This window comes from Protomyctophum bolini (genome assembly GCF_963924005.1).
Source record: "Protomyctophum bolini genome assembly, chromosome: 13".
In the NCBI taxonomy this organism is placed as follows: Eukaryota; Metazoa; Chordata; class Actinopteri; order Myctophiformes; family Myctophidae; genus Protomyctophum; species Protomyctophum bolini.
This window is the reverse complement of record NC_137874.1, coordinates 30,782,692-30,854,780: the sequence shown is the minus strand read 5'-3', so window position 1 is coordinate 30,854,780 and position 72,089 is coordinate 30,782,692. Positions and strand designations below refer to the sequence as shown.

The 72,089-nt window shown below is 42.1% G+C and overlaps 2 protein-coding genes across 2 annotated transcripts; both read right to left on the bottom strand.

Annotated features, from left to right (window-relative positions):
* Positions 1 to 24,598: 24,598 nt before the first annotated feature.
* ltn1 (listerin E3 ubiquitin protein ligase 1) lies at positions 24,599 to 55,011 on the bottom strand. Its single transcript, XM_080780143.1, has 32 exons — positions 54,837 to 55,011; positions 54,475 to 54,681; positions 54,131 to 54,229; positions 52,646 to 52,876; positions 51,299 to 51,351; positions 48,312 to 48,492; positions 47,967 to 48,140; positions 47,105 to 47,295; positions 46,114 to 46,261; positions 45,505 to 45,756; positions 44,864 to 45,181; positions 44,400 to 44,627; positions 44,210 to 44,251; positions 43,898 to 44,093; positions 43,557 to 43,796; positions 41,675 to 41,828; positions 39,807 to 39,957; positions 39,235 to 39,454; positions 38,461 to 38,617; positions 37,157 to 37,270; positions 36,531 to 36,658; positions 35,969 to 36,104; positions 35,132 to 35,276; positions 34,667 to 34,880; positions 33,403 to 33,640; positions 32,832 to 32,909; positions 32,003 to 32,189; positions 28,943 to 29,108; positions 27,413 to 27,633; positions 25,861 to 26,055; positions 25,384 to 25,551; positions 24,599 to 25,187 (listed from the first exon to the last, which is right to left on the bottom strand). Exons 1-32 carry the CDS (start codon positions 54,876 to 54,878, stop codon positions 25,125 to 25,127), a joined length of 5,337 nt encoding a protein of 1,778 aa, XP_080636269.1. The 5' UTR covers positions 54,879 to 55,011; the 3' UTR covers positions 24,599 to 25,124.
* Positions 55,012 to 57,052: 2,041 nt separating this feature from the next.
* Positions 57,053 to 70,113, bottom strand: tmem135 (transmembrane protein 135). The gene is made up of 15 exons (XM_080781253.1): positions 69,924 to 70,113; positions 68,882 to 69,009; positions 68,190 to 68,282; positions 66,382 to 66,415; positions 66,119 to 66,184; positions 65,298 to 65,344; positions 65,142 to 65,183; positions 64,696 to 64,881; positions 64,018 to 64,087; positions 63,609 to 63,776; positions 63,103 to 63,166; positions 62,269 to 62,345; positions 60,297 to 60,395; positions 59,644 to 59,711; positions 57,053 to 59,037 (listed from the first exon to the last, which is right to left on the bottom strand). The coding sequence occupies exons 1-15, from the start codon at positions 70,059 to 70,061 to the stop codon at positions 58,902 to 58,904; spliced, it is 1,416 nt and encodes a 471-aa protein (XP_080637379.1). The 5' UTR covers positions 70,062 to 70,113; the 3' UTR covers positions 57,053 to 58,901.
* Positions 70,114 to 72,089: the final 1,976 nt, after the last annotated feature.

Sequence of the window (72,089 nt, the reverse complement as noted above, 5' to 3'; positions counted from 1 at the left end):
GCGTCTGAGTTATGACCTTATTCGAATTAACCGGAAGGCTTTGTTGTATAGAGCGAGCGCTTTATTAATTCATGGAACTATCATGCTGTCAACTCTCCCTCCCTGAGGTGATTAATATGTCTCTGTCATAGGAGAGGAGTGAACGATTCCCTCTGGAGGAATACGCTGCACGAATCCTCTTTATCATTTATCTATACTGTGTATATTTACATATCATCATCAATCAATTTTCATTACGCTTCCAGCTCCCGGCGCTTTACTTTTACTGCTTAGGCCAGGCCACAGAACACTGACTCACACATGGAAACAGCCGCTCAGAGCAAATAACACACGTAAATGCACAGTCAGCTTTACATGGGAATATTCGCCTACCAAGTCCTTTTGGATGTCACACTGATATATAGACTGTTTGAAATTAGATGTGTTATTTTTTTTTCTTTTCTTAAGTTTCCTCTATGTATGTTAAGCAGTGCGGGGGAGATCACTTAAAAAATAATAATTGTATTGCCAGGTACATTACACGCTTACAGTACGGGGCTTACATTATTCGTTACTTAATCTGTAAAATGATGTGTTGAGTAATGGATAGAGTAGATTACATTGGATTTACATGGATACATTACTACGATGGTGGAAAATTAGGCATAATGATCATGCGATGATACAGTCGTTTGAGGGATACATTAATCTGAAATGTTTTTTCTCCTTGGCACCTTACGCTATATGCAATATGCATAAAGCAAACAAAAAGTAAGTACTGAGACATGCTAAATGGCAGTCCAATAATCCAATTTCAGAGCCAAAAAGGTACTCTTGAAAAATGACAGCGGAATGGTAATGTAAATCATCCCCACTCTCATATACTGTACTTATCCTCTGCTTATCCCGATAAGCCTTAATATGGTCAAATATTTAAATCTATTCCATCTTGCTCCTTTGCTCTAAGTAGATATATTTTTCTTTCTACTGTGGTGTGTTTCACTCTATTAGAACATTGAGCCAGGATCAGATAGTCAAAGCAAAACGGACCTGACCCCTGATGTTATTGTATGTAATCGAATGGTGGTATCATTTTTATAAAATGAGGTATCATTTGATTAGTTTGACCTGGAACTACAGCTTATTTAATTGTTCTTCTGTAAATTGAATTCCTGAAAAATCAGATGTGATAGTGACCAACAAAAGATCCAAGGGTGATGGGGCCTTCGCGGCCCTTTCACATCAGAGCTTCCCAGTCCATCATAACCTTTAAATCTTTGCTTAAGACCCACTTCTTCTCCCTGGCTTTTAATGTCAGTTGAGGTAGCCCTGTTCCCTTCACTAGTGCAATAGTCTGCTTTGTTTGCTCCTTTGTATTGTCTGCTTATATAGTATATTTTTGCTTTCATTTCTTCTAAATGCTTGTTTTCATGTTCTAAATGCCTGTTTATATTGTATTGTTTTGGTTTTTCTTGCTTCTTTTGAACCTGTACAGCACTTTGGTTGACCTGGTCATGTAAAATGTGCTATATGAAAAGTTGAGTTGAGTTGAGGTTTTTCTGGTCAACAAATTTTTACATGATATCTTTGGTTAATCATTTTGTCATACTGTACGTTGGTGCACCAATAGGAAGTCTGCGTCGGTTACCAGCGCTAGTTTGTTCCGCCCAGAAAAGCATAGGGCTCTTTCAGGCTATGTCTTCACTCGTCTCTAGCCAGAATTATTCCAGAATTAAGGTGACAAAAAGCTCGCTTTTTTGTGAGCAGGAAGCAGCCAACTGTGGTATGAGTGGTTGGCGATTACTCATGGCCAACCACTCATACCACAATTGCCTCATAATGGGTCATAATGACCCACTCATAATGACCCATAATGAGTATGGGGCTCAATTTTAATTCCTTATGAAAACTCAGATTGAATAAAAAAAAATATATACAAATATTTCATGTTTGCATCTCATATGATTATGCTCAGCTAAACGTTTAGGCATAGTTAAAAACACGTATATCAAAAGCACCCTTTGAGCCTAACTGTCCCACTCCAGGCAATCCTATCCAACACAATGAAATTAAGTGAGTCCTTAACTGTAAGCCGTCCCCAACCTTAACCTTAAAACCAGGGGACTCAACAGTGTGAAATCCATTTCTTTATATGGAGTGACCTACAGTATTGTCAGACATTTACCTCAGGCTGCTGACATTTAACAGGCCTAGTTTTGGACTCATTGTAGTTTCTACAATAGTTTTATCTTTGCGGTACACCAGCAGTGCAGAATCATCTGCATATAAAAAGACAGACAATCTCAGATCATTTATATATAAAAGGAAAAAGACTTGTCCACCAATTGCTTCCTATCCTTCAGATATAAGTACCCCAGCTGACTGCTGAGGATTCACTTCTTCAACATCTCTTTATCACAGACCTGAAGAAGTTTGCCAGGATCAATTTAAAACACAAAATACTTTTAACTCAATTTAGTGTTAGATTTCTTCTAATTTGTTATTTGTGATTATGTAATGTTATTACGAGCTGATTTCCTCAAAGATCGAGCAAAAGATGATATGCACAATAGTCAGCATTACTGTCAAGTACTAGTACTATCGGTAGTGTAAGTCAAATTGTGCTATTTTATCATGATCATTAGTGAGGACTGATTATATGAACATAGGTTGAAAAGTGGTGAAGTGGGGGCGCCCGCTGGCCTAGGGCTCCACATATCATCGTCATCATTTTTCGACCGCGGGATCATAGATTTCAGGCCACATATAGGTTGTCCTTTAAGGTCTTGTCCAGCCTCATATGACAGTCATGATAACCAAACACCCTTCAATGTCCTCATGACCTTGCAAGGACATCAGACCATAGAGTAATACAAGGATAGAGACCGAGAAGGATAGAGACCCCCCCCCCCCCCGGACCTAAAATTTGAGGTCCTGGGCACGTTACGCACTTGAAGTCATGAACGTCCATCCACCTCCATGAACGTGCTGCAGTCCCACTTTTTGCCAGTAGGTAGTGGCAGCTTCAACATTGGATAGCCTTACTGGGGGCTTGCATCATACCCACCCACCCACAACTCTCTCAGCCAGTGAGTCGTAGGCTTGTGGTAAAACCTAAAACCTAACCAGAAGCTGCGGATAATATTTCTTTCCCTCAACCCGGGCCAGAGGGAAAAAGATTATCCCAGGTCATGCTATCAGCGATAGGGAGCTGCTTCTAACCTTAACTTGCAGTGCAGTTATAATGGCCTGACTAATACCTCTTGCAGCCTTCTGCCTACAAATTGGACAAGGGGGTAAATGCCATGTTTGGATCTGATACAAAGGAATTATCAATTACTGTGGCGTGCGCCTCTTTGAGAGACTCGCACACAAATGAGGGGCTTTATCTTCTAGCTATTCAAGAGATGTCCACTCTCCCTTCACTAGTCATTGATTAGTGTTCCTCTCGCCTGCATCTGTCAGATCCAGACTTAGCCTGACTCACTCACAGCCCGCGAGCCCAATTTAGCCTCGGCAGGAATCTATCACACAGCCGTGATGTTATCTGCAAGTATCTCAGTCTCCATTCACTCCCCTGTGTCTCCTTTCTTTCGTTAGCCACCTCTCTGTGCACACCAGCGACTCCCAAACCTGTGGGCCAGGGCCGACTGGTGACCATGAGGATATTGCAATTGGGACCCCAAATACTTGGCAAAAATTGATAATATAACATCTATTTTAATGGTATGCATTGTTTTTTCTTTAACCTTAAAATGTGTTTGCATTGTGATATTGATAAATAGGAATTTAAAGTAATCTATGTTAGTCTCATTGATGCAAGCCGGAACACTGATTGATTTATCATGCTAAAATACACACGGCCCACCCATCTGGCTACTTAACCATTCGGCTGCCATGTTAAGTAGTCAGGTGCGTGGGCTGCGAACACATTTAAGATTTTCAAATGGGCCCTGATCCAGAAAGGGTAATGCTTGTAGATGGGCTATTTTTGGTGCACGACACGTACATGCAGCTATAAATACAAGCTAACGTTACTTTCCCACTCTATCTACATTCTCTCCAACTCCTCTCTCTCCCTGCTGTCTGTCACCCCTTCTCTCACTTTTTTCCTGGACCTCAGCAACTAATCAATGGGGGGATGGGTAACTTTGCATAAAGATCATATCCACTGCTGACAAGGGAACGAGAAGAAAAATGTCTACATCTCTTTCGTATGAAGCCTTTCTGCAAGGTGATGGATGAGTTGCATTTAGCTTTGGCTTTTTTGAGACGTTTCATTGATATGACTTGATTAATGGCCACGCCGAAGCCATCTACTTCAAAGGGGAAACTCAGGAAACACTTCAGAATATCTCTCAATGAAAACACCTTGACTGCCACTGTTGTCAATCAGCCTGAGTCAAAGCACACTGAGCTGATTTATGCGCGATCGACTGAACACTGTCTGCCCAAATAGGTGCATTTCACAAGATCTGTGCTGGCCACGAAATCCCAGATTCCATCGACATGGAGACTGAATAGTAATAATGAATAGTGGCCTACTGACTGATACACGGCTTCAGCAATAGGCACCAGAGGTAAAGTGAAAACTGATACAAGTCTGGAGGTTCAACCTAAAAAACCTGGACGAGCAAGTCGAGCATATTGCCTATTGATGTTATATGCTCCGTGAAATAAGTGTTGTTTTGACCAGAAATGCCACCTGGGACGGGGAATTGGAGATAAAAGCGTCTGAAAGCGTGCGTGCGTGGGTGCACGTACAAATCAAGATGGCGCAGTCCAGTGTTATGGCTAACAACAGATAGCCATCCGAAACTAATGTGAGTAGCCTTTCGACTAGATAGGATCAAAACATTTATACAACTGAATTAGCGTAACTTAAAGGGCACGGTGGCACAGTCGGTAGTGCTGTCGACCTCACAGCTAGAAGGTCCTGGGTTCGAATCCCTCTGGGGACGCTGTGGGCGTGTTCTCTCCTCCGCGTCATCTGTGTCCATACCTGCTATAATCTGATCGCCCATGGCTGTGTACTTGTACTTGAGAGCACAGTGTACTTGATATGTATTATTGTGTCACAGTGTACTTGTTATGTATTGTGTACTGACTGAACTGTAGCATACTTTAATAGTTAGGCTACGAGAGACATCTCGGTGACAGCAAGGTCAGCCTTGCTGCAGTAGGCACGTTATTATGTCCGATATCTTGTGGTCACGTCAGTTGGGATCCAGCTCTATATATGTTCCTGTATGTGTAATAAACTGTGTGAACCTTTAGCGTGATACTGTCTCGTGTCGCGTTATTGTTCTCCCGGGCCCGCCGCCGCCGTACCAAGGTATACTTCAACCAGATTGTCACACACCACCCAGCCGGCACACACCACCTGTCTGTCAAACCAGACGAGGGTTGTTTTACAACAATACCCAAGGCTGGGTTGGCGAAAGGGCCTTTCTGTGTGGAGTTTGCATGTTCTCCCGGTGTCCCCTAGGGTAGGTGGTGCCATGATCTTTATATTTTTTTCTTTTCTTCTGTGTGTCGCACGGCTCACAATGCATTTTCAATGGGAGTCACGTGGTTTGACGAGACAAGCTTGTTCCATGGGGGGGAGGAGGGCAGAAGACAGCCAGGGAGCAAGCTTGCCTCTTCAAACCATGTGACTCCCATTGAAAATGCATTGCGAGCCGTGCGACACACAGAAGAGACACCGAGGATACAGCTGTCTCTCAGGTGTGAACGGCGCCTTAGCTGTGGTTATTCTGTGCAATGATGTCTTCCCTTTGTATTTTGAGTTTCTTCCTGGAGGCTGAAACCTGTGCCAATCAAAAAAAAGTGATTTACTGATGTACTAAAATCAATCCCACCCATAAACCTCCCCCTCATTATCATTGTAAGGATGGAGAAGGTCTTGGTCACAAGAGCAGAAAGTGCTGACCTTATCAACTTATCAAGGAGTTCGGTCTTGGCGATGTTCTTCAGTTTTGGGAGCAAATTAAGAATGCTTAAATTGCAGGGTTTAGATTTAGAATCTCATACAGACAAGGTTGACAATTAATAATCGGATGGAGATTGGTGCTGGCAAGATGCCTTATAAAAGGAGGGAATGGCGTCACAACTAGGTAGGCGTGACGACATCCCTAACAATCATAGTACAACCTTTGTGGTTGTGTGAACACGGCATGTAAGTTGATAGGGACAGACGTGATCAATGGCTGAATGTTATTTATAAAGACAGGAGGTTCCTTCGGAATGCCTTCAAATGTCAGTTTTCAGCAACTTTGGTTAAAAAGTTAAATTTACTTAAGAAAATACTGAATCCAAATGCATGTCCCCTATATAATGAGAATAGAAAACTAATGTAGTCTAGGCAGGGCCACCAGCACCAGAGTTGAGAACCACTACATTATAGAGTATAGAGTTGGGAACCTTTTAATCAATCCCACTGAAAGTAATCACACTGTTTGTGTAAATCCATTCTAATGTTGTATACATAAATTGTTAAAAATGTAATGTAGCCGATACTGTATCATGTGTAATTAATATCCCTAAAGTCTGCCTGGTGACAAGACCTTTACCTGCTGGAGGGTTTAATCCATTATTTTAGTATTTACTTACAGTATACTGTACTTCATCTCACTGAGTAAACATAAACATATTATAAATAAACGTAGGCTACTTAATAAACATTATCCAAATAGAGGCCCCTGCCTCACTCAAGTTTACAGAGAAACATCCATTGGGAAAATAAATGACAAGCTTTAAGTTAATACTGACATGCATGCACGCACGCACGCACGCACGCACGCACAAAGGAATGTTCGTATGAGGCCTAAATGGTGAATGGAAGATTCCATGCATGGAAAGTTGTTCTTTGGAAGAATGTGGGGCAAATAATAGAACCTCAGCTAGGAAGTGACAACAGAGGAGGCCAGTTCCATTTGAAATGAGTTCCATGCCAGTACCACTGGGGCTCACTGTCAAACCAAAATGACTTAAGACTCCATAAATCCTCACAAGCGCTGCTTGGGGATGTCTGAGAGGACATACGTAGTCTACAGTAGCCTACTGAAATGGCAAGTGAGAAGAAACTTTTGTATAAAGATATACTTTCAAACCATCCTTTCATTGTTTAAATCAGCATTACATTATGGCATTGCCTGTTATACCAGCATTATGATATGATATGAAGTACAAGAATAGTGTACATTCCCATAGAGGCTGTGAAACAGCCCCCACAGCATATGACCACCATTCTATGTCTTATGGTGTAATATTTCATCAATTGGTCAGAGAGCTAATCCAATAAATGTGCTATGAGGATTATTTATGAATAAGGTTATCAAATTTATTCTAATGCTGATGTAATTCTGATTGCCTCATCATTTTGCCAAACCAATTCCAAGCATACGTTAGGGGTGGTACAGGCTAGCACAATATTGCTTTTTTTGGTATTGTGATTACATTGATATGCAGGTGCTGCTGGTAAAATATTCCAACCACACAGATAAGAGCATTTAACCAACTGATTACTTAATCAAACCTCAATGCTCTAGCTCTCTAAACTCCATGCCTATCATGCGTGTCCTTGCCAAAGTCATTTGTTGATTTGCCGTTGCCAAACAAATGAGCGCCCTTGCCTTATTTCCCTCCTTCCTTCCCTAACCCCATATAGATCCCTATCTCGGTGGGATTAAAGCAATCATGGCATGTCTCAAAGTCATGTTTTTTTAATATGCCCCAATGCCCTCCTATAAATATTTATTAAAGATGTGCCATTAAGATCAGCCAAAAGGGACCAAGTGCTGGACTATAAGCAAACACTCTTGTTTGACTTCTGTAATACACTTTCAGATTAGAAGCCAAGGCCGCAAATGTCGCCTCAGAGCAGGCACGCTCCAGGATGAGCAACGCCTCTGTATGTAAAGCACAGAGGCCCTCTTCATGACTATCTTTTGACTTGATAATCTGGAGCTCACAGTTTCTGTCAAGAAGACAGGAATGGAACGTATACGAGTAAAAGTCCTAATGCTTAGGACACACGTTTTCTGCTGTTTTAAAAAACACTTTTTTAACTAAGATTATATTAATTAAGATTACATTGACATTAATATGAATAAGTATTCATTTTGTGGCAATCCAATGACACGGTTGACATGACATTTTTGTGCAATGTATGTGTAAGGTTATGCTAACACTAAACTTTTAAATCTGGTATAACTTTGTAGTATATACCACTTTTTAGTTTGGCGTTTCCTGTCAAATGTGGTTACTAAATCAAACTTGCAATATGAATACAGGTAAAGGGTCACAGAGTGAACTTTGAAACCCGCGCATCATCAAATATACTGGTGGTTTTACTTCACACAGGAGGCAACATTTGGGTCCAAGGTAAAAAAGCTTAAGGGGAACTCTGTCTGGCTACGGCTACAGAGGAATCAAGATGAATGCCTCTGAAAGCAGAGAGATTAGAAACTGTTGAGTTCAAGGTGTTCCACAGCTGAAGGGGCTACAAAACCTTTGCTCCCTTTCTCTCCCTTCTCATTTCCCTCTTTCCCATATCTCTTCCAATTTTCTATGTTTTATTCCCCCATTCTCCCCCCCCCCCCCCCCCGACTTCCAAACCACACACAACCACACCGCACACACACCCTCTAGCCTCTCCACCTCTCCATTTGGCTTCCGTCTGTCCTGCTTAGATCTCCCTCCCAGGCCCTGCATGCCCCAGTTTAGATCTGTGTGTGCGTGTGTGTGTGTGTGTGTGTGTGTGTGTGTGTGTGTGTGTGTGTGTGTGTGTGTGTGTGTGTGTGTGTGTGTGTACACCTGCATGTCTGTTATGTGTCTGCAGGCATTTCAGCCACCATAGCGGGTTTAATTCAGAATATATATTAAAAAAAACGTTAAGGATTTAACTTAAGGCCAGTTAAGATGTGCTGAAGTGCAGAACACATTTATAGTTTAAAAGCACAGACCATGACATAACGCCATATTAACAGTTGAGTGAACTAAAGTAACAGCTCAAAAGCTCAAAACTTTTAGCAGTTTTTCTTGTCTCACAATTACTCTTTACAACACATGAGTTACTGTACATTCACATATTCTTGGTTGCACATTGTGCCGATAATAGCCGTTCTACAAGCTCACGTGTTGCATCATGAACTTGTAGATCTGCTATTATCAATGCGCAAGGCACCAACCTGCACATCAGGAGTTGTTGGTGTCTTGTCGGTGTCTTGCTCAAGGACACTTCGTCAGGAAGTAGGAGGGTATCAAACTAGGCACCTTCAAGTTGTACCTGTCATTGCCACCCACATTCCGGCCATTTAACTGCAATTATGGAATGTACAAGGCATTCAATGTACATTCAAGATGAAAATACCACAGCACCAATACATTTTCCTTTTTAGAGGGTAAAACTCCCAGATGTCTGGGAACATGTACTGAACTGTACACCGAAGCATCCATTACTTGCCGATAATACACTTAACTCGATTGCCATATCAGTCTCTGCCATTAGGTTGGGTTGTGATTCATGTCTGGGCAGAGGCGTGGATGTCAAATCAGAAATGGATGTACAGTAAATTATAGCACACTGCTCAATGATACTCCAGGGCTTATAAGTAAGGGATAATGAACACTGAACAGTGGGGCGGTCGTTATTGAGAAAAACACTGACAGGGTGATGCAGGACCCCAACGCCAAGCAGAGGGCTCTTGAATCATCTTGAAGGGGTCATTTCTCAATTCATTATCCCACATATTACACGACTACTTGACAAAATAATACAACTGATTTTATAGACTTAAACATGATTCCATGGCTTCTGCTATATTAAATGCAGCAGCCAGAGTTTTAACTAGAACCAAGATGAGAGAAGATATTACTCCAGTTTTGGCTTCACTGCACTGGCTTCCCGTTGTTTTTAGGATTGATTTTAAAATTATTTTACTTGTTTATAAAGCTCTCAATGGTCTCGCACCTTCCTACCTACATGATTGCCTGGCTAAATATGTCCCAAACCGCCCCCTAAGGTCTTCCACTGCTGGCCTGCTCGGTTTGCCTAAAGAAATGGCAACTAAAAAATACGGGGAAGCAGCGTTTTGCTTCTACAGGCAGACGACGTGGAACAAACTCCCACTACCTTCGACAGGCAGCCTCTGTAGACATTTTTAAAGCACAGCTTACTTCTACACTCTTGCTTTTAATTGATCTTTTTTTTGTTTGTTATTCATGTCCTAACTGTATTGCATTACTGCTCTTGTTTTTTAATGTTTATGCCTTGCTTTTCTATTCTTTTTTTCTCCATTGCTCTGTCAAGCACTTTGAGCTGCATTTCATTTCATGAAAGGTGCTATACAAATAAAGTTTTATTATTATTATTATTATTAAATAGCCATGAGCTTCCGGCACAACACGACTCATGAAACTCAATCAAAGTTTAGGCAGTGCTGATCAAATATGAATCAAGATTACATTTTTGTTAAAAACAAATATATATGTGTATACTTTACTTACTGTATACACACATAGCTGAATAGATGTTCTGCTTGTCGAGTGAGTCACACCCACAGACGATACAGTAGATTACGAGCATCAAGAGAATATGCAGTTCTCGCCAAGATATTGTACATTATCTACATGGAATACAATGATACGAATCTAGGCGGAACTACAAGGGAATTCATGATGTGTGAAGAGTGGTTTGTGTGTGTGTATGTGTATGTGTATGTGTGTGTGTGTGTGTGTGTGTGTGTGTGTGTGTGTGTGTGTGTGTGTGTGTGTGTGTGTGTGTGTGCGACTGTGCGTGTGTGTGTGCGTGCGTGAGTCAGAGAGAGAAAGTGATGGTATACGAATGCAGTCAATGTACAGTTGTAAACACTTGTCTGTTGTGTATGCTATACATTACAGTGTGTGTAGTGGTTGATTACGTACATCATTGAGTGTGTACCATGTCTGAACCCACCTTACATTCCAACCCATGGGAGCTCGTTAAAGAATTGGTCTGTGTACCGGTATGTGCATTTGGTTTGTATTTCCGTGTGTGGGCATGTGTAAAAATAGATGCCATGGGTAAGTGAGTGATGGGCGAGCTTCCCCAGTTTACTCAGGGGAACATAAATCTTCTCCACTCCCCTCACCTGCACTATTAGGGCCCAGGTGCAGGCTCCAGGCAAAGAGAGTGTGTGTGTGCATGTGCATGTGTGTGTGTGTGTGTGTGTGTGTGTGTGTGTGTGTGTGTGTGTGTGTGTGTGTGTGTGTGTGTGTGTTCTCTTGAACTGAGACGACCAGTTCAAGAGTAGTGTAGGTATGGCCCTGTCAGGGTGGACAACAATACAACACAACACATACATTAGAAAAGTGTGTAAAGTGATCAGCAATGATAGTTTGTTCAAAGTATAAATAACTGATTCATTCAAAATACTTCATGAGACACACGAGTAGCAGGAGCCACAAGTGGGATGTTTGGAATCAATTGATCATTGCCTGATAAAATGCCATAATAAATAATTGCATCGCTTTATTTGCAAGAAATATGGCACTCTAGTCAAATGACCTTGAGCACACACGTTTATAGGAGTGTACCTGATTGGTCGTTGGACTGGTCTGACAACTCTGATGCACTCTCAGGCGCCAAGGAATCTACGATGGATTTGAGGACCACTTTCTTAATCTCTTAAGGGTGCAGTTCTAATTACATGCTTAGGGTACTTTATTTGATTATTTGAAATGACACTATGTGTTTATACAGTCAGTGGGATACAGTGAGGACACTGTATGAGGTGTGGGTGTATATTGTATACTGCTGTTCTGTATTGATGTATCTTATTGTTTTTCAGGCCTTTTTATTGAGGGGCGCTAGCCCCTCCTATGCCCAGCTTTGTGTGTTTGTGTGTACCACGGAATGTGATGATTTGAATGTAAGAGTGCCCCTCACTTAACACAAGTGTGATTTCTTATGTGTACGCTGTACGTCAGCGCTTTCCTTCTCTGTACCTGTAACTCTTAACTGCTGTGCCTGCCTGCCTCTGGGCGACTGAAATTCCCCCAATACATCTATCTATCTATCTATCTATCTATCTATCTATACAAGGAAGCAATGGAGAGGGAAATAGTTACTGAATTGTTTAAAATTTTCAGTAATGTTAAATATTAATAGCTACTTTGCAAGGTCTCCACTTTTCTCTTTTGCATTTGGTAGCCACCGCAGTACAGACTACAAAGAGCACAGCAGTGGAAATATAGACCGGTCAAAGGCTGTTGAATGTGTCCTCTGCGTTCTTGAGACTATTTTACTTGCTCTTACTTAATTTTCTTTGTCTGAGCATTCATTTGCGAAAAGCTGTATTTTTCTAAGCATCACGAAAGGCACATTCCAAGGGGAAGTTGACCAAGGAGTGGAGTCCAACTTGTACAGCACATTCAGCGGAACAACACAGATGTCCCAATGGCACAATGTAATAATGTACAAATTACAGAGTAATTACAATGAAACCACTAGAGAGATGAAACCGAGAACAGACAGGACATGCGGTCTGCAGGGTATGCAGTCTGCCTGCCAGTTAGCTATGAATAACCGTCTTATTTTATGTGGTATATTTGACGGTTCTTGACAGGATTGCACATCTTAACATAATGAATTCTGTGACAGTCCGATGACATAACAAGCTTAGATCATAGATCAAGGCTGTATACTAGAGCAATAAAAGACCCCTCTCCAGAAAACTGTGTAATGTAGGTGGTATACGTTTGATCCTTGCTGCCACAGCCACACTTAAATGGAACTCGAGCATTTTCAAAGAATGGATAAGACTTCTATTGTACAGTATATGCACATGTACACACGTCTATTCTGCTGTTCTCACTCTCTCTAAACAATGTAGTTCGTGTATGTTTGCTGTACTTAAGTAAGCACATCATCAAAGCATTTTCCTTGGCAGACAACACCCTCACTGGGGCTGTGTGGTACAAGAATCATTATGCTACTCATTTGGAGGCATGAGAACCAGCAGAACGTCACAACACAGGCTTTCACACTTCACACAGCCTCAATTGGCATAAGTGACACGCTAATCAAATCACTGGTCTGTCTGGTACTGTTCCACTGTGCAACCCCGAGGAAACTCCTGGGTATGCAAGTAATTAATTAACTTAATTGCATGGTTAACTTAATTGATTGCCTCGTTATTTTTGCTAGCATAGATATGGGGCATTGCACATGCAATGACAGTGTATACGCACAAACCGAGTAGTCGCCCATAAGCCACACAGATCTCAGAAGGCAGGTGGGTGGGTTTTGATGTTCTTGCTGTAATGTCTCTCTCCCTCCATCTTCCTCTTAGATTCACTCTTCTTTTTTGCTAGCCCGCCTCTATCGCTGCACTCCACTCCATTGAAATACCAAAGTGGTCATGCGGTAAGTGACTAATCACTGTCTAATTATCATGCCATTATCATAAACTTAATTAGTTTTATTTATTACCCATTAGCCGAGTACATCCAGTGAAACACGGTGGCGATAACCGGCATATCTGAGGGTTTTGCGAGCACTACATGTAGGCTGATATCAACATAGCTGAATTGCACTGAATGTCACAAAGATAAAGGTCTTCCATGAACAGCATGGGGTATTGTGCATGTAGCCTACAGTAGTAGCACACAGGAGTTAATTGGCTCTTTTAATTATTTATTTTTTAAAACCAATCCAAAGCGATTGTACAGTCTGAAGAAAAGAGAAGAAGTGAAAGAAAGTCAAAGGTAGATGTAGAGTAGGGGGTTTTAGAGAGAGAGAGAGAGAGAGAGAGAGAGAGAGAGAGAGAGAGAGAGAGAGAGAGAGAGAGAGAGAGAGAGAGAGAGAGAGAGAGAGAGAGAGACTCATGCATCCCTCATTGTGAAGGCTGGTGAAGCCACAGCATTTATCAGTGGAATGAGTTGGCCCCAGATTAGGCTTCAGAACGCTGTCATATCAACACAGCTTTAGGCGAGGGCAGCGAGCCTCCTCCTCTCTCTCTCTGCTCCAGTTCACCATTATCTCTGGCTGGCCTCTTCCTCGCTCCTACTTCTCCTTCCTGGTCTGACTTAATCTCAACACCCCCACCCCCCGGTCCAATCTCTGTTCATTTCTCTGTCTCATGCCGTCCCTCCCTCCATCTCTCCAGTCCGCTCCGTGTGTGCGTGTGTGAGGGATAGCTTTGCCTTCTGACCTAAGTATATCACCACGCCAGCCTTGCTCTTGCCTGACAGCTCTGACCTTGTTAGAAGTGGAGTGAGACATCCACTTTCATAGCTGGACAAACTAACAGAAAACTACAAAACGCTTTTAGAAAACATATTTTTGCCCTTGATGATAGGTGCATTGTTTCGTCAAAGTGTCACTGTCACCATTCGGCGGGGGGAGGTTGCTGGTTGCTAGTCTGGTCTACTCTCTGTGTGTACAACCTGTCAGGTGCACACACATTTCCTGGCGGACAGCACGGAAATGATTGTGCTGAAATACATTGAAATGTGGGATCCTCAACACAAAGAGAATTATGCCAGCGCTCACATTCCGTCTTCAATTTTGTAACCCATTTTTCACCCGGTGCCAATTGCCTAAACTGTAATCCTGGGCGCTACTCTCCCTCTGCCAACCTGGGGAGAGCCCCAAACTGGCTCATGCTTCCTTCAAAGCATGAGGAGTGAGCAGGCCGTTTCTTATCATGGGGTGAGTTTCCCCAATAGGATGTAGTAAGTAGACGGACACGTTTCGACCTTCGACTCTATATGGCTTGTCCGTATACCGCGTTTATATTAAATTATTATTATTCAAGATATCTTTTAGAAAAATGCCCGATGATGATCCTTTTCGCATATTCCCAGTAAAGGCAATGGGAAAATTCAATTCAAGCTGGTCGATTTGATATATGGCTTGATTTTCTGCCACAAAAACTGTGGGAGTAGTTGTTTAAATAAAATATAGGAAGTCCCTGAAAGATAGAATCTGAGCGCTGGCATACCATTCTCTTCATGTTGAAGGTTGTAAACTATGTGGTAGGATAAAGACCAATAGGTGTCTTCACCGTTCTGAAACAATGCCACGATATATCTACGGAGCCTGCTCACATCACAAGCACACCTTGATTTTTGCACCCCTTATAGAAGAAAAACCAATTAACATATTCCATCACGCTCACTGAGCCCCATTAAATGAACCCATTAAGTTATTTTAGGATTACAAAACAAAGTAATTGGCAATTAAGCTTCTCGTAATTGTACAAAACTTTGAGGATTTAATGTTTTCTCACACAGGTCCACAATTTGACCATCCAGCGTTGTATATTACGCATCTTAGAAAGAACCCTGGTGGAGGCCACTGAAAAGGGGTTTAGTTTATACTGTAGCTGTAGTCTGACTCTGATATTTTATACTATAGCAACTGACTTCACTGACCCTTTGATATCCCTTATTGTGTACTTATTCATTACTACTCATACTGTTGTGAATCAGTTGTTATAATTGATATCACTGTATCCATATGTTCTTTTTTACACATGGGATGTGGGATAATTACCCACACTGCACCTATTACATGCCTGTCCTCTCTTTTGTGATAATTCCTGAGGATTCCCTTCTTATGCACGCACGTACGTACGCACGCACACAGCCATGCACGCACGCATGCACGCACGCACGCACGCAGCCACGCACGCACGCACGCAGCCACGCACGCACGCAGCCACGCACGCACGCACGCAGCCACGCACGCACGCACGCAGCCACGCACGCACGCACGCAGCCACGCACGCATGCACGCACGCACGCACGCAGCCACGCACGCACGCACGCACGCACACACGCACGCACGCACGCAGCCACGCACGCACGCAGCCACGCACGCACGCAGCCACGCACGTACGTACGCACGCACGCGCGCAGCCACGCACGTACGTACGCACGCACACACACACGCACGCACACAAGAATGAAATTGTAATTCCTTGGGGCAAACTGAAGAGCATAGACACATAGGTGGAAATAAGCGGACTGTACATTGTAATAATGTAATTTAACATTTTTAAGCAAGTTAAATTCTCCCTCAGGATGTTGCAGTGTGGGGTCCAGTTGTAATGAATACCGACATACTCTTCTATTTCAAATAGACCATGATTGCTTTAAGTTAAACTCCTGAAACAGGCTGCCACTCATTCAGGCACCAACTTGGTAAATGATTTTAAACTGGACAAGACAAGATTCAATAAGAACGTATTGCTTTTAACACCTTGCAGTGGTTCTGTCTTGTCTGGAGGACGATCGTTAACGCGGCATGTAAGAATAACAGCTTTGGTTTCAGCTCTACCTTCACTCTTGGCTTTTCTCCAGCATGTTCAATGTCTGATTACTCTCCAGTATGATCTATCTAAATGCCCTTGGGATTCGCTATGGAAACAGCACCATCTTTCACAGAGTGCCACTGTTTTAAGGAAGAACAGTAAATCAAATTTAGCTGAGGGGAATAAAAGGCCATTTCCTTACTACGTTCCATGGCCTAGTACCACACTATGGAGCACTTCCTCAAAAAGCATACGAGCCTGCAGGCTTCCCAAGCATCCATGGGGAGAGCAACATGATAAGAGACTGCCACTAGCCTCCTGCTGTGATTGGCAGAGTAGACCCAGCTGTGTGAACCTCAGAGACTGTAGAGGGAACTCACATTTAGCTGTCTACAGTCTATTACACAACAGGTCTTTCAAGGAAGCAATCTGATTGGTTGAAACAGCCTTCTAGCCGTGCTTCAAACCAGCATTATGGAAAACCTAATTAAAATAAATAATTCAGCCGTGTTGTTCTCCCAGAGCGCAGCAGACTCGGTGGCTAGGCTAGCTAGTTTCTTGGGACATTTGTGGTCGTAGTGGCTTAAAACATTATGATTTTTTGGCGACTATCTTAGTTTTAAGGGTAACTGTTGTATAATCGCAATATTATAGTTGGGTGTGCGTTACTAAATGGCACTTCTTGTTTACAGAACTTGCAGCAACACAAGCGTGCCATTAAAGACAGTAACACACACCCTCAAGTGTAATATTGCTAAAACCAAGCCTCGCCTAAACCTAAAGTCATACTGTCAGTATCAGCTAAACATCTAAAGTATTTGTCATGGCTGCGTGCAAAAGGTAGGATCAAAGACGTGCTTCCTGGACGTGTTTTTAAGGTGTCATTTGAATGTGGACTACAGTATGTGTCAGGATAAGGCTGAGGAAGAGGAGTGGACCCAAAATGCAGGAACACACAAGAAACCAAACTTTTCTTAATAAAACTAAAACATAAGTACACCTTCACAGAGGGATCAAAACGGCAACTACGGTACCCACACTAACAAGAACGAACTCCCAGGAAACATTGATAAACAAACAGGCAATTCTAACAAACACCCATAAATATCCTCAGACCCATAGATATCCTGGTCAGAGTCATTATTCTGACGGCGATGGCGCGTTGGTCCGACTCGACCCATTACTAACCCTGTCCCTAACCCTAACCACACGCAAAGCCACGTTGTCTGACTAATGTGCCGTTGGAATTACGAGCAGATCATTAAATACCCACAGTTTTAATTAACACAAACAGTCACCGATGGAAACCCAGGTGGAACCAGTCTCTCAATCAATGTCCACAGAGGAGAGGGGAGGGAGGGAAGAGCTCAAGAGAGGAGACACAGTGGGCAAGGGCAGTCACAACAGGGCAAAACATGGGCTGGAAAGGGGAGGGAGGGCAGGCCAAGATCAATAGATCATGACACTAGGGCTCCCAGTCAGAACTGACAAAATAAACTGAGAAATATTTGTACAGGCCTATGCATTGCAGGTGCTTAACCTTGAGTAAGTGGGTCAGAAAAGCATACATATATAATATTCTCCCTACTACAATATGGCAGCCATTACCATTATGTAAAGACTCAATAGATCATACTGTAGTCCCCCTTTTCACTGCATGCTTTCTGAGCTATTAATTTATACCCAAGACAGAGAATGTATAAGAGGGATAAATGCTGAAAGGTGGGCATCTATGGTGCCTACTGTCTTGTAAGGTGACGGAGTCAGACTTTGTGAGTTGACTCTAAAGTAGAACAGATTCAAACTGTGGCCGAGTCTTCCCCATAACACAATTGCATGGCTGAGGGCCTCCGGATTAAGACCCATAGAAACACATGTATGGGAGCCAATAGTGTGAGATCAATAATCATGACTGTTGATTACATTCATAACAGCAACTCGTAATAAATATGGATCATTGAGCCTTTAAGACGAATGTGATCGGAGGGAGGGCTGCCCCGATGGAATTGTATAGTTCTCTACTCTGCTTTCACATAAATGAATCTGATAAATGCCCCCAAGATTACATTGAGATTCTGGTATTGATTGAGTGATGTTTGTAATTTCATATGCTGTGTGTGACAGGGCATGAGAGAGAGTTCTGAAAAGAAATTGCATTGTAGGGCGAGAAAGGTTGTGGAGCGGGATTCATTGCAATAAAATCAACATCAGCACAGTAATAATACAAGTCCATGCACACACACACACACACACACACACTTATCCAGAGTGACTTACAAAGTGCAGATCAACTTAAGTGGCATGAAGATCCCTAGTCAACAAACAGGGTATAATTGGTCAAGTACAAAGAAAACAATTAACATCCCCAGACGTCTCCAGACGTCCCAAGACGTCATAATCATAACTGTTTTCAGTGAGTGTATGCTAATTATCTCTCTTCGCCAACGTATGAATGGTTCTAGATTGCTAGGAGACCGAAATGAAATGAAATGAACCGCAAGTGATAACTCTGTCTCCATCCACCTCGATGTAAACAGATTTACAAAAAGATCTCGGATTCTTTTCCCAGATTGTGTTTTCGGTCAAAACAAGCTTTATTCAACGGCCCATAACTAAAGAACCGATGATCGCGGTTACAACATTTATTTTTCGGGTGAAAGAAAAGATGATTGTCCGGCACTCCACTCAGCGTTTGTTTACATCCGGTTCACATATTGGCTCCCGTGGGCCTTCAAAAGAATATATATCTAAACACCATACTATGCTCTAAACAAGATGCAGGACAGGCGAACAAATAACCAACATCATGGTATAACTAGCATCAAAATAGTGAACAATAAGTGATACAAGGAATGAGTAGTGCTAGGGGGTGAGGTAGAGGAGTTTTCACAATGTGGTGGCAAATGACCCCCTCATTCCACAGCTTGGTAGCCTGAAGGGAGAAACCTCTCCAGAGTCTAGGAGACTTGGAGCGTGTCAGGAAAGGACAGGAAAGACAGACGTCACATTTTAGCTGACCTACTGTTAAGTGTCCGTGAAGGGGTGGATCATGTCTGAAGGTATGTAAGTGGACGCCATGTCCTTGATTTACCTTGGAATTGGATGCAGGCAGCAACCAGAAGAGACAGAAGGGGGTTGAATACATGCCACAGCATTTTCGATCAGTTGTAGGGGTTTGACAGCGCATGCCGGCAGACCAGCAAGGAGGGACTTGCAGTAGTACAGCCTGGAGATAACCGAGGCTTGGATGAGGAGCTGGACAGACTCCTTGGTGAGGAAGGGCCTGATCCTCCAGATGACAGTTTCAAAGTGCTGCTGAAGAGTAGAAGGGCGTTAGTCAGGGGTTCATGCGTTTGGTCCGACGTACTAACAGTCCAACAGGCATAAGTCCGACACCCTACCCCAAAGCCTAGCCTAACCTCACAGGAAAGCCACGGGTGAGTCTTAACTGGCAACGCATGTCTTAACCGGCCACGCATGTGTCTTAACCGGCAACGCATGTCTTAACCGGCAACGCATGTCTTAACCGGCCACGCATGTGTCTTAACCGGCAACGCATGTCGGGAGCCACGGGTGTGTCTTAATAGGCCACGCATGTGTTTTAACCAGCAACGCATGTCGGGAGCCACGGGTGCGTTTTAACCAGCCACGCATGTGTCGGACTGTTGCATGTCGGACTGTTAGTACGTCGGACAAACATATGCGCCCATGAGTCAGACAGGAGGAACAGGCCTGCTACAAATGGCTGAGAATGCGAATAGGCTACAAATGGGTCAGGGGGAGCTGAATGGGAGCTACTGTATATATGGGAGTATATGCCTTCGCTAGCTCGGAAGTAACCCAAGTGGCTGCCAATCAGACTGCAAGGCAGGTGTGGTGCCAAATTCTACATGCCCACCGGGAAAGGCATGCAACTTGTGGGAGTGGACACATGCCTTGTTGAAGCGCATGGAGTCAACATGTACACGCTCCTGTGAGGTGCATCAGTGCATGTCTTTCCTGGTGGGCAACTGGGCATTCAGAATTCTGCACAACAAGGCGGTTAGCTCAGAAGAACCCCAAGTCGCCGCCAATCAGAACTGGGAGGCTGGCACCCAGCAGGGATGATGAAAGCTGGCCGTGTACGGGCCGATTGCTAATGAAGCTTGTGTGGGACTGGAGTAGACTCTCACAAGTGGGTCAGAGCAGGAGGCTGGCTAATGGGATGGATAACACCTCAGGCGCTCGCAGCTTTCAGGAGGGAGAAACGTGGAGCGTCTGACCCGTGCTCTCTTTCTCCCTCTGAGTCTCCCTCCTTCACTCTGCCAAAGATATGAACTCCCCATATACGTAGCTTACAACACCGTGTCACTCACTGTCATCACTTTATATGGTTGGTTCTTTTTTTGTTGATTTTCTTTCTCCATTCATGGTTTTATAGTAGTTTGACAGAGATCAATTAACCACGTACTTGAACCCCAGCATCCATATTCTGGGTGGAACATTAGCCAAAACAGCAGATCTGCAAGCTCACAATGCGCCTCAACGCCATGCATAGTGAGCTTGTAGATCGGCTGTTGTGAATAGTTTCATGAGAGAAGGGGGAAAGAGGTGGGACACTGCTGTACTTTAATAATAGGTTCAGTGAGGTTAGGTGTTTGAGTTGTTCCAGTTAATGTATCACAGCTGCCTATCTCAATACAACCTTTAAATATTTCCAATAAACTAGATCCGTAGATATTATCTGTAGCTATTATGTATGACAGTGTAGGCTACTACTGAAGCCAGGTCAGGTACTTTTAAACCATGTGTATATAGATAATACTTAAGTTAATACTCCTATTCCTACCATATTACATATAGTACTTTAATACATGCTTCCATTTTCTACCATTTGCATAAAAAAATCTGCTTGTGAGAAAGTCACCAAGCCAAATTCCTGTCCAAAGTTTCTTTATAGGCGATACTTCTGGTATATAATTTAGTCTTTAGTCAACGCTGCCATCTGGTGGTCAATATCGACATAACTGAAAGAAGAATTGACTGTACTCTATAAGAGTATACAGTTGTTTGCTTTAGACATGTGTACTATACTGTGTAATTAAGCAGATGATGAGCAATGTGGTCTGAAGCTGCCCTTGCGCGTGTGTATGTGTCAAAGAGTTAGCGCAGAATCAGGAGAGGTGGGCGTTCAGGATAAATATTAATGCATGGCAAACAGATCAATGGCTATTAAAAAGGTCAAGGCCATGTGATGATGGATGCTGACAAAATATATTGATCATTTTTGACTGCTGTAATGAATTACACAAACACACACACACACACACACACACACACACGGGCAGCAGACCAAACGATAGGGCTAAATTCATTGATCATGTTTAATCTGTCATAATTAATTCCACAGGAGCGACTGTGATGAGAGCAGGCCTCCATTAAAGCAGATAAATTATTCAAGACAAGGGAGCGCAGGAGAACGAGATGAATGACCGTGGGAGATTGGTGCCAGCAGTCACGGGTAGAGTCTAATTAACAGTCTTCTCCTGGAAACTGGCACAGGTTCACTTACACGGATAGCAATGGTGACACCTAAAAACTTTAATTGGAGGTGTAGGTCATCCTAAAGTAACACTTCACGGCCCGTTAGCTTTGGGGTTGAAAAGAGCCAGCAGGAGTTAAGTAGAGCCTTTTAACCTTTGTCTACAGGTGCAGATATTGAGTTACCATTTTTATCTTTAAAGTCTAGCAGAAAACAGCTGACTTTCAACACGTGCCCTGAATACTCCTCCATAAGATATTATCTATGATAGAATAATTCTGAAATGTCAGTTTTGCATGCAGATGCACCCACACATTCACACTGTAGAGTGTAGATGCATACACAATGTGTTTTCACATGCGTGAAAAGACAGATAGTTGTGCGTGTGTTGCTTTGAAATGTATCTCAACGACACTGCAAATGAGGGTGACCTCAATATCTTTCGTTCGAGAATAACTAAAGGTTTGAATGAATGTGTGTGTACAGTCTAGAATATACTGTATGTACACACAATGACAATCCTTTCTAATTTCCGTATCACATGTCTCTTTAGCTTGGTTAATTTCTATTTGCCTTCTACAAATAACTTTGTAACAAACCTGCCATTATGATTAGTAGTTTTTACACAAACTTCTTAAAGAAGGGTGATATTTTCAATGGATCATGGAAGCCATGATTGCAGCTGCTTTATACAAAAGATACCAGAACCAGATGGGAAAAATGTAATAAAATAAAATGATGTCTGTCCAATCTATACACTTTAACAGATCTTTGTAACTTAACCACAGACAATTAACCCCCCTAAAAAACAACCCATCAATTCATGAAAATTTGATTTAACTCAAACAAACAAGACCAAAAAAAAAGATACCGTATATAAAAGCATTGTGCTATTCACTGTACACATCACACAAAACGCCCTATCAATAAGACTTTCACTATCACCAAACTGAGAGGTCATTCTGATAAACTTTAACCGTACCGAAAGGTGAATTGAGATGTACTCTTACCAGTTAAAGATGTCCTGGAATGGTCTTTTAGGGCATCTCAGTATGCCCCAAATTGAAGCCTTTAAATAATTGAACCAATTGAGCATAACATTTATCATTCTGGCCAAAGTTTTATCCACAGGGCACTCTACAAAGGCTTCACTCTTGCATGTGTGAGCTACGGTTGCATGGAACTCGGGGCCTGATATATCTGCAGTATGATGCCACCATGTGCGGAAAACCTCTGATGTACAACCTTGCAAAGCATTGCACTGTGACAGTGTGGGGTCGTATCAGACTCCACTGCTCCGCTTGTGACTTACAGGAATCTAACTTATTTGGACGGGCTGGGGTGGGGCTGGCAAGGACAGAACAGGCATCAGGGGGAGGGCTGTCAGTAAATTAGTTAATTAGGGGATGATGAACAAAAAAAAAAAGAAAACTGAATGTCTGCCCATACTATTGGGATTTATTCACTTTTCAACATAATTTACATACATAGGCAAACCGAGTAGAACTAAGGCAGAAATTAATTTCCATTGACATTTTTAACCACTGCAACCACAGAGAAATAATGCACCCCACCTCACCTACCTACAGTGCCACACTTTTTGACAGAAAATCAGTTCAGCAACTAACACTTGGTATAAATCAGGCTTTAGTGGCTCTAAACTATAATCCAAGGGAGCCAGCAAGCAATCATTATGTTTTAAATTGTACCCGAAAGTTAATCGCAATCAATTTGACAGGTTTACTGTAGTAAATTAACCTGGCCATACAGCTAGAATAAAAACCAGAAGAGCTCTGGAGGCCCAGAACCATGACAATGATCCCCTGGGGAAGTTAAGCCGTGACTCAGGGCCATAGCAGTCTACTGTCAATATAACCTTGTATTACAGCTTTGTTTGAGATTAAAGTAAATACCCCATCATCTGCATTTCTGTACTCACTGAACTGCTACAGTCAAGAATTAGAGTGAAACTTTTAACTCCTAAATATTAGGAAATATTTGTGAAACCAGAGATTTCGAAGACTAAACTAAATACTGGGACATTTGAATTGGTGATGTAAGACAGGTGGGTCTGACCGTGTGAAACAAGGCTTTGTATTGCATATCTTCCATCGAAGAATAGACAAAAATTACCACAATCATCAATCTTTGCTCTTCTGACACCGTTTTGAGTTCTTCTTACAAAGTTTGAGATGTTGGAACGTATATATAGTGCAGAAATAAATTAAAACCCATGAATTGTAATTTTAAAAAGGGGGGTGGGGGGGGTAGAAAAGAACATTTAGCAGTGTTCTATTCAGATTGTACATGTCATGGAACAAAATGACAGATGGTAACCCATTGAATAAAAAGTCACCAAAATGTGCAGTGATTCTTTTAGAACTATAACCATACTCGATTGAGAATTACCATTAATACCAGTTCAAGTTGACCAGGAATTTAGGGTCTAATTAGGGTGTCTTAGTGGGACGAAATTGAAGACTTTAAATTAACATTCATCATTCTGGCCAAATTGTAATCCACAGGGCACTCCAAAAAGGCTTCTCTCTTGCATGTGTAAGCTACAGTCGCACTGGACCTTATACCCTGCTTGCCAAATGCTGAAAATAGCCGATATACACAAGCTCGCGTGTCCCGCTGCAACAAATTGTGAGCTTGTAGATCTGCCTAAAAGAGCTTAAAACAGTCCAAACAGTAGCCACCATTCACCGTTAAAGACCCACACTCCCCCAAAATATGTTTAGGTTATCCCGGCCGTCATCCTCATCTTCTCATGTTTCTATACAGAGGCACTCTGTTTATTCTTTTTACGGTATTCTACTGTATGTTTCACAGAAGCATTGCCTACGCTACGCTGTCTTGTGGACATAACATTATGGCAATTCTAGGTTATTAATTAAAACGACCAATTATATTTTAAAAAATATATAAAAATGTCTGCGCCCTGAGGCAGAATTAGTCAAATATTCGCTCTTGCCATAGAGATACAGGTGTTGTGTAAGGAAGTGTGTGTTTTGGTGGGGGGCACAGGGTGCACAGATTTTGGCATGATGAGTCTAGAGGGGTGTGTCATATTGGCATATAAATGGTGGCTCGAATCTACAGGCGTGGAATATTTGCATAATAAATGGGTCCAGGAATGCTAAATGAGGGCCAATATATGATACGTTACTAGATTAAAGCTCCTTTATGAAAAAAAAACATCTCTGCAAAAGAACATGGGTGGAACGTGTCTTTAACCTCCTCGTTGACGCATCAGTGTGACTCCTCCCTCCTCGTGGGCGAAGTGGCTCTGTTGAATGGAGCCGCTCACTGGCTCTCTCTTAGAAGAACGTTTCTCTGCACAGTGGACAGGTGGACTTGTTGCTGGAGGTGAACCATTTATACTGTAGAGGAAGAAGGTTGAAAAAGAGTAATTACAATAGCTTTATTCCAGTATATTAACCACCTTCAACCTGGCATCTCTATTGTGGATGTCATCATTATAGGCTAAACTTGACAAAAATAAATAAAACAGGTGTGTGTGTGTGTGTGTGTGTGTGTGTGTTTCAGAGACAGTGACATCCATCCATTATGTCTCACCAGACAAGCAGAGTGAAACTTCTTCTTGCAGGTGCGGCAGGCTTTCTTGGGCAGAGAGTAGTTGGAGCCGTGGATGACAGAGAAACAGATCATGCAGTCCTCCACTCCCTCGAAGCGCTTATCAACGTTGTTCTTCCACAGAGCCAGACCCTCCATTATACTTCCGTTCTATGCTCACACACACATACAGACAGCTCAATTAGATGCAGTGCACACCCATGACATGTGTATGTAAAATACACACATGAATGGCTAGAGATAGACCGATACGCATAAACAGTAAACACACACCAGGACATACATAATGTACACACATACATTTGTTTAAATGTATCATCCAAACCCCAGATGGGAACACTTGTTTTGCTGCAAGGTGTCAAACCATGTCCTGCCCACAATGGACAACATGGAAATCGGGTGTGGCTGTACGTAAGACATGTTACTCCACCTAATAAAGGCACGTGTGTGTGTCTGTACCTGGTGTGTGAGGTAGGTGCTGAGCTGCAGCATCCAGTTCCTCCACTGTTGCACAGAGACGCCCACCCTGCGCCCGCTCTCCACGGTGATGGAGCCCAGAGGGTAGCTCTGGGGCAGCTGGATCACCAGCTCAATGAAGATGTCATCCACAGAGTAGGTAGCAATCACCTCCCGCGCTGCCGAGCGAGCCTTTACCTGAGAACACATAATAATACATACCGTCGCTGACGGGCACAAACCTCTTTATCGCCATATTTTAACTTTTTGTGTTTCGTATATTAATACTCTACTTGATCATACTACTAGCGCCATGCTAAAGTATCAAAAGGAGCAGATCTACAAGCTTGTAGACCTGCTACTTTTTTATTTTAATCCTGAAAGTTTTGGACATATGAGGTTTCCACCCGACAAATATATACATACAGTACAGTACACACTGCACTCAAAATGCATTCAATTTATTCAACCTAATTTTATTTATTAAATTGCAAATTTAGCTTTGACAAAATTCACATTATTATTCAACCCAAGTATCTTTAGTAGAGCACGCTTTTGCTGTTATGAGACCTGCTGCTAACATGATGCATAGCCAGACACCAGCTTCTGGCAGTGTTCCTAAGGAATCTTAGGCCATTCCTCATGTGCAATGGCCTCCAGTTCACTAATATTCTTGGGCTTCAAATCCCACCAGAGATTTTCGATGGGGTTCAGGTCAGGAGATTGTGACAGCCGCTACAATCTTCCAGGCAAACAAGGAAATTTGAATCAATCAATAAGACTAGCAGTAAATATATTTACCATGAGCAGCATAAATATATTTGTCACGAACGCTACACAGCACCGTTAATAGCTTAGCTCTAAACCAACTCTACAATATACATTTGCTCTGAAGTCAGCCACTGGAGGAGACTTAAAAGCAATATGTATCATAGAGTACATGTATCAGTATATGATGATTATGAGCCGTCTGTCGTTCGTACTGTAGCACTCTAACTGGATCGGCACATATGTTTTCTCAGAAATGTTATAATTGTTCTTGTATGATCTATGCTCACGACTCTCTGTTCCCAGAATACATTCTCCCTGACCCAACTCACTGCAACAGTACACTGCACTAGACCATGTGAATTCCTTAGAGTTAAAAGAGCATATCAAATAAAAATGTATTCATTTATCCCCCAGGGCTATGGTTTTAACTTTAAGACATAAAAAGTAACTGTACTTAGGATTTAACTATGGTCACAGTATTTATGATGTTTAAAGTCACAGAATATAGAGAATTAATTTGATGACATTTAGGAACAATAGTAAAACACCAAACAGTAAAACCTGGATAGATGAACTCATAAAGTTTAAGCCTGGTTTAGTACAGAACATGGACACGCACGCACACACAATTTCAGAAAGCAGCAGTGTGGAGAGTTTGTCGCCTTTGGACCCTCATCCCTCCCTCTTTGGGATAAAACACATTCAGTCACACACACATTGACGCACACACACACACATAAATATTTATACTTGCACACAGCCAGCATTGTATTTGCCAACTTACCGTCATGCTGTCGAATGTCTGAGTGCTGCTGTGGACAGAAGAGATCTCCTGGGCTGACAGCACGGGGCTGACATACTTGATGGTGAACTTCTCCACGACGGCACACACTCTCTTCTCCTGGCTGTTCCACCACAGGCGCACCATAGCAGGCAGGTCCTGCACCGCGCTGTAGTACACGCTGCACGCCAAGTGAGGCAGTTCCCACTGAAGGCCCTCCGTCTCTGGAGGAGATGAGGGATGAGGGAGAGGAGCGCACAAGAGACAGTCAAGGAAAGTCATTTTAAAGCTTACACATGAAAATCCTGCATGTTTCTCTGCATATCTCTAAAGCGTGAATTTAGGGTATATACAACTGAACTAAACTCTGGGTTTCAGACCAGCACTGAATGAATGCAAGGCACACAACCCAGATGTACAATGTCCGAACGGCAATCAGAGCCTCAATAAATGCAGCATTAGTCAATAAGGAAGTATGCAATGTACGTTTTGTGATACAGAACAAGCATCCAAGGAGTCTTTCCATCGACAAGGAAGTGAAAGGCTATTTGGTTGCAGGTGCGTTTGGTGTGCATTCTTTTTGCATTCTCAAATGTGGAATCATGGAAGGTAATGTCATACTAAATGAGAGCAAAGATAGAGTCAAGGAAAAGGTATTGTAAACGTCCAAAAACGAGTTATATTATAGCATGAGTTTCAATACATTTTTAAGCATTTAAAATTAAATTAAAATGCCAAATAACCACTCATGTTTAGCCAACATTGACTTTCATTCAACTAAGTTTGGTAATGGTTTAATGGATGGGGGAAATATAAAGAAATGCAACCCTAAGGTAATGTTATATTAGGAAACGCCGAAGGCTTTCTCTCCCTTCCTGGCCTTCCTGTGATCTAATTGTGCCAGAGCCTTCTACTCGGTACCTCCCTTATCCTACATTCTGTCTCAATAAACACTGCAGGGAGTGGAGTGCCCACTCGCATAACAAACACAGGATGGAAATAACCAAAAGAAGAATTATGCTTTGCCATATGCTTGAGTGTAATGTAGTTTCACAGTGAGTGTGCGTACTGAAAATGTGTGTGCGCGTGTGCGTGTGCGTGTGTGTGTGTGTGTGTGTGTGTGTGTGTGCGTGTGTGCGTGCGTGCAGCCTAGGGCATGTGCATAAGTTGGTTGTGAGAGGGGCTTACAAATGGCCGGCCTTTCCAAAAGGAGAGCCAAGCAGTTAGCGAGGTACTGCTCAGTTTCAGCCAATATAGGAAGCCGCTCAATTTGGAGGAGGCGTTGTTTCCTTAATATCCATGATTTATGTCTGCTGTCCTGTGTCTGACGTGTCAGCTGTACTGTATGTACTGCATGCTTTGCCGTCCATGCACGTTGTAACTGGCTGTTCTCCTATTGTCAAACTGCACTGGCAGTGTTTATGTCCTTTGTACAAGGTATTCCTGTACTTCTCATTATGTGGACATAAATAAACATTTCGTGTGTGTGTGTGTGTGTGTGTGTGAGAGTGAGATGTACAGTATTGTGCTTACTGTCAACAGCAAGAGACAGGCTCTCCGTGAAGAAGGTCTTGGCGTCCTTGGAGTCGGCCCCCTGGCCAGGATAGACGGGGGTTTCAGGCATCATTTTGAAGAGGTTGAGGAGTAGCTTGTGGAGCGAGCGGCTTCTCTTCAGATAGAGGGAATACTGAACGCGCAGCTGTAGATGAAACACGACACGAGAGAGACATCACTCTCTGGAAAATGCTCCTGTCAGAGGGAGCCTACGTACTCCCTGCTGATGTGGGATCCTTCTAATACTTACCGACACAGGCTTTTTAGTTCCCCACACCGTTCCTACTAAATAATACGTTTGCTAGTCTGCATGAGCTTATGCTAAATGCTTAAATTGTACATCATAGCATCAGCAAAAAAAGAAAATCCAATTATAAGTGGATGCCTGATTTTAGAAATCAACAAGTAAACACCGCCCAAATTGATAACCAATCATCTGAGCTGATATAGGTTTAGATCTATAATGCACCATTAAAGGTGATATAGGCAAGTTTTCAGCCAAAAATCAACATATTTATCTATCTATATTTGTGGCCTTATTCCCTCTATCTTCCCCTATATTTTGATGCTGAGCTGCTGCCCTGTAGACATACACTCTCCCTTTGTCTCCCTCTATGTGTTTGTATCTGTTTATATCCACTGTTGTTTATGTCGCGGGACGGAAGCGTCGTGTTGGGAGGAGGGTCTGTGTGGGGGGTGACGCGGAGTCTTAGCCAATTGCAGCGCGAGGCTGTGACTGCATGTGTGTTCGACCCAGCAGTATTATAATGAAAACGCAATGCGAATGAAATCGCATTGGTGAAACTAAGATATGGGGATAATATTATACTTGCAATTTGCAAGTATAATATTATCCCCATATCTTAGTTTCACCATTGTTCATGTGAAATAGTATGTTTATGATGTAATATGTAAGCCTGTTGAAATTATGAGAATCGCTATGTATAGCGCATGGTTTGGTGGTCCGGCCGGCTTGAAGCTTGCATTCAACCCGTGCTCGCCAACGGTGACAAGCCGTCGCTGATCATCATAGCGATGAATAACCGTGGACAAAGTAGTTCACATGAACGATGCTGTAGTGGCTGGGGCATTTGAGGGGCAATATGTTTTATATGCACGATTACAAATGAAAGATAATTGAATTGAGAGCCAGTGAGTCTGCTCCACTACTTCCTACTTCCTCATTTGCGGGACTCGTCGTGTCAGTCTTGTGATATTGTGATTACGCTACAGTTACCCTTAAAAAAACATGTCAACTCAATGTCATTGTTGTAACTATGATATCGATAGAAATTCATAATTTTTTAATGTCATATTTAGCCATACGAGCGCAATATCCATAGCGTCCCTCCCAGCAGCAACAACAACCCCATAGCCTGAAGTGACCTGGCTCAGCCAATAGAATGACGGGGGGAGGGGGGTGGAGCTAGATTTTAATTTGTTTGGAAACACTCGATCAATTCTGTGTACAAACACTGAAAACTTGCCTATATCACCTTTAAAATAATATGGACTTCAAAGCCCAATGAACTTCAGAAAGCCCCGTTTGTCACGACTGGTGAATGCATCTTACAAGTCCCCAGCTTCCTTGTTAATTATAATAATGGGAAATGAATTGACAAAGTGGGATAATGATGTGTTCCAGGCTTGAAGCAGACCATTTGAAGTGAAGCATTACCCCGTAGCTCCTTCATAGTCCAGAGGCCAAGCTATCAGGCTATATTATTTGCACAAGGGACATTTCTTCCATAAATGACACATCAGATATCCGCTATAAGTGGTATAAGTGGTATAAAAGAAAACAATGCTCTGCCATAGTCAAAAAATACAATGGACAAGTACAATAGTAGCCTAGACTATTATTCTGTCAAAACTGGGTAAACTAAAGGGCCAAACTGTATTGCTGAAAGAACTATGTCAATACCAAAGCACCTGTACAACTGCATGGACGCAATGGACGCATTAAGGTGGATGATGGCAAAATTACTAATACAGTTAGGTCTGTTTGCCTACTTAGTGGGGAAAGCAAATACAAAACTTTAATTTAAAGCGATTCTATAACAGAATTACGTTTTTTTTAATTAAAGCGATTAGACTGGTCCGTTGAACACTGAAGCGAGGGGAAAACCACAAACAACCTTGGTTTGCATTTAGGCAGCCTTGTTAGGGCCCGAGCACTGCACAGTAGTGCGAAGCCCTATTGAAATCTCAATGATTATTATTGCATCATTAACATTGTTGCCTTGTTGCATCATTAACATTGTTAGCATGTATACATACTGTACAGTGGGTCTCATTGTGGTGTCAGGACTCAGGAGAACCTCAGGGGTCCTGGTGGGGTTCTAGGGAGCTCGCACCTAAGATATTGGTAGCTAATCTTCACCATTATTACGGTATATTATACTGTACTAGACCTTACCTTTTCTGAATATATATATATAGTAAGACGCGCAAACGCGGGAAGCTCCAAATCACTCAGCTCCATATATGGGCACAAAAGCGGGACAGACAGACAGACACACAGACAGACACACACACACACAGACATGATCTGCTAGGTCTCATAGTAAGTGCTCACTGCGTTCGCAATAACACCAAATTATGTACAGTGTGGGTAATGCAATGTAATAGATCACATTACTGATTCGGAGGGAATTGTCCCGTCTCGTTATAGCGCACGTAGGCTACGCTATGGCAAACATAGCGGATTTAAAAGCATGTTTTTGCAATAAAGGTTTTTAAATTCTGCATTTGCAGCGCCCCCTATGGATGAAAATGGAATTGTTCTCTGTTGATTAAACCACCCTCGAACATGTGAATGAAATTTGGGGTGGATTAGACATTCTGTTGGTGATTTCAATTTCTTTGTAAAACAGGCCCCTCACACTAACTTTGGACGGCGATTACGGTTTTTTTGGAGATTTGCACAAAAGCTGTAGGTGGAAGAGCAAAAGGTGCGGACATATGGGGAGATGCGTCACTCTTCAACCTACAAGAGTTATAAGGCGGTTTGAGGGTCTAGGGGCGTGTGTGACTCACATGGGAGGGTGAGGCTTTGAAGAAGGTGAGGAGGAGCTTCCAAGCCAGAAGGTATCCCAGGATGCAGGAGTACTCAACGCTCAGAGGCTGGACCGCTGCAAACTCTCCCACCTGGACCCCTGCCAGGATGCTCTCACACAGGTCCTCACAGGCAGACAGGAGGGACATCACAGGCATGGGAGGAGAGCTGATCACAGGAAGAAATTCAGTCTAAATTTGAGTTATAAGCCTTTTATATTATTTATGTACATGTACAGTATAGTGTATTATTTGCTTTCATAGTGCTGTATCGATGATGTGAAGTAGAATAAGGTCAAGGGTTTCCAAAAAAGGCAATAAATACACTTGAAGAAGAACATGGTAGAGAAACCACTTACTGCAGGTACTAAATAAGGAAAAAACGTATTCAGGCTAAGCGATTAAAACACTGCGGAGCAAATATGGCTTTATGCACTGCTGGCTGCTGGTGACAGGCTGGGCTGTATAAAATAAAGGGGTACTCAGTAAATTACTAAGTAGTGTTCTCATATTCTCCTGATTAAACTGCCCTGCATTGGCATCATCCTGTGGCACTGTCAAACTTGAAATGTACCCATGCAAGTGCAAAACTGTTCCATCAGCTTAATTTATTGTGCATAACCGTATATTTTAATTGTTGCAAATTAATCTGCGTAGAGGCAGATCCTAGGTAATAACGTACAACTGTGTGTGGGTTTGATGCACGGCGTTACTGTAAAGCAACAATCCATGCTCTGTCAGTGAGATAACCTCCCCTGAACAAATCCAGGTTAAGTAGAAATGATCCGTAATGGGCCTCCCTCTGACTTACAGGCATGGTTCCTCTGTGTCGTCGTCAGTCTTGCTGACATCTCCTTCTCCATCACACTCCGGCAGCTGAGGCATTATCCTGATTTTCATGACAAGGGTTTAACATTGCGTTAGGGCTCTTCTTACTGAAGAGCTGGAGACAAGGAGACGCCTATTACTGCACACTTTTTGGTTCTTCTCAAATACTGTCAAATCACAATGTTTCTGAACAAAATACAATGATGTATGGTATTGCAAAAAAAGTGATTCTAAGACTCTGGAAATCAGATGAAGTACCTCACTTCAAGAGTAAGACCTGGTTAACTGAACTTACTTGTATAGTACATATGGAGACAATTCGTTAAGATATGATGGCCAATTCAAACACCTTGCTCAAATGTCATTATGTCACACTGAATATATAGTCCTCCACTCTTTACACAATCTAGCAGTGTAACTTATGGTAATGTAATGACTCATTGAGATTTTCTTGTCAATTTTTTTTCTTTTTCTGTCTGTCTTATTTTGAAAAAACGTAGTGAAGATATTAAACCACAGTACGTGCTGTAGTACACACACACACACACACTAACTTGTCCATTAGGTGGTAGACTGTGATCTGCAGAGGTCTAGCCTTGAACAGCAGTAGAGGGGAGAGTGTGTTGAGAAGTGTCTGGAGGGACTCTGGCAGGTTGGTCTTCTGGTCTGCTATGAACCGGGCCGGCAGAGAGTTCTGGCTCAGCTGCTGCACGGGAATGTACGTCAGAGCCACACCCACTGACCGCAGAACAGCCAATGGGAACAGGGGGTCATCTGGCTCGTTGAAAGTGTCTGCAATAAGAGGAAAATGAAATGGTCAAAAAGGGGACACCAGACCTGTTAAATCTCACCCCTGGCCTGGGTGGTTCTTTCATTTGTAAACTCTTATTGAGGACGCACAGAATGCTTGTACATACAGTGAAACCCTGGCACACACTTTAGAGTTACACACATTGAAGCATAAGAGTTCCCCAGTAAACCCACAGATGACCACAAAACAGTCATTCATTGAACACAAGGCAGACAACTTTGATCAAAATTTAAATTTAGTTTGAACCTGGTGAACTATAACTTCCTTAATATAAAATTAAAAAAAGAAAAGAAACAAAAAATGTTCTATTTGTAATCATTTCATCTGTTGTCTAAAGGCTTGATTGGTGCCAGGTGAGAGGAATGATTACCGTGGAAACCGGAGACACAAGCCATGTCAAATTAATATAGCTAATCACATGACGCTACTTTTGAAGGTTGACTCAGTATTTGCAACCTTTTGGATTAAACCAGTACCCAAACATTCCTAACCTGGCACTACTGTAGGAGACAGCTATTTTATTGAGACATTTTATTGCATGCAGTGTTGAAAGGGGAGACTGCCTTGAGAATCAACAATAGAAAGAATAGTGTTCTTACCACTAACGTCAAACAATTGAAACTTAATGAGCCAAGCTGTGCTGCTGAACAGATACAGTAGATAATACTCACCACTGGAAGCATTTGGTTAGATTACAGGCTTACAGCAACATTTTTGATAAGGCTATTTGCTGACTCAGTAAGAACATGTACGGTATATGACAGTACCACCACTTTTTTTGCACCAGTGAAATGGGGGATGGGTAGAGGACAATCAGGACAGTAATGCTGGAATAATTTAACTAATTCAAATTAATTATATTCTAGTTTAAATGTGTGCAAACATGATTGTCAGAAAAAGTCAAACCCCTACTAAACTTCTCAACTTCAGCCTCTTCATTAGCTTTCTTGCAGGGCGTCACAAAAACCAAAGCTTTTAAAACTTCTGCACACACACTTCCGACATACCGGATATTCTGACAGGCAGAGGCAGCAATAGGTTGTAGATTCCCTCTATGAAGAAGTCCGTCCATTCTCCTTTCAGTTCTGCTGGTAGTTTGTCCAGGACGTCTGCAGGGGGGGCCGCAAAGAACCCATTCAGGTTCACAATCAGCGCGGCATCCTCACACGCAAAGAGCTGCACCCATGGGTTCCAAAAACTGCTAACATTCTCACTGGCAGTCTGAATGTGTGACAGGAAAGGAGTGACTCAAGGGTGGATAAATTAACTGATGTAGCATTATATTGGTTGAGACTTGGATATTGATGAAACGTTAAAACTAAATTAAAGCTATGGTTTATAGATATTACTGTATAATAAAAACTGGGGGTTCAGGGTGACATGTTGTCCCCTGATTAACTGCAACTCTCTGGACTCACACACCCTCCCTTAATAAAAAATAAAAAATTGTGTTGTTTTTTTTCATATCATACCTCCAGCCAGGCTAGCATAGAGCAAAGTAAAAAGTCCCACTGGCTGGCCCCGAGAACTGTGGGAGAATGAGTCACCAGCCATGAAAGGAAACGCATCATCTCCACAGTGAGAATGAGCTGGGCTGAAGATGCTTTAGACAGGTCACTGAAATAGAAACAAGACCAATCAAACACACGAGACGACAGTGTTCCAGGGACCCACACACACTACAGCTAGTTTTGTATTCCACCAGGCAGACTGCTGCCTTCACCCTGTGTACCAGTTCTAAATCAGCCCATGAATAGATACTGTATTCAACGACACAGCCCAGGAACAGAGTCATTTAAAGACATCATGATATGATATTTATGATCAACATATAGCGTTTAACCAAACTAATCGATTCAATTATAAAAAATAATATACAATATATATATATATCATTTACCAAAAACATTTATCCTAATTTTGAGCATGTCATTATAAGTGAAAAGTAAATATAAAGAAAATAATTTATATATATATATATACACTATATATATATATATATATATATATATATATATATATATATATATATATATATATATATATACACACACACACACACACACGCACACACACACACACACACACACACACACACACACATACATATATAGTATTCATTTGGTCAGTGACTCACTTAAGTATTGTTAGTATTAGTGTTTGTCTTGCATTTGTTTATACACATGTGTAAAATTGGCTGCTTCTTGCTACTTATCATACATCCCCTAGCAACAATAGTCTTGTGGAAAAAATGAATGAGCTCATATGAATCTAAGAAGGCATGTGGTATGTGGGCATTCATTTGTTACCTGCTAAAGAGGAACCAGTCCTCCTTGCAGCTCCTCCATTGCATCATGGTAGCCAGTATAGCCTGCAGAATCTCCTCCTGTACGGGTGTCTGTGCCTCCAGACAGCACAGCAGTACGGACAGACACCCACACACACCTAGGATACAGTACGTACAGTCATAGGAAGTCATAGCTACGGACAGACACCCACACACACCTACGATATGTACAGTCATAGGAAGTCATGAAGGTTCAGAAACAGCCCGACTTTTAGGAAAAAATACGACGACTTTTTAGGAAAGAATACAAGGGTAAACACTAAGCAGCAACTTCTTCGAAGCTGCTGGTAAAAAAGGTAGCAAAAAATAGTATGAGGGCTGGGCCTAGCTCCCGGACTATAATGGTAAAGTGAAAGTGCAAACGTGCGTAAAGCAAGACCACTGTTTTTAGGTAATACAAATATAGCATATGAATGTGTGTGTGTGTGTGTGTGTGTGTGTGTGTGTGTGTGTGTGTGTGTGTGTGTGTGTGTGTGTGTGTGGTGTGCATGCATGCGTGCGTGCGTGCGTGCGTGCAGTCTTACTATCGGTCTCCTGCCAGTTGATTATTCCAGCAGTGGCCAGGGCTATGAGAGTGTCTCTCTCCTCGTCGGTCATGGCAGGACAGAGCACCTGCAGTGTGCTCAATGTGCTCTGGGAGACTGGGAATAAACTGAGAAATGGAACACAACACAGGCAACTTGTGTTTAACTCATTTTGAGATAACTTCAGACCATTATGAAGTATTCAACAATCATCAGACCATTATGAAGTATTCAACAAACATGAGCATTCTTTTACTCAGTCAAGACACCCCCTGCCCCACCCTGGTGGAACAACCAGTCAGTGCTGTGTCGTGCAAGTTGCCATGTCACAGGTTCGAATCAGGCTCAACGTATCTGCATTACACATAACTTTACCCCCTTCATCCATACTCTCCTTTCCTTCTCTGTTCTAGCTAGTAGAGAAGAAATGCAATTACCATCTTTTAAGAAGCATTCAGATTATGTAAGTTATAATGGAACAAGGCAAGGGTAGCCAATAACCCACTACTAGACAAAGCGGTGATCGCCATTGGGTGTTTAGGTCACAGCACACCACCTTGCCTACATGTAAGCATATTCTCTATATTTCATTATTATCTCTTCATATTCTGTACAATCTCCATTACCTGTCTGCACTGCCATACAGCATTCTGAAGGAGTTATTGTCTGTGTTAGCCAGATCACTGGTCTGAATGCAGCTGTCCAGGGTCAGAGACCACAGACCACCGTCTTCCAGTGACCTAGAGGGAAATTATATCATATACAATTCAGACAAAAAAGTTATAAAATAATAATAATTAAAAAAGCGTGTGTGTTGACGTACAGTATGATGATAATGTATAATGATGATAATGTATTGACCCACATGACATCACAAGGGGCGGAATAATAAAACTTGTTGGGGTTGCTCTATAAATAAAGTCGGGCAATTGCTATAGTTTGGTTGCCCTGTGAGGCAACTACACTAATAAGGCATCCAGATTTTTGGGGGCATGTTGATGTTCTCATGTCCGCGAAATATGAAAAATGAAATAAATGTATTACAAGATGTATATATCAGCGAGATGACGTCTTACGTTGTCATTTACTGCGTCCATAGAGTTGGTTTGGGATGGGGAATTAATACATAGGCTCTAAACAAACATTAAAAGTCCATAGACTTGGCTGGCCTATGATGTAATTTCAGGGGGAAACATCACACTTGTGTGAAGTGAGAGCTGACTATGTGTGTAGCATTAGTCTATTAGTCCGTTATTAGTCCGCCCCCTGAGATGTATTATTGTGTAGGACATTGTGTATGAAATATTGAAATATGCCACAGAGATAAAGTGTTACTCGATTCCTCTGCTACCCCAAAGTTTCCACCTGAGACAGGTGACTTCCTACTCTGCTACAAGCTAGCCTTGGGCAAGGTTCTTCAACTCTGGTTTTCTATCCTACAGGGAACTTATTCGCCTGGCAAGTGCCTGATTAGACAGACTGAGATGGGCCCCAGCCTCAGGTGAATGCAATCAACTTCCCTGTAGGATGGAAAACTAGCAGACAGGGGGTCAGATAATGCTCACCTGGCCTTAGGTACAAACATGACATGTCTGTCTAAAAAGCAGACAGCACACACCGTGACCAGACCGGCAAGTGCGTCACCGCCAAAGCACCCCCTTTTGGGGGCATGCTCCCCATTGTAACCCAATGATATTAGACCTAATGTATCAAAATATATTTTGACGATACTATCCCTTTTAGTATTTGTAGAGAACGAGAAATTGTTATTACTCCAACGACCAGCATAATTTTTCAGACCTGCTGACGTCACGTCACATTAGTTCCGCATGCCACCGCACGTCTTGTTGACATCTGTGCCTCCTGACTAAAATACCCCCGAGGAGTGGGGATCATATTATTATAATGTGATCAGGTTAATTATTATTACCTTGTGTAGAGTGTCTCCAGAAGCTCTTTAGTTGTAACCTGGTGGAGGAGTGCCGTTGGCAGCTCCCAGTCAGCCAGCAGGTTGTGATAGTCAGCCACAACAGCAGGACTGCATTCCATCTCCTTACACCACTGCACTGCATACAACAGCTCTGCAACTGCAACACAATCACAGACAGATACACATTACATGGTGTAGAACCACCAGTAAAACCACATGGATAAAAGCTAAATAAAACAGAAAAATGTTGCTAGGCCAAGTGCTAATATGTAATTTGTGAAACAGTGTGAAAGGAGCCACCACAAGCGCTGTGTGTCCCACACACTGAACACAATATGTATGATGTTTTGGTAGCCATACGTCTAACCACTGCCAGTTGAAGAAATCGCAGATTGAGGCGTTAACGATTGTGGTTATGAAATATCTGAGATCATTAGGGTTTTCTGGAAGACTGAAATAACTAATAACCAAAAATAGGCTGTGATGTGTTGGACACACTTCTATAGAAGACATGCTGACTTCTATGGAATCCAAATGACTGAAATCAGTCGTGGCGACAGAGAACTTTAATCCATGAGACCACTATATTTGGGCATGCCTGATACGAAACTACATATAATGGACACAAAAGGTATTCCGACAATGGGTATGCAATGCATAACTGGGCGGGGGCGTGCATTTCCAACTTGCATCGTTCCTGACTTGCATCATTACCAACAACTAGCGTTCCACCATCTTGGAACCGACCGCACTACATTATGAAAGTTAGCTCACCAGTGAATTTGAGGTTTGGTAGGTGTGAGGAGGAGGAGGAAAAAGCCGTCTCCTCCTGGTCTCGTGGCACTGTCGCAGCAGTGTGGACCACTCTTCCTAACAGGGCACAGGCAGACAGGTGGGCTGGCAACCTTGAGGACACCTTGAACTTCCACACGTCCATACAGGGATAGTCGCTAACCATCCACAGACGGCCATGCAGTAAGGGACTCTTCACCCACTGGACAGTGGAGAACAAGCAGTGACAAGATAAAGATAAAGTTATATATCAAGTTATAATCCTAACCAAAGATAACTACTTTGACGTGATTGTATTGCATTATGTTCTTAACACACCTGACTGAAAGGATAAGTAGGATATACATTTTCACTGGTATCTCATTATAGATTTGTTTGTAAACAATATCAGGCTAAAATCTTCACTGGGTTGACCAAACTAGAACTGTATTCACTCCTGGAAAATATACAGCACACTCAGTAGAAAGAGGTTCTAAAAACGTTTTAAATGTGTAGAGGACAAATACAATACCGTACCCACAACTGCAACTGCTGGCTTTATGTGGCTGGCTCACCTGAGTGGGTAGAGCTTGTCTGATTCTAGTCCATTCTAATTGATTGGGGGTCAGGAGGGAGAGGAAGTGGATGAGGAGGGGGGAGTCCTGGTGACAGACCGAGTTGAGAGTCTCCACCAGATTCTGTACGGCCAAAACAAGAACCTGCAGACTGGGAGAGAATCACGGGCCAGGTGGATAAGATTGTTAACAATGGAACAGTGCACAGGCAGCTTTATGTGGTGTGGTATGGTCGACCCCCCCCCCCCACCCTAAAACCCTTTTTATAATTTGGCTTTTAGCCTAGTTTGAGAGCTGTACACATACTGTACATTGTATTTGTATTGTATTGCTGTTAATTTATTTATTGACTGTACAGAACTTTAGTCGGAACTGTTGTTTTTAAATATACTTTCTAAATAAAGTTGGTTTGGATTGGACTAGAATGAGTCTCAAAGACAGGACAACAGATTATTTTAAATGCTGGAAACTCAAATAATGTGAAAATTGTGTTATAATTTGGCATTCTTGAATAACATAAATCTGATGTAGAGGGGAAAATACTTAAATTAACGGCGGATTTAAAACAACAAGACAATCATTCATAATTTGGCCTCACATCTACAGTGCTGGCACTAATGATATTGTATTAAGAGGAGGACAATTGATCAATAAAAGGAGCTATGCGTAGGAAATGGCAATGCTGAAATGAAAATTCCACTTCAGCTAGCAGAACAGACAGACACAGGTAGGTGTTAAGAAAAATAAAAACTTGTTTCACGCCTCTCTAAGTCAGGACTTTGCTTAAAAAAGGTAATTACAGCCTCCATTGCACATTTGCACTTCTCATATACAAGGCTTTGTGCTACATGTCATTGTGGAGGATGAGGTGAGAAATAAAATCTCTGGAGGCGGAGTGCCAGTAATGTAGTCCACAAATATCATCGTTTGGTTATTGTACAGTACACTGCTGGCGGAGGTTTGCTCTTACTTGCTTGTAAGGATGAAATGTTTGAGTTTTGATGCTTCATGCATAATGAGCCACCAGTATCAACAAAATGATCATTACTCTGACTCAACTGTGCACCACTTATCTGCGGTATTTCTTTATAAAAAACGAGCCTTCCCTAACTAAGGTTTATTTCTTTTGTGACAGTGAAAAACTGTAATTGAACATAGACATTTGGACAAAGTTAGAAGGTTTGCAAAGATTTAATGTTGAAAAGTTCATTTCTAGGCTTGGAGCAATATGGGCCAATTTCATGGTTAAGGTTTTATAAGTTATTCACTAATTAACACTATTCTGTCAAGTTATTTTAAGGCCCTTTTGAACACACAATAAAAACAAAACGTTACATACTAGAAAAGTGCAATCCTCCAAATCTCCACCAGGCCGGGTTAATATTGTTTTGAGAAACATAAAATAAATTTAAATATCCTTGGGCGCTAGGACTCGGCATTCTTTCCAAACAAACCCAGATTGATTCCTGTGGTTTTTCAAATGTGTAATGAAAACAAAATGCTTTGGATTCTGTGTGCAAGGGCTGTATAATACTACTGCATAATAATCATGATTTTACACATTTTTAAACTAGACTATAATTTGTCTCTTTAGGGGGAAGGGAACATTTACGTCATAATGTGTCATTTACGTCATGAATATGGTTGAGTACTTGATTTGATTGATTTCAGTAGCTTGTAGCTGCGTGCTGGAAAGGGAAGCTGCGCCCCTTCCAGAGTAGAAATGCTTATTCAGATCATTCACGTCGTAATGCTATGGATAAGAGCTTCTGCTAAAGGAAACACGTGGTTCCACACAATCTGTAACATCATGAGGTAAAGGTCTTACCTCTTGATGTCCAGAAAGGCTGTGAGTAGCTGGTTCTTACCTCTTGATGTCCAGAAAGTCTGTGAGTAGCTGGTTCTTGACCCAGAGCGCGGTGCTATACAGGAAGCCTCCTTCCCTGATCTTACTCCCAGAGTGATGGACCAATGACTGGACTCCAGTCACACACACTTTCCTCAGCTTTCCTAAAAGGGAGTCTGTCCAAACAAGGTCCAAACAATTAGCTATCCAACCTTCACGAGGATTGTTACCAAATAATACAAGCCAAAACCCTGTTGACACTCATTGGCACATGACTCACAAGATAATTTGTTCAAAATCTGGTTGAAGAAAATGTTGATGTGTTGTTTAGAGCAGTGGTTCCCAAAGTGGGGTCCGGGGACCCCCAGGGGTACCTGAGGGAGTTCCAGGGGGGACCCATCTATTTTGTTCATGTTCATAAAGTGCTAAAGTGTTTAAAGCAGTGGTTCCCAAACTTACATTTAGACGTCTACATTTAGACGTCTGTATACATTTAGACCAGTGGTTCCCAAAGTGGGGTCCGGGGACCCCCAGGGGTACCTGAGGGAGTTCCAGGGGGGACCCATCTATTTTGTTCATGTTCATAAAGTGCTAAAGTGTTTAAAGCAGTGGTTCCCAAACTTACATTTAGACGTCTACATTTAGACGTCTACATTTAGACAGTGTCCCCCTGAGTGCCTTCCCAGTGCCTCCCCAGTGCCTCCCCAGTGTCTCCCCAGTGCCTCCCCAGTGCCTCCCCAGTGTGCCCCCCCGAGTGCCTTCCCAGTGCCTCCCCAGTGTGCCCCTGAGTGCACTCAGGGGGACACTGTCTAAATGTAGACGTCTAAATGTATACGTCTAAATGTAGACGTCTAAATGTAGACGTCTAAATGTAAGTTTGGGAACCACTGCTTTAAACACTTTAGCACTTTATGAACATGAACAAAATAGATGGGTCCCCCCTGGAACTCCCTCAGGTACCCCTGGGGGTCCCCGGACCCCACTTTGGGAACCACTGGTTTAAATGTATACAGACGTCTAAATGTAGACGTCTAAATGTAGACGTCTAAATGTAAGTTTGGGAATCAATGCTTTAAACACTTTAGCACTTTATGAACATGAACAAAATAGATGGGTCCCCCCTGGAACTCCCTCAGGTACCCCTGGGGGTCCCCGGACCCCACTTTGGGAACCACTGGCCTAAATGTATACAGACGTCTAAATGTAGACGTCTAAATGTGTACGTCTTCTCTTATGGGGGTCCCTGGCATATCTTTTCAAATGGGGGTCCACGGGCTAAGTAGTGTCAATTTGGGGGTCCTTGACATGAAAAAGTTTGGGAACCACTGCTTTAAACACTTTAGCACTTTATGAACATGAACAAAATAGATGGGTCCCCCCTGGAACTCCCTCAGGTACCCCTGGGGGTCCCCGGACCCCACTTTGGGAACCACTGGTTTAGAGGTCCCTCAATGTGTGATTCAAACTTTGGGTAGAGTGGATGCTGTGTTTATATTATTTGCCATGTTTTTGTAAATTGGGCCCCGCCCACAAACTTTGATAAGGCAATGAAAAATCTGAATAATACATTGTTAAACCATTTAGGACTGATGTCGAAAAGTCTTCTGAAAGAATATATATTCAAAGATTTGTGCTGCATTTGCACGATTTTTCAAAAATAGCTAAAGTAAGTAAAGTAATGCTTGCTTAGTTAAAACACCGAAAGGGGTTCCCGCCCAGAATGGGTTAAACACATGATTTGAGATACTGTGTAGCGACTGGTATGAGCTTTCTGTACGAGTATTAGAAAAAAGTGTGTTTTGTTTCAAATTGAGGTAGGCACTACCAAAGTTGTATTTCTCTCAATTTCGAACCAAATCATATCAGACCATGATGGTGTGCGTGTGTGCCGTGTGTGCACTCACCAGACAGGTGTGTGTGCGTCTGATCCTGGGCTGTGAGTTGGAAGGTGGTGAATAGCAGCTCCTCAGCAGACGCCAGCAGGAGGCAGTCTCGAACAGACGAGAAGAAAGTGGAGGCCACGTCACAGATGAACGACACCAGGGGCTCCACGTTGCCGGCGTCTGACAGACTCTTGCTCTCCAAGAGTGTGGCATGTAGTTTCTCTAGGATCTTCTGCATGTAGACTTCCCCGATCAGAGGCTCTGTCCATATAAAAAGCCAGCCAACAGTTTTAGTGAACAGTTAAACAGCTGCGTGCGTGCGTGCGTGCGTGCGTGCGTGCGTGCGTGCGTGCGTGCTGTACCATTGTTGTGATGCTGAGACAGCACTAGGCTGATAAGAGTCCAGCTGTGGCTGCTGATGCTGCTGAAAGAGGCAGCGCTGGATTGGCTGTCTCCCACCTTGCACAGCTCCTCAGCCAATCCAAGGAGTCGCTCGCCCAACACTGAACCCTTCAACCAATCATTGCAGCTCTCAAGAGTGTCTGTGTCTGCACACGCCTGATGGGTGAGACAGCCGAGCAGACTTTATTTATTTTTTATCACTTATATCACTCACAATTATATACTGTATATATGAGCTGAAAAACAATTATTAACTAAACAATCACACCTACCCTTTGTATGATCTGCAAGATAATACCCCACTGTAGATCCATCTAGAAAGAGGAATGAAGTATTTACATTAGAAACGACAGCTACAGTAATTCATTATACAGTACACTACAACACAACTGATATATAAACTAAACTAAACTACATAAATAAAATACATTAAAACATGAGACTTGAAAATCCTGCAGTTACCGTGGTGATGTGGTTGAGGATGCGTGTGGTTTCTTGCCGGCTGCAGCAGTACAGCGAGCTGAACAACATCTCTACGATGTGACTGGTGTCACTTCGGCCTTCCTCCGCCAGCCACACGACCACCCGCTCCAGCAGGAACTGCATCGCTGGGTTCGTCAGAGTCTCTGCCTCTCCCGGCTTCTGCTCAGCTGCTTCATGTGCAATCGCATCTTCCAATTTCACCAGCATCTGAAGAGTGGTAGAGAGAAAATTATGTTACCTGGATATTTAAGGTCTGAAAACAGTTATGGTCTCATTCTGTTAAAATCATTTCAGTTGTTGAATCGGAAAAATGAGATTATGCACTCATGATTTAATTAGATGGACTATTTACACAATATCTAAAATAATTTCTTATCAGAGACACCCCAACCAAAGCTATATTATATAGCATAACCTTATCTTTGACATTAAGCTCGGCTTACGGTGAAGACTCTTGGAGTGTGGAAAGACCGCAGGAGTTTGGAGAGGAAGACCAGGTGCCTCTCAGAATTGTTGTCGGTAACGTATACCAGGCAGACCTGTGCCTGCTGGCACACCACCTCCTCCAGATGCCTGGTCTTCACAGAAACCATTGCCCTCTGGGGCTCCAGAAGATCAGATGCCGGCTGGATAGGTTTCTCGACACTGGCCTCCTCAGCTCCGGGCCTCTCCATGTCATCCGGCTCAGTGAAACAGATCTTGACAGATTTCCTCTTGTGGAGCTGCTTTTTCCTGATTGCTCTCTCAGGATAACGCATTACCTGGAAGAATCCGAAATACCGTTCAGTTTGCTGGTTCACTGCTCAGCACTCTAGATAATCAAATAAATTATCTGTACACATAAACTTGAGATTTCTGGTGCATACAAAGAGTAAAAGAGAGTAAAAATGCCATGGCAGAGAAACCGAGGAAAAAATACATGTGTGTGTGTATAGGGGTACAGTATACAGCATATTTGAAACAATACATTGTTGTCGATATGAAAAACTAAGCCCTTTTTGCATCATCATCATCAGACGATGTCCACACGAAGAAGAATATAGTTTCAAAAAATGTATTTAACATTCGCAGCATGATGGCTCACCTGCAACAAGGTGGCCACCCCTTCTAGAGCCTTCGGCTCTGCCTCTACGGTGTCAACGTAACGCACAAAGAGAAAGCTAAGTTCCTCCCAGAAGTCTGCCAGAAGTCTGAGGAAGACTTCCTCATTTGATGTGTCGCCATCGTGTAAACCTGCCCTCTTTTCCCAGGAGACGAGCATTTCGGTGACCAATAGAAAGAGAGGACCATTCTGTAGGGAGGTGCTTCCAAGAGCACTGTCCAATAGTGGGAGGAGCTACAGGGAGAGAAAAGACAAATCAATATTTTTTGCGCGTTTGAGCTGCTTTTCAAAGCATTTCAAAATGCCTAGTCAAAACAATCTACATCAAGCCAGTAACCACAACTCTTTATTTTGGTATCAATAGTAGAATCTATATCGAATATACTTTTTTTTTTAGTTTTTAGTTGTTTTTCATTCAAGCATATACCTCAGCTTAAAAAAATGAAATGGCACATGTACCATATTCAAATTGTAAGATATTCAAACCCCCATTTTATTGATACAAGATTCAGTTGCACAATTTCCCCCTTAAACAGTCATTTCTTCTAATGATGATTGAGCACGTACAGTACTGTACGCATTTGGTCTCACCTGCTTGGAAATGAGCATGGTCCGTATTTTCTCCTGCTCCTCCTCCTTGTCTGTGTTGTGCAGTACACAGTACCTCAGACACTCTATGGTCGCACTCACTATTGCTGCACTTTCTGATGGACTGGCCACCGCACGCTCACTAGACAGACTGACAAACAAACACAAACATACAGTTATGCAATGGATGGCATTGCAGTCGTGTTCAAATCAAATCACGATACCTGATACAAATGAAATATACCTAATCACTGTAAATATCACACCACCATTGATACAAAAATGTAAATATTGATACATTTCCATGGTAGTGAAGATGTTAATCTGTCTAGCCATAGCCAACATATTGTTGCTTTGCTATGCTGTCTGTAAATAACAAGTACCGTACTTTACAAACTCTATGTTTCAGCAAAATATATATATTTTTTGTATAGGTTTGTTGAATAACATTAATAAATGTTATAAGTAACAGTTGTATAATCACAATATTACATGGTGAGACAGTGTAGTTTATTGGCATTACTTCAGTGACGCAAATGGAACTCTGTGCAAGTGCCTCATTCCTAAACTCTTCACTGTCATGGCAATAACAACATCTAATGTATTGCCATATGGCAGTTCTCTCTTTCTCAGTTCACACCCAAAGACATAATTCAATTCAACGGAAAATCTTAGTGTTCCCCATTAAAAAATTATTGGATTGCAGATAGATTTTATAATAAAAACACACAAACCACAATATATACTCTACCATACAGTCAGGCACATCAGTTTATTATTGCTGTGCAATAAGCCAATGTGTATTAGAGTAAATAACTAAATATACATTTATTGCACAACCATAAGTGTTTGATTATGTTGGCGATGGTTGACATAATCAATCTACTTAAGGGATGATTATTGCATTAGGTTCTTTTACTCTTTCAGGTTCTAAAAACATGGTCCTATTGTGCACACACATACACAGCACAAAAAGCAAAACATATACATTTACCCTTGTATGAGTGCGGTGAAGAAGGTGGTATAGAAGTCTATAGCCGGCTCAGTGACCTCTTGGGGCAGTTTGCTGATGAGAGGCATCAGGTTGGGGTGGAGAGCTGTAGCCATGCCCTTCCCACCCTCCTTCAGAAGACTCCAGAGTTTCGGTAAAAAACCCTTCCTGGCATTAACATGTGTCCAGCACACCTAGAACAGAAACAAGTATACACATTACACACCATAAAAAGGTGCATCAACAACAATAAATTACAACATCAACGTGTTCACTTCAAGACAAGGCAAAACAAACAAAGTACTCAGCGAGTGCTTACTGGGACAGTAGAGACAATGTGAAGCATTGACTCCCAGATTGGAGGCAGTGCTATGGGGTCTGTGTCGTCAACACTTACTGGGACAGTAGAGACGATGTGAAGCACTGACTCCCAGATTGGAGGCAGTGCTATGGGGTCTGTGTCGTCAACACTTACTGGGACAGTAGAGACGATGTGAAGCACTGACTCCCAGATTGGAGGCAGTGCTATGGGGTCTGTGTCGTCAACACTTACTGGGACAGTAGAGACGATGTGAAGCACTGACTCCCAGATTGGAGGCAGTGCTATGGGGTCTGTGTCGTCAACACTTACTGGGACAGTAGAGACGATGTGAAGCACTGACTCCCAGATTGGAGGCAGTGCTATGGGGTCTGTGTCGTCAACACTTACTGGGACAGTAGAGACAATGTGAAGCATTGACTCCCAGATTGGAGGCAGTGCTATGGGGTCTGTGTCGTCAACACTTACTGGGACAGTAGAGACAATGTGAAGCATTGACTCCCAGATTGGAGGCAGTGCTATGGGGTCTGTGTCGTCAACACTTACTGGGACAGTAGAGACGATGTGAAGCACTGACTCCCAGATTGGAGGCAGTGCTATGGGGTCCGTGTCGTCAATACTGAGGAGGACAGCAGGACAGGCTCGTGCCGCTTCAGCCTGAACTAGCCCCGGCGCGTACTGGCACAGAGCTGACACCACCTCGAAGAATGCCCCGCGCACCTGCCAAAGAACGAATTGTTTGTTTGTTTTTTACAGAGAGTCATCTGGCAAAGTCAAGCAAAGTCTAAGGCAAAATGTGTTAGAGCCAGTGTATTAACAACTGCAACATCAATGGTGAAACTTTAGCTCATTTGCATCGAGGGCAAGCTGCTCAACAGCCATATGTTTTACCTGGGGCGTCTTGTGTTTGCCATATTTCCAGAACTTCCCTTGACTGATCAAGTTTGCCAGTCTCTCTTCCAAGGCCTGTCTGTCTGTTTGGGACAGCAAGGACAACAGTCTCTTCACTCCAAGCAAAGCGCTGGTCAGCATGCGGAGATACTTAGCCTCTCTCTCCTCCTCTGGCACACCCCTGGAGAAAAGAGGAAACAAAAAAACTGCAGTATGAAGCAAATATAGTCTAGCTTAGGGAAGCAAAGTGCACAACAGCCAATGAAACAAACTAACATGACTGTGCCAGCACACTTTATGGCAGTCTCCTGGTCATTCTCACCAAAGTTTCATGACAATCTGCATACGTATCTGAGTGTTATTAAGTTATTTTGTCATTGGGTAACCCGATTTCACTCCAAGGCATCATGCCCCTTAATCAAGTGCATTTTGATGATACCGAGTGTCCTCTCACAGATCATATTGATAACGATGGAATGAACATAACCGATTCTCTGGAATAACAAAGGAGATCCAAGGCACTCGGTTTCAGTGAAGCCTTTATTGTAATGGCATCAGCTAGGCAAAAAAACGTGTTTCGGCTGTCAAGCCTTCATCAGGGTCCAATGTCCATTGGACCTTTTTTGCCTAGCTGATGCCATTACTATAAAGGCTTTTTATACTTCACTGAAACAGAGCATATTGATCTCCTTTGTTATTCTACTGTCGAACCTTCGGCAACACACGGACGACGCAGCCCTTCCTCTTCTTTGTATTCATAACCAATTCTCTGCTTATTGGCAATACTCAAATGACACCAGGTCAGCAGTAACGGGACACCCTGGATGGGTAGGCCATTCGCTTGGTTGGTCGGTCCAGGGTGCATCTCTCAGGGTTCGAACCCACTTATGACAGTGCACGTGCCTTGTGCCTGAGACATCTATTTCAGTCAATGTGGAATGTTCTATAGAATTGTACCACCCTCCTCAAGCACCTAAACATGACGCTAAAGGGAATTGAGGCTGTCAGACAGTGATGCCTAGCTGCATTGCTGGGCACTCGCTCACGTGGCAAAATATGATGCTTTGGGGTGGATAATGTGTTACAATGGGAAGGAATATTCCATTTAATAAAACTCAGTGGGATCTGTAAACATGTAGCTCGTATTACAGAGGCTGAGAAAGACTTGACCAAATTGTTGTATCCTAAACAGCCCTTCTCTGAATTCAAATCAACAGAGAATTACAATAGAACTTCTACTTTTACTTTCGTCCTTTTCGTTTCGTTTTCCCTTCAGGGGAAGCCACAGCGAATCATCTGCCTCCTCTTCTCTCACACCAACTAACTTCATGTCCTCTTGGCTAGTGCCTTGCGCCTCTTTCAGACGGCGACGGTCTCCAGATAAAACGGTAAAGTCCTGTTGCGTTCTCATTTTTTATTGACCCTTTACACAAGAACGCACACTTTATGAAAACGCTATGTCGCTAGGTGGCGGTAACGGGCTGCCAAATAGACCAGTCACCCACGTACAAGAAGAAGAACCAGGTAGCTCCCCCTTCACGCAACCCTATCAGGGTTTTGAATGACACTTCTAGAACACAACGTGGTTGTGGCCGTCACTCAAAGCCTGCTTTCTACTAACGCATTGAGCGCAGAGCGCGCCACGGGATGGTTATATATTTTATAATACATTAGGCTACATTAACACTGCCCCCTATCACAAGGCATTTTATTTACATCATGGTTTTACATTCACCATCGCTGATGAGCATCGCTTTGTAGGCGAGGAGGGAGGCTTGTTCAGGAACTCCATTATATCATATATGGCTCTGCATCAATGTAATAAACATATGCGCTGTGAGCCATGATGTAGAGGGCAGCACGGGTCCATAAATTTGGGTCCTGTCCAAAACAGAACCGGTGATATCATAACCGAACCGATCCAGATCCGAGAACCGGACCCGAAGGTTTTGGATCCGGTCCGAAACGGAGCCAAGAAGGATTACTGTTTGGAACCGGTCCGACCAAAACGGTGCTGATCCGATCCGATATAGATCCGGACCCATAGTATGTTCTCTGCAATATTATATGCTTTAACATGACATGTGTGCGAGCGAGCGCGCAAGCAAAAGAGAGAAAGAGAGCTCTCGCTCATGTCGAGGTGCATGACGAGACCCAGCCCTCGTATGGACAATATGGACTTTAGAATGTAATAATTACAACGGACGCATGTCTATTTTTGAAACCTATTTTTAAGGTTGAAGGGTTTAATATATAAATCTCGGATCCTCGCGGTTATTTCGGGTAACTGCATTTCAGACGATCCGACCCAGACCTGTGGAAATTTGGAGTGGATCCGTACCTGCCCGAGGGACAAATATTTTGGACCTGAACCGGCTCGGTTCTCGGTTCGGGTCTCAGGTGTTCGGTTCCGGATGGACCCGTGCTGCCCTCTACCATGATGTCATAAGTTTTGCGGATTCAACGTTTTGCCTGTTTACATGGAGAGGGGAGAAACGGCGTTCTCAAAGATTTCCACTCTGGACTGGAAGGTGTTTTCACTTCCTGAAAACACCGTTCTCGTCTAAAGGGACACCAGCAAACGATACTTTATTTTGCCGTTTTCTATGAACACCGTTCTCATGTAAAGACCACCTTGGTTGGGTGAGTCTCTCAGGGTTCGAACCCACTTATGGCAGTGCACGTGCCTTGTGCCTGAGGCATCTATTTCAGTCAATGTGGGATGTTCTATAGAAGTGTACTGACCTCCTCTGTCATTCCAGACTTCCTCATAACACAGTTCCTCTCTCGGCACCCTATCATATGCTTTCTCCAGATCTACAAAAATACAATGCAGCCTCCTCTGACCTCTTCTGTCAACATCCTCAAAGCAAATATTGCATCTGTAGTACTCTTCCTTGGCATGAATAGAAAAACATAAACTAAACCGTAGGTAAAAAAAAATCAAATTCACCATGGACAAACAATCAAGAAAAACCTAAACTTACTGAGGATCACTCAGAGAGTCTGCAGTCTCCTTTAACAAAGTGTCTTGAAGAACCTGGAACATAACAGCAAGAAACAACATAGAGATGTTATACTCTTAGTAGTATAAGTATTTATTTACTGATGGATCCTCATATAATTGTGTGGTAGACGGATTATCTGGTCAGCTACCAGTATGTCCCAGCTAGGGATGGCCCACCCCTATCTGGGACAATAACCATCTGGGATGGGTAATTAATACGTCATCATATTGGTATCAGCCTAAAAATGCAATATCAGTATCAAACAGATATCAAAATAATATATTGGTATTAGCAGATATTTTATTTCATAATAATGTTGATTTTATTTATTTTTGCCTGAAAAAGCCTTCTGTGGTGATTTCTTTATGATTTTATAATGATTTTATGTTCTCATGGTGAGGTAAGAACCTTCGAGGAGGCTAGGTATCGAGATTTTTTAGTGATTTTTTAGTGATTTGTAGTGATTTTTATTTTATTTTATGTTCTCATGGTGAGGTAAGAACCTTCGAGGAGGCTAGGTATCGAGCTAAAGAGGCTGCCAAGCGATGTTGGGGACCTCTACATGGAGTTCCAATGACTGTTCTATGACTGTCAACTAGTCCTTTTCTATGATGTTGGGGACCTCTACATGGAGTTAGACAGTAGACTCTACTGTACCCTGTACTGTACTGTCACTGTACTGTTTCTCAACCGTTTCGGACACGGGGCGGCTCGCCGGAATCGGGACGGCACCCTGGGTGCGTTCCTGTGGGTCTGGAACTCCACCCCCCCCCCCCCTCCCCGGGGACCCCCACACGGAGTTGCACCACTTCACACGGGTGTGATTTTTTAATATATACAGAATGAGATCATATCAACAGCGGTTTATCGGTTATTTGCCATAACACCAATTAATTATATCGGATATTGTTATCCACCAGAAATTTCATATCGCCCATTCTTAGTCCCAGCACATTCAATTTTAAGTATATTCAAGGTTACGACGAGGTACCCTGACAGTGCGTTTTAACAGCGGGCGATAGACAGAAGAATTTTCCGGAAGTGCATTATTTGTCTATGGGAACCGGCGACTACCGCGGATAGCAGGCGAATGGCCGATAGTCGAAAAGTAGGCAGAGGAACGTCTCCCGATAAATAATTCATCTTTTTCTGGCTTTAACGGGCGATTAGGCGATGTGTCGCCCGATGCTCACCCGCTGTTAAAACGCACTGTGAGGTTCACTCAGTATTCAAGGGTTCCAGTGCCTGAATAAATCCTGTTTAAACCACTGACTGTACTCATGAGGACGAGGACCATGCTTGGCATCACTGCCACCATTCACTTACATTGAGGATCTCGTCCCGGCAGAAGCTGAAGGCCTCGCTCTGTTTGCTTGGAGGGAATGCAGCTTGGAAGACCTGGCAAGCAGCGGAGGCTGCTGGGCCGTAGGTGTCGCACTGGGCCAGCACCCAGTGGCCCATAATGCCCTTGAGAAAGGGAGCCAGGCTGCGGCGAACTTTCAGCACCAGCTGCTCAAATGCCTGGTGACTCGCCTCGCGTACACGTCGATCATGGTCCTGATGGGAAGACATAAGACCGTTTAACACATGCGCCTAGCGTGGATCAAATGATTGACTGGGCAAATTAGCATCGCCAGGGGGGCGCATCTCTGGCCGATAGGTGTGAACGATTTTGCCGATGCGCAAGGGCTGCCAAAGTAGGCATCTTTTGTTGTTTTTCTTGTTTTTTCGCCACTCTCATCGAAGTTAGACTGGGCCAGCTTAGACCTAGAATGCCTGTGATCATTTAATTATACTTTTTATAATTATAATTTTCATGTATCACATGCATAGATCCCTTGCACCAGGTCCTGGTAGAAATTAAACATGTGCGGCATAAATGTGATAAATGCTCCGTTTGTACTCACCCATTAAATAATTCCAAAGACGTGGAGAGAAAAATGGTCCTCTAGTTTTATATCCATGTGAAAGTTCTTGCACAAAACGTGTATTTAGTGAATTATCTCCACTTTTTCAAGAGATGCACACGGACATCTTTCTCTCCGGGCGAGGGGGGCCGGAACAATCGATGAACTGATTTTACAAATACGTCCTGTTTACAGCAGACGTCATCACCAATTGACCAGGGAAACACAAAAGTTTGGGTCACACAATTGGCAGGTGCTTTGCGATAGGTGCTGGGTAATTAATCACACCACCTGCCAATTGTGTGACCTAAACTTTTTGATGACGTCTGCGGTAAACAGGACATATTTGTAAAATCAGTTCATTGATTGTTCCGGCCCCCCTCGCCCGGAGAGAAAGATGTCCGTGTGCATCTCTTGAAAAAGTGGAGATAATTCACTAAATACGCGTTTTGATCCATGTATCACATGGATATAAAACTAGAGGACCATTTTTCTCTCCACGTCTTTGGAATTATTTAATGGGTGAGTACAAACGGAGCATTTATCACATTTAGGCCGCACATGTTAAAGTTCGATCAGAAATCAAGGAGGGTGATCTATGGCTCATGTATGTGAAATACTGTATATACTGTATGAAACAACAAGAGCCATTCTAGGGCTAGGGCCAGCTCTAAACTGACTGGGCCACGGCCCGCATGGACCCTGCGCCGGTGGTTTAACGCAATGTTTATTAAACTCACCGAAAGTGATTGTAGCCATGTTATTCAGTGTGTGCTTTTTACCATATACAGTAGGTAGGTGCTACATTTTCTTGCTTGCTTTTAGTATGTAACTCATCTATGATGACACATCTTATCTGGTCTATTTCATCAAATTATTTAATTGTTGTCAGCGACTATCTTACCACTGATATTTTGCAGTATATCCTCGGCCAGTACGGGAGGACACCTTTGACGACCTCTGCATCTCTTTCCTGACACATGGTACCAAACTCCTGAACAGCCTACAGAAACCAGACAGGTTATATTAATGCAACGGAGTAGAAATGTAGTGCACAACTTTTACCAAATGGACCATACCTGGCCTGTATTATCATCATGAGACGTGTGTGTGTGTGTGTGTGTGTGTGTGTGTGTGTGTGTGTGTGTGTGTGTGTGTGTGTGGGACCATGTTTTATGATACCATCAAATCCATATACGGTCAACTGAGGAAAAACATGTGAAGTATAGTAAGTCGAGTTCAGTTTACCTTCAGTCTGGTGACGGCGTCTCTCTTTGTGAGCTTCCTAAGGACCAGACGGAACTCAGCATCTACCAGGTTGTCTATCTCCTCTGCACCGTGGACCGCAGGGACATAGCCCGGCTCTGTGGTGACCGAGGAGCCGAAGCCAACGAACCCCGGCACCACGCCGCTCTCCCGGGCCAGCAGCTCAGCCGCCCGACCGCTGCTAGACGGCTGGAAGTAACGGACATATATGTTGTGATGTTGTTGTTGTCGAGTAATACTTGAAATTGAATACACGCAGCCCTTGCTGTCAAAAAGTTACTAAACACACGCATAAGCTACAACTAGCTTGAATGGCTACTTTACTGTATGTCTAACTCACTTACCCGGACATTTCCCTTCGTTCGCTGTTTATTCTTTCCCCCCATGAGATACTTTTAATTCATCCGTTAGTTGGATATCTAAAAACGTAAAGAAATAAGTAGAAGTGGTAACATACAGTACGGTTCCTCCTACAACCATAAACACATTTTACTGTAAAGTTGCACGTGATTCGTTACAACTTCCGATTTACAATCTCCAAAATAAACGTCTCAAAGCCCCAGGCCCCCAGAGCCCTGATTGTACCTATGAATTGTACACGTCGATTATGCTTTCATTTCGACATATGCGTGAATGCATGAATCTAGTTCCGTTAGGTCACTTCCGCGGTTGCGATTTCTTCTTCGTTGTGACTTTTGCAGAAGAAAAGAGCGTTGCTGTCACCTATGGTTGCTGTCCTCAATTTACACCTACCACATAAATATTGCAGTTTCCCCAAAGTTTTACATTGTAATTATAAAGGTGCTCAATATGTTATGGAGGTTATTTAAAAAGTGTTTGAAATAATTTTTCGTAGGCTAGGCTACCTTGGCATTTGGCTATAGATGACAAATTGACATTTAAATTTCACATCCACAATCTTGTCACCAAATTATATAGAAACAAAGCTTGCCGGCATCCTGTAAAAAGTCAATTATTGTTGAAGTCACTTTTCTCTCTGACTATGGGGACATTATTTACACTAGGATTGCTGCTCCATCCATTTTAAAGCACCTCGACACCATTCTAATTGGGTCACTGGTGACAGTTATGGTAAAGCCTGCATGGGAATGCAGGCTTATCCTCTCAGAGAGGCATGATAAGCACTGGTATTTACCTTACATTTACAACAAATTAAATTAAAAACCTACAATAAAAACATTAAACATCCTCCTTCACCACATCCTATTTTGTCACTATTTCACCTAGGCCTACGGTTCAAGTTGTGACATTGTGATGAAGTCGGTTCCTGTGTAGGACACATTATTATCTGGTTGAACCACAAGGGCATGATAGCTTACAATTACCGTACATCATCCACATCTCACCCAATAATTTCCAACCTCACCATTAGTCTCAATAACAACAGCCTAATAGGACGAATGACCCTGCTGGTTTGAAATGTCCCACTCAGCAGCTTAGAAAGTGTACCTTGTCACCATTCATAAGCTAAAGAGACAACTGACTGCTTGCTTGAACCAGTCCACTCAGGAGTTCTGAAGCCACATTGTACCAACAATCATCTAAGGTTAATGACACCTGGCATTTCTGCCTGGAAATGGTCCACTCAGCAGTCAGCACATCAGAAACCACATTGCCTTAGCAAACAGGCTCAACTATGTGGATTATCCAGTGAGTCATGTGATGGATATTATTTATACTTTAGTGTCTGATCCTCTGATGGCATCCTTTCTCTCTCACCAAGGCCACTTCCACTCAGATTTGTGTAACCGCCTTCATGGTCTGATTATGCCCTGACTGACCACATATCTTGTTAGTGTAATGATCAGGCAACAAATTCACAGCACAGAGGCTGTTCTTGGGTTTTCACCTTTGGTCAGTGTCAATATGACATTGTCAATGTCAAAACGTTTTTGTATCAGGCTATAAGCATCAATTAGTAATACAATCAAATTGTAGATTGTCTATCTACTTCCAAATCTGATCATACAGTGTGTATCTTAATAGGCCTACATAGTTACTTGTTAGCATGGATGTGTGTTTAAGTTGTTATCGTTTAATGTAAGTCACAAACAGTAGTATTTCTGGCCTATCAGTTAAATATTACATTATCTAACTCACATTTTAATTGTATTTGTAGCCAATTACTTATGTTAGTTTTGCAGAATATTAGGCCTATAATAGTTTAGTCATATTAGTAATAATTATATTCTAAATCTATCCAATACACTGACTCACAGGCTTAATGCCCATATTGAAGCAGTTTGTTATATTGTATTACTCTTGACCTATACTATTAGGAGTATCTGGGTACCAGAGACCAGTTCTTTACACAATGGCACTGGCCTTGAGCAATGAGTTTTTTGGGGTGGAGGGAATCCCACTTGAACATGCAAACTCCACATAAAGTCCCAAAGAAAAGACAGTTTTGGACTCAGGACTTTAGTCTACTGATCTTGCTTTTGTAAATAAGCAAAAGAATAAAATAAAACATTACTCGATCTCAATACAACTTTATAACACTGGCACACGAAGAGTGAACAAATGTTTTATTATAAAGTCAATGATCTTTTCTTTTTTTACATAAATTACAAATGTACATCTTAATTGTTGATAATGATGTATGATACATTTGCTGTTTATACGTATATTGCTTCGTTTAAAACATCTCTCCTACATTCTACACAAGAGTTCTGTTGCATGGCGTTATTTTTTATTTGTTTCACAATCACCATCGTCAGTTGAGGGAATGGATACTTGTGTAATTAGTAAACTTCCATTTCAGCATTAACCGCCTGAGTTTACAGACAACACAAATGGTTGAACCTTTCTGCAATTAAACCACCTGCCATAATCTCCCGGTCACCTGGAGTACAGTCCCAACGTAGGCTGATGGTACACCTGAATAAATGTGTTAGTAAAGGAACACAATTGAGCCTTTGCTCATCTTCACCGTCTTACTTCAACGCATACACCAAACTGAGACTGAAAGTTTTATCACATACTGCATCACTAGTACTGAAAATAATCACTCTTAATGTAAAAAAATATATAATACAATTAAGAGACATACCACATATAGTATATCTACTTGCTACTCGAGCAAAATGACTATGGGAGTTGCTCCTGAATTTAGGCATCCATCATTGTGGTATTCCTCAACTACAGAGCAGTAGTTCTGAAATGCTTTCACTTCTTGTTCTTACTGTACTTGATGTAACAAATACAGAATCTAATGAAAGAAGAAAAAAGTAGAGGAAAAACTAGTTGTGATAACTAGACAACTCTGTGCTTAACCAAATTACAACCAGATGCACAAGCAACTCGATCGGGGGTCATGTGGACTGTACAGAATAGCAATGTTACTTCTGTAAGGCAAAGCAATTTCACATTTTATTAAATTATGCCACACAAATGATCCTGAGTGCTGCTCTCAAACAGTTTCACCTCGTCAGTCCTAGTGAAAATCACACTGTATATTCATTCTGAAAAATGAATCATGAATATTGGTCTAACATCTAACCCATCAAAATGAAGGCAATTACAATAAACTCTCAGACTTGGCCAAACACGCCGCCCACCTAGGTAACTTCTAAAATAGAACAAGCGTTAAAAAGAAATGGACAAGGAATGAAGGACAGAGTAGTTTAGAACTACAAAATGACATAATTTTGAACTTCGGCAGTGCCCCTCAAAACATTGTTTGGCTGTTCTTGCACATAATGTACTGTACGAGATGTTCCGACTAGCTGAATAAAGTTTGGACAGTGTGATTGGTCAGACATTCAAGGTGGGCATAATATATTTAGTTTTGTTTCCGCATTCTGCCAGCAATGAAAGCACCAATACTTGAGACGTTGGCCGATTAGGTTATGCACTAGTCACGAGTCAACCTGGAGGAAGGTGCCAACCGCTCTGTAATCCCTCTCCCAAGTGACCTTGCATAAACACAACCCGTTTCACAAAATGGCAAAATGCCTGTGACAAATTAACCACAGTACACCGAAGAGACATCCAGGTATTAAAACCACCGGTACCAACGCTGACTGTACACTAAAGTAGTTTCCCTGATGGCAAAGGCTAAATGTAAATAAAATAAATCATCTGTTCATAATTTGGACTTCAAATTTATTTTAGCAGTTACGCATGTATACAAAATAAGTATGAGTAGACTGTTTTGGATAAATCTGTTAAATTACAGCCTTTCTACACAAATACAATTTCTGAGCTGCCATTACAGCTTTCAAAAACCTTTCAAACCGGTCTTAAGAAGACTCTGTGCTGCTTGTTTCATGTGGATGTTAACACTGAAGCCAAGGGGTTGGAGAAAAGGGGGTCCTGGAGTCCCAGACGCCCTTTCTCTCCCTGCACCCCACACGGCTCCTCTGATCCCTAAGCCTTGTCCCAGGTCAGCCCAGTGTAATGTCAGCTTCTGGCTGAAGCACCGTGGTATAACGGGGGTCCAGTTTGAGCACAAAGCCTTTAAAATCCCTAGAAGCCTGGGTTCCAAATACGTCCAGCACCTTCCGGTTCATCAGACCAAACCTAGACACAGGAAAGGGATAGATTCTATCGTCATATTTTTGTCAACTACTGTAATAATAATACATTTTATTCATAAGGCGCCTTTCAGAGCACTCAAGGTTGCCGTACAACAAGTTAAAAACAGTTAATACAGAACAGTTAAAAGCAAAAAAGTATAATACAGCTTGCAGCAGATAGACACAAAGGTCAGCCATATGCCTGCATAAAATGGTGGGTTTGGAATATGGTGTGCTTGATTCTAATATCAGGGGGAGGTCATTCCAGAGGTGAGGGGCAGAGCGGCTAAAAGCTCTTGACCCCATGGTGGACAGACGAAGGACAGAAGGACTTTCAGTTTGATGGAGGAGGCAGACCTGAGAGACCGGGTGGGAAATGGGAATGTCGATGTGAACAAGGTCAGACCGGTATGGGGGGGCAAGGTTATGAATGGCCTTGAATGTATGAAGGAGGATTTAATAATCAATACTCTTCTACATTCACCAACCCACCACTAAAAAGAAAGAAATGTGAAAGATACCTGGATTGAAACCCAGATCTCCAACGTGGGAAACCAAACATTTCACACTCACACATACAAAATAATATACAAAGTGCATATTAACATACCTGCCCTGGGTTAATCGCAGGAGGAACTTCCAATACGATGGTCTAAGGGTCTGCACTTCCATCACGGCCTGTGAGTTGGTGTGAGTAAAAGTCAGGAAGGGAAATTAACACCAGGCACCTCACTAATGCTGCTACGTTAGTCTACAGTACACTGTTCAACCAGTTACCATTCAAGAGTCCTGTTCTATTTTGAAACCATATTTGGCATGTAAAATCATATGGATGACAAATTTTGGAACAATCCTTAAAAAAAATCAATTTAAATGTAGTTAACCAGCATAGTCACCACTCATGGGAGTGCCAAAATTTGTAGGGTCCATCCTGCAAACTGACATTATGTAACTATAACATTATGAGATACATTTTGTGCAAAGTTGACAATTTGGGCTGAGGGTTATCGAAGAGGATAGGTAAATGGTTAGGGTTCATCTTCTGGGTTGCCTGATTGTGCTTCATGAAAATCTGCTTATTTGATTTTGAGATATCTTGTGAGAGTAGAAGTTAAAAAAAAGATTCAGTATGGTTCATCCTCCTAGGAGCATAACAATGAACAGAAAATATCATGGCAATCCAGCTGTAATTTCATTTTCAATTTTGTCCTGACTCCTGAGCATGAAACAATATCATTATACATGTGTGCTTTTATTACTTACAGCCTGAAAGCAAATGGCAGTGGAGATGGCATATATGAAGGTATCGGCATGAGGAAAATAGGGCAAGTGGCCAGCCTCAATACCCTTGAAGTACATGGTCTATAGAGGGACAAACATCAAACACATCATTAAATACCAGGCTGACACACGCAGTTAACACACATGTGATGGTGCTGTCCTCCCGGACGATTTTGAAGTCAATTAACTTTGCTCAGGGAGCAAGTTTGTTTTATAAATATATATATATATATATATATATATATATATATATATATATATACACATACACACACACATACATACACACACATATAGCACCTCGATACCAATACCACCCTGATACCGGACATTAACTAGGTAATATTGAAAGGTCTCCTCCAAGGAGGCCATGTCTTCACATCACAGACTGCCTGGAGATGTGTCATTGTTCCAGAATCAAATATCTTTCTCATATCCTACTTGGTTGCACACAGGTCCACTGAAAATCGCAACCCTCCGTCTCTCTATAAAAATGAAAACTTAAACAGCGTGTTTAAAACAACCCCTACAATTGGCTTCTCTAAAATTGTCAACTGTTAATATTACTCTGTCGCCACCTCCGGGTACGCTGCACTAAAATCCTCAGTGTTCATTTATCCATATTTAGAGTTTGTAGGCTAAATTGTAACCAAATGGACTAAATACACTGCACTGTGTAATATATCCATTATTAACTATTGTCTAACTAACTAATAATTTTCCAAGGATAAATGCCATTATGAAAGTGTTAAACTGCCCATGCAAGTGTTAAACTGCCCATTTGTACAGGATATGAAATAGTCAAATTTAAACAAAATTTGTGACATTTTCCAGGAAGAGGAAGATAGTTTTCCTTTTGTTTTACAGTTTTGGTAAATTACCATGCAATTCTCAACAGCATGATATGCGCTTGCTGTGGATAGCGGCTAGTGCTGCAAATGAATATTCCATATTTGAAGGAATATTCAAAAAAAAAAAAAAAAAAGAATAATCGATAAAAAAGATTAAATGCTGTGCGAGTTCTCGCGAGACTCTGGACCAAGTAACGTTAATTGGCGGCTTGTCTCGCGAGATCACAGAACCCGCAGAAGTCTCCCCTAAAGCTTTACTTAATCGTACGACGGTGCCGTATGTAAACGAGAACAGAGTTAAAAGTCCACAATGCAACGAGTTGTGAGCTTGTAGATTAGTTATATTTGCCATGCGACACCAGCATACAATGAAGAATAAATCAGCTGCCTCGCACCGCTGTGCCTGCCTGTTAACACAGACTTTACACTGACAACAGTGCCACGGTCAGTGCACCACCACCCAAACACAGTTGCCTCCGGAGCTTAGAGTTATAAGCCTTGGAGTAGCTAGGCTTTTGACTTTAGCTTGCTCGGTATTAGAAAGCACACACGTTTAATCACACAATGTTACAAATGATAACAGGTCAAGCTGAAACGATTCATCTGGTCGTGAAGGCACTCAAGGCAGACAGTTTACAGTGAGACTTGACCGAAAACGCTACTGTATGTAAAAACAATGCAAGCTTGTCTCTCGCGTTAAAGCTCCCTCTGCGACACATTTATCTTGTAGCCTACATTAATTTGATTTAAACCAAAAACAAATGCATTGCTATGATTATTTCCCGTTTCATGTCGAGGTAAAGATTTGGCTATTAAGATAATTATGAATCATTAATTTGATCTCGCAAGAGTGCATTTCTCAGCACCAACCGCGGCCGATACAGGACCTGCGCATATAGAGAAATAAAGAGAAAGTTTTACTGCAAATTAGGCTGCAATATTTTATATTAGAATTATATACATTCAACATTCGAATGATTCGAACCCGCGTGGTGTTTTAAAAGGAATATTCAAATCATTCTTGCAGCACTAATAGCGGCTGATATTTCTGTCATGTAACAGAAACAATGCACCCACAAAACGTATGCAAAGCATTCTCTTACCTCCACCAGCTTGGAGAAGAGGTACATAGATATTGATGTGCTTTTGTAGAAGAACATTGATGTGCCAGCCAGAAATCCTTTAGGAACACAACAAGAGATTGAGTAAGAGGGAAAGGAAAAGAGAGAAATAAATATATAATCAATACTCAAGTTAAATATGTGCTTTGCATATATAAAATCCAGGATTTATTTCAGTAGACACACACAGTATAATGTGTGCATTTTATGAAAATATGTCCACGAGTGAGGCACACTGCAGACAAAATAATAATAACCTGCTTAGGACAAATCTTGGACAATTACAGCCTCTCCACACAAACAATCCTACTGCATAATAATAACCACACGTTTTGAGCTGCTGTTACAGTTTTGAGTCTGTAGATAGAGATTGAGAAGAAGGAAAGAGAGGCGGGGGAGAGTGAGTCTCAGTGAGACAGAGAGAAACGACAGAGTGACAGAGAGATAGCTCAAATCTCCTGAGAATTCCTGTGTAAAGAGACCTGGGGCCATATGTCACACTTTGTGAAGCCTGCACACAAAATACATGTAGATAAAGATATATTACATACACTTGTTCTTGACAGTGAAATCAATGAATGATGTGTCCATAATCACTCCCACCCCAAATGGCGGTCTAAAACTCCCATAATTAACCCATTCAAAATTGTATTAGACTCGGAACACAGATATACAGTGCAAATTGTACATCACAACATCTGTGAAGATTTTTGCACAGCATCATTTTTAAGTGTATACACCCTTGATTAGTCTGACTCTTGGTCTTGAAGAAAAGAAAATGCATTTAATTAGACAGTTAATGATGCTGTGACTTACCAGCTATGATTGCATGGAGCTCATCGTCAATGTTACGCATCCAACGCAACAAGCAGCTCGTTCCCTGAGTTAAAAGAGAATTTAATTTAACACCAACTCTCTCACACACACACACAATACAAGCGTAGAAAGTGATTCCCCGAAATGACATTTGTGATGATTTGATTGGCTGAGCACGGAATGTATGATGATGTATGATGATATGAGCGCCCCTCACTTCACACAAGTGTGATTTTGTTTGACATAATTCAATAATGTTCAATCTACAGTATGTTATATACAGTAGGCTAACATTTGGGTGAAAGCGGACCATTTGTGAATGCATAATTTTCAGCTTAAAGAAAGAATATAACACAATATGTTGCATTCAGGTTTCTTGTTTATGAAATGTGCAGTAAGTTCTCTACACCGTTATCATAATTTTGTTTGAATATTCTCTGTACAGTAAATTCCTTTATTTTAAAAGACTGACTAGAGGTAGACAGAGTGAAATGATAATAACGTACCTTATATATGCTGACAAAAGAACCCAGGAAGGCCCCGAGCTGGAAGTTCTCCTTGTTGTAGAAGAGTGAGGGCAGGCGTGAAGGCTTGGTGAACACCTGCCTGAAGGCAGAGGGGACTTTGAGGCAGCATTGGATCAGGTAGCCCACACTGAACATCCTGACAAAACCCTAGACATGATAAAAAATATACAAATCATTTATGTTTACAGTTGCATTTAGCTGATTTATAAAGTATGTGAGTGTATAAGTAGGGTTGGGTGCCCTGCAACCCTCACTTCACCATGACTGCAGTGGGAGTTGAGCCTGTGACCTTAGCGTAGTATGACAGTGTATCTACAATAACTTACTGAGTTCAAACTGCACTGAAAAATGTTGCATCAATCATGGCATCAGTAAGGAATGCTCTTACTTTGACACAGTAGGCGATGCAGTTGTCCTGGTAATGTTTACAACATCTATGTCTGGGCCCTCGCTTGCATCTGGATTAAAGAAAAATAACAAATTAAATAAGTTTACAACTGTGCACATCATGTTTCCATGTAATTGGTTATGTGCGATGGAAATTATATCAGTGTACGATAATGTAATGATAACATAGTTTACATATGCTCTATTGTGTTATTGTACACACTGTGCTTGTGACTATTGTGAGTGCATAGTCTACAACAGGGGTTTTTAACCGGTGGTCCACGGACCAGGTGGTCCCTGGCCATGCATAAAAAATGGTAAGTTTTTACTTGTAATAACTTACAGGAGTTCTTACTGTATGGCGTGTGTGTGATATGAAATGTGAGCATACCATAATCACAGTAATCCTTGATCATATTCAAATTAAATCACTGTATTTTATTAGATATATTGATATTAAGAGCTATTTTCTCCAGCTCCCTGTGGTGCATGAACCCCCCACCATTATTGTGTGGGGTGGGTCTATGATGGACCCGCCACTGACGCACAATAGTGGTGGTCCCCAGGTTGCTCTTAGTCAGGATGGTGGTCCCTGGGTCAAAATCAGTTGAAAACCCCTGGTCTACAAATCTACATAATTAAGTCCATGATGGGGTCTAAAAGATGTGTACTCCCTCACATTGACTCTAGCAGCCGTCTAGTACAGGCAATCAGATCTTTCCTATTGGAGCCAGGGCGTTCTTGTGCCTCTCGTGATATCTCTGATATCTCAGTCTCTATAGCAGAAATCCTCTCTGAGGGCATGTGGTGACTTTGTTCTGGTGTGATGGAGTGACTAGGAATCTCTTCCTTCCCAACGATGAACCTGATGGAATAAATACATTAATAAAAAGACAGTATGTTAGCTCTCTATCTACAATGAGATGTTATCAACAGACTTTACATAAACCACAGTGATTCTCTCTCTTGTGCGGTGTTCCAGAATCTTATTAGGTTTCTTTGTATCAAATTTAGATTTGAGGAATTAGGTCAATGGAATTAAACATGGAAGATAAAACCAGCTGCAATCTGGGAACCTGGATAGAAGATAAAAGCCACTGGTTTAAAAATCCATTACTGACTTACTTTAACGCAGAAAATGCAAAGCCGTTGAGACCATCTTTACACCTGGAAAGACAAAAATCCAAGACAAGCATTAAATGGCAGCTGTTGCTTCAAGGCTTTTGATAAACCCAACCAGACAATTCACCAGAAAGCATCAGTCCTCATTGTCCCACTTACCTGAAAAAGAACATGTAGAGTGATGCCGTGGTGCAGAACAAGAGCACCTGAAGAGGACAAATAGCATCAGACACAACTGGTGCAATACATTCTGAAGGTACTTGGTTCAAGTCCCTCTTCATTACACCGTAAGAGTGATACAATCTGATGTCTAGAATACATCAACTATTTAAGTTGCAAATATTTCAATTCGCTCTGGATAAGAGCTACTGTACAAAAACTAAACTAAGTAAACTTACACTAACATTTAAAAGCTTGATGCTTCTTCAAACTTTGTGTTCTTTTTCCAAAATTACCGTTTTTGGCAATGCTGTGTGTACTTGTCTAGTAGGTCTACTGTAACACTGTCATTGCTATATTCTGCAAGAGACCTGAGACCATGTGCCCTTTGTAGGGAGGCCTGAATTGTATTTGTTTCATGTTGAGCTGTTTCTGCACCAAGTGCCAAATCAAATTCCATATAAATTGCCAACTGCCAAGACAAATTCCTTCAAGCCAAGAATCAAAACGAATTTCTTCTTGGCAAGTGCCAAGACAACTTCTTTGTGTTAAAGGGATAGTTCACAATTTTTTTACTTAAGTTGTATGAAATACTTGCCATAAATATAGTGGTTGCAACTGTATTAATTGATTGCCAGAGTCGGGCAATCAATTAATACAGTTGCAACCACTATATTAATGGCAAGTATTTCATACAGCTTAAGATCCAAAATTCTGAACTATCCCTTTAACAACTGATGTACTTTGTACTTACAATATATACGCTAGCCATCAACTTCTATTTTGATCTGAGACTGTACAATAGGCCACCACCACCTTACCTCTCCATGTTTGAGGGGGTTGATGAGGCCTCGCGCCACTGCCATGCGGAACAATGTCTCAGTGGCCTGTCAGCAAGATTGCAAATGAATATTTACACAGGAAAATGGGTCTATTAAAATTTTAAATGCACCCAGCACATAGATTTGCTTTGTAGTAAGAGACCTCTTTAAAACAACCAATAAAAGTTTAGATAAAAGTCTGATTTGGGGGTGAAGGTAATTTCTAGGGCAATTGGTAGATCAGAACAAAGAGCGGTTCTTACCAGGTTTGTCATGTATATTGTCAGTAGTCCTCTCCTGAAAGTTGGAGAACAGACAGTGTTAAATTGATATATGGGGGCTCAACCAGTCAATATGCAGGCAACATAATGGGCTTGATTTCCCACCTCAAGATGTCCGACCTATGTTGCAGCCCTCACTTTCCTGTCTCTGCTAGATTTATGTAGTCTGTCTGGACTTTATCCAGAAATATGCAACTTGGGCATTAGCCAGATTACTAATTCACATCCATATTGCAGCAAAACAGAAATAAATAATAATAATAATAATAACAACAACAACTAGAAGAAAAAAGCGATAAGGCAGGACCAAGCAGGAAGGCAATAAGAATAATATGCACAAGAAACATGGAAGACTAAACTTGACAGACCATGGAATTGTGACAGGGTCGTTTTTTTATAGTGGGGGGCAGGTAAGGGTTCTTGAAGACCAATGACCTCGTGTTGCAAAGACAAGAGCTCTACCTAACGAGCTAACAAGAAAAATCATTCAGTGTTTTTGTAGCAAGTTGCGCATGGATAACTAATGATAAGACTAATAAACAGCTTTGAACATTCATGAAAAACTTGATGGGCCCACTTTAAGTTGTTGACTTCCCAGTTCCAGTTCAGTTCCTATTCAGTTCAGGGAAAGCAGTCTCTTTCTCCAATTTGGAGAACCAGATTACCACATTTGTGGGGGGAAGAGGGGTTCAGAGTTCTGGGTCGGCTCGCCAGGTCTGGGTACCATCCGGTACCAGAACATCCATGCAAGGGAATCCTTGCATGGATTGAAAACTGAAAAGCCAGGTGTCCAAATCAGTCTTTGTTTTAAAATCACTGTTGTACAACATCAAATAAACTATCAATTCATGAGTAAAGAACCTGATTTGATCAGGATCAAGTTCTTTATACATGTTTCCCACTAAACAAATCAGTTTCTAGTATTGTTACGGCCCTTTAAACTAACAAGGGCTAACATAAAAGGACACAAAGTCAGATCAAAAGTTTACAAAGATATTACACATTTAAGCAGCCAGAACTCTCAGGTGATTGACAGGTGAGGCACTTTAGACCAGCAGAGGTCAGCAAAGCCACAGGCACTACAACAGAACAAAGTAAAGACAAAGTTTCATTGGCTCATAAAACCTTAATTTTTTTCACTTAAAAACTTACTATACTTTCCTATGTCTGTATAGGTCCAAAGTTCACATGTAGAACATTTCGTGCATTTTGATCAGAGATCCTGGGAGGATGCATTTTAATTGATTTTCATATAATTCTAAATGGCGGGTGGTCTAGAGGTCAGCGGTCAAAAGTACAATACTTGTTCGGTATGAGGAGACGATATGTGTGTCGAGGTTTCATTGCCAATGGTCAAACGGTTCATGAGCTATGCGTGGTCAAAGTTTGCATTTTCAATTGAGTGCTATAGCGAGCGCCACCCTTTGGCCAATGGTTGTGGGCTTCGCATCCTCACTGTTTGGCATGGCCCTCTACCATATCTCCAAATTTCGCGAAAACAGACTGCACAGTTCAGCCAGAACTGCTATTTTTGGCAGAAGAAGAAAAAAAACTGCTTGGTCCTTTAATAAAGCTGTCAGTTCTAAATTAGCTTGTGATGAATAGCCTGCATTTTGCATTGAGTGTGCGACTGCTTTTCTGATCTATGAGACAGATATAACATTTCAAGACAACAGGCATTGCCATTTAATAGCATAAACTGAAGTATGTACAATCCATTTACTTTTTATAGAGTGCACAAGAAGATGACAAGGATGGAAATGGAGAGAACAAAGACAAGAACCTCTTACCTGCTCTTGCGTTCAATGAGGATGGAGATATAGGAGGCAGGCAGAGCCGCACCAAACCCAGCAGACCACGGTGAGAAACCGCCAAGCATCTTCCTGAGTGGGGAAAAATATAATTTGATTTGAATAAGAAAGAATACATTAAATCATTAAATAATTATAGCCCATGAAAGTCCATTTTTAGTAATCTTTCGCAACAAAAAAAATAAGCGTCATCGATGAATAAACATTATTCTTTTGTTTTTTTTTGGCTTTCGCCTTTATTTTATATTTTTTATGGAGGGACAGAAAAATGGGGGGGTGACATGCAGTAAAGGCCGTCGGGATCGGGAGTCGAGCCCGCGGCACACTGCCAGACTGGATTACCAGCCAAGGTGCCTGGACCGCTGAGCCACAGCCCAGGCCAATAAACATTATTCTTATTGCATATAAAAGTCCATGTAGTATCTGTGGACAACAAATAAACAGCTCTTTCGCAAGTAAAACAAGTCATTGACAGGCCTTGAATGGGTCACTGATTGTGTATGTGTCAGTGTGCAGAAGTGTGTGTGTGTGTGTGTGTGTGTGTGTGTGTGTGTGTGTGTGTGTGTGTGTGTGTGTGTGTGTGTGTGTGCGTGCGTTGTGCGTGCAGCATAAATGGGAGATAAGGGGATTATTGAGGGCAATTGGGAACATACACAGTAGGAGCTCAATACCTGACAACGCAGAAGAAAAATATATAGAGTCCTCCATTGGCAGTGAGGAATGAAGTAGACTGTAAGATCTCAGGGAGAAGCCTCTTCAAATAGTAGTCCTTTTTCCTTCTCCTTAAGATGGCTGCAATCTGTAAAGCACAAATAGGCCCACAGTTACTAGCTCATTGGAATCTAATCAGGACATCTAGCAGCAGTTGCATCATTGTGATTTGTGATGTGATGTTTTTATTATTTGAACAGTTGAACTATGACACGTGTGAATTGAGCAATTTTATTAGCCTACATGCAGCACAGAGGAAAGACACATCTCAGGAGTATGAAGAGCAAGGCTGTCTATACAGAGAAGGAAAACAAAAAAAAACAATCTCCCCACGACCTCTCACATACATAAATAAGTGGGCATGATGTTTCATGTTTGAAGTCGTGTAAGTGCAAATAAGCATCTAAATATGTGAGATATACAAATACATATTATTCTACAACGCAATTACATTCTATGTTGGGACCTTAAGTTTGACCACTTAACAGTGAATTACTGATACTTACTGTACAACCTCACAAGTGAGCTTGAAGCTATAGTACAATGTCCATCGAGGCAGTTACCTCGCCTGCAACACTGGAAGATCTGTGTGTTACTGGGTTTAGACAATCCAGCCACACAGTGGTGATTTGAAACCTTTTGTAATCATGTACACTTGTCATGTCAGGCGCTTCTCGTTCTCACTATATTTCACTCGTTATGATTATTATTAGTCAATTTTCAACAACAAATGGCAACTGCAGTGCCATTGTGACGTGTTCCTAAAGTTAGCTCGAATCGTAGCGTATTGCCATTGCTAAAGCGGTGTATCTATAATATCTAGGGGACATTCTGAAGGTCTGCAGTCAATGCAATAACATACTGTACAAGTGTACATGCATGAACTTGAGCCCTCATATATGCTGTCTGACAGCTCACTGCCATGTTCACTATACTTGGCTAGCCTTCGTTAGCTTTAGTGGCTCGTAAGCCCAGTGTCTGAGGTCAAAGCGGGGGACTTACCACATACAGGGGCGCGTATATCTTAAAGGAGACCTCTAGAGCCCCTCTCGTCACTTCTAGAGTCGACTGGATACACGACGGGTTCCAGGTATGCCCTATCTCGTAGCAGCTGTGCGGTATCTTGCTGAGGGCAGCCATGTCTGTCGCCACTAGTAGTCGTGGTGATCAGATCAGGCGATCCGCTCCCCAACCCAAGCTGTGCGTCGTGCGCGCGCCGTCGCACCGGGGACGCGGATCGCTTAATCGCTACAGCCCCTCGTATGTTCCCCTGCTTGTCCACCAGATGTCCTCAGTTCACTGTGCTCCCCATGGTGTTCCCCAGGGTTAGGACCAGAAAGGTCATATCAGGGTATAGTCCCTAATACTCTATGGTATAGTCTAGTAGCCAGCCCATAGAGCCCCACTGTGAACCCGGACATGTTGAGTACACCAAGGTTTTATGTTAGAAATGTCTAGTATGGGTCCCCAGCATGTAGAAACTGCCGGATGCTAACTTGCATATGTTGGGCAATTTTCATAATTGCCATATAATGTGACCATACCAATTACAACCTATAGAAGCAAAATATTCAAAATGTCATCATGCTTTATGTAGCATGTGATGTGTCAAACTAGGGGGTTTTCATGATGCTGAATCCATTCCAGGCATTAGTTTTGCAAAAACACTCATTGGGCTAAAAACGGCCAATGCCGTCATCACAAATTGATGGTGTCAGCACATTTGGGCAAGTGGGCATGGCTGTTTTAAGCCCAGAATAAGAACAGGAATCGACATAATTGGCATGAACAGAGAGACACCCATCCCTCAGCAAGTTGACAAGTTCTGGAAGTCTGAGGAATTTGAAAACAAGCAGAATCTTCCTTGTGGAACGCCACAGCTCACTGGGGAGGGGGGGGGGGGGGGGGGACAGTGTTCCATTCACCTCCACCATCTGTTCTCTCCCCTCCAACTCCAAGTGTGAAGTGTGACAGTCGGCGATGTGGCTGCTATGCTGCTGAAGTTCCCTGCATCATAGTCTGCCATGGAAAAATCATCACACTAACCTGCATCCACACATATATGGGGAAGAAATAATTAAAAAGGGGGGTAGAAGACGACAGTCTCCACGTGGCCTCCCTTGCAACTAAGTAACAAGAGATGGTGCAAGACCAGCTTGTTAATTTAAACCAATGAATGTCATAGTCATGCTGGCAGACCGAGGCATACGATACGAGGTCGGGGGTCGACCCCAGGATGGGTGTCCTTCCCGACTGTTGACCACCAAGGTCTGGCAGTGTTCCAGAAAAACGTTGGCATATTCTGCCATGGAAAACTGGAAAATCCTTCATGTAAAAACCCATCACACTAACTTGCATTCCCACAATGGTGCACTTTGTTTGAAATTGTTTGATTTTGTTATGATTTTATTTGTATGTCACTTTTATTTCTACGTAGTTTTATTTTCTAATTAAAGCACCTAATTAAAATATAAGTTTAAGGGGGACATTTAGAATTGTTTTATTTTTGAGTGGGGCAAACCACTCCAAGGAACAGCAATGTCCACGTTCACCTATGTGACATTAATGAGCACCAGTATGTACCAGTAGGGGCGCTGTAGTAACGTTAGCTGGACTGTTGCCTGCTAATGAGAGAGAGAGAGAGAGAGAGAGAGAGAGAGAGGTGTGGGGGGGGGGGGATAGCAACACTCAGTTCACACAGGTGTGATTTTTTAGGTTCATGTCTTTTGTTATAAATAAAACAAATACCGGTAATTATGGTAAAATGTAATAAAAGTGACAGTAAAGACAAAAATCGGAATTGAGTTATTGAATAAAAACATATTGATATCTGACAAGATGACAAGATGATCCTTAATGGTCAAAATAATATCAAAGATTAATTGTAAATGTCACAATTAGTTGCATTAGACTAATTGCACCGTTTTTTCCACCTAACAATGGCCAGGTTATGGCCAAGGTCTTCGGAATAGCAAATTGACCATGACCTTTCAAGGTCAATATCACCCAAAATGGTTACAATAGTATCATAAATAAATTCCACACACCTGAATTGAGGTATTATAAGTGCAAATTCACCCAGAAACAAAAAAGTTTTATTTTCATCATAGCCATATTTGATGTGGCCATTGCGCCAAATCAGCCACTATGGCGGACGAGCACCTCGTT

Bases quoted from the DNA above. Each gene is read 5' to 3' on its own strand.
- tmem135 (XM_080781253.1), bottom strand. From the start codon at position 70,061: ATGGCTGCCCTCAGCAAGATACCGCACAGCTGCTACGAGATAGGGCAT. The intron at 60,396-62,268 runs GTAAGAGAATGC...GTCCCTCTATAG, and splicing joins TCTTCTCCAAGCTGGTGGAG to ACCATGTACTTCAAGGGTAT. The intron at 59,712-60,296 runs GTAAGTAATAAA...ACCAACTCACAG, and splicing joins CTGCCATTTGCTTTCAGGCT to GCCGTGATGGAAGTGCAGAC.
- ltn1 (XM_080780143.1), bottom strand. From the start codon at position 54,878: ATGGGGGGAAAGAATAAACAGCGAACGAAGGGAAATGTCCGG. The intron at 39,958-41,674 runs GTAAGAACCAGC...ATTCTCTCCCAG, and splicing joins GACTTTCTGGACATCAAGAG to TCTGCAGGTTCTTGTTTTGG. The intron at 27,634-28,942 runs GTAAGCACAATA...CATCTCCTCCAG, and splicing joins CCTGTCTCTTGCTGTTGACA to AGACGGAGGGCCTTCAGTGG.